Consider the following 72,089-nt stretch of genomic DNA (forward strand, 5'->3'; position numbering starts at 1 on the left):
CCTTTCATAAAAGAAAAACATACAATCTTTTATATGCATGCATATATGCATGTTCATATCACATATCACAAGTAACACACCAATGTCACATCGTCATCATAGATCTCCTCACACCACAAGTGTGATCCTTCGGTATGCACCAATGAGACCGATGGACCACCGTCGTAGTGATTGGAGAAGCCATGCATGTCTCACATCCACCTCAACAAAGGTGCCAAATAATCCTGGGAGTCACTTCTATCGGTCGTCACCTATCCAAGAATCATAAACACTCTAGGTACCAGTGTTGTCAGCCACGTATGTCTAGTATCAACATGCATACTTAACCAGTGTTCATTTCTAAGGACTTAAGCCCATAGGAAGAAAGGAAATTAGTTAAGTTATTGAAAGAATTTAAGGATTTCTTTGCCTAAAAGTACACAAATATGGAGTATTGCCCAGAAGTGGTGGTACCACACAATCCCTATCATTGAGGGATTAAGACTAACCAGGCAAAGGCCTTATCAAGTGAACCCCAAGTATTATGCTATTATGATGAACAACTGCAAAACTAGTCTATATACAGTGCCCACACTCGGCATAGATGCAGGTTGGCCATGTCAGCCAATCCAGGACTTAGTTCAAAATGACCAAATGACCATTTCATCTAACTGGGACCATATCCTTAGGCTACAAAAAAGTCATGTAGTGTGATTGTGTAGCTCCCATGGCCATTTGAGATCATTTGGACTCTCAAACGAGCCTTGCAACAAAAGAATCGTGTGTCCTCGATTTATTTCCCCACCAGCGCTCCACAAATGCAGTCAAATAGCCCACACAAGCATGCATTCTACTTAGTAGTGTCCCAATTCTATATAAGCCATCTCCTAACCAACTGGTAGAGTGCCAAGTCTACACAAGCTGTCTCCTAACCATATGGCCACATTTGGCAGAGTGCCAAGCATACATAAAACGTGTCCTAACCTTATTGCCACATTTGGCGACCATCCAGAGTGGGTGGCAACACACTGTCAGGCCCTTCTGGTGGTTCGATGGGGAGTGAAACTTTACGAGTGGGGGTAGCAGCCCCATGGACCCACTCGCAAAGTTTCATCCCCCCATCGGACACTGTACGAGCGTGATGTCCCACCTAAACCCGCTCTTTTTTGCATGAGGGACCCCTTGGGCACTATGCAAAGAAGAGCAGAGAGTAGCAACACACTGTCATTCCCATCTAGCCTCTCATGGGGATGAAACTTTGCAAGTGGGAGGGTAGAAGCCCCATGGAACCACTTGCAAAGTTTTACCCCATCTGACACTGTACGGGTGTAATGTCACACCCAAACCTTATTTCTTTTGCATAGGGGACCCCTTGTGTACTACGCAAAAAAGAGCAGGTGGCAAGATAGCGTCATGCCCATACTAGAAAATTCCATGTGCCTAGTTGCACACCACAAAACGGTGGCTTCTCATATAAGGGGCCTTATAGAATAGGCTCATCCAACATCCACAATGATAACATGAGAGTGGAGCATTCATCTTTTTGGAATGAAAGTACATCACTTCTTGGCCTCATCTTTGGCTATTAACATCATTATTATTGTATTAGTGGTTTAGTCTTGCTTATGCTTTATTAGGAACCTATGTAGCATGATTTAGAGATTTGGAATGGTTTACTACTTTAATTATAATAACCTTGTTTTCTCTTGGGATGGTTTAGTGCTTTAATTAATACTTTAATTTGTGTTATATTTGCCTTGTTTTCTCTTGATTAAGGATAGATTAGAAAACCATAATCTACCTTTCTACAATTGCCTTGCATTTATCAATGCCAAATGTTATAAGCATCTCCCGTCCACAATTTTGGTGAGAAAACTAAAATATAGCTTCTACTAGACCTTAGTCTTTAAAAAATAATATAGCTTTACACTAAGAATGTGTTATGTTTGTAAGATTTTCTCGTTGAGATCTTGTGTTCAGATTAGGTCATCTACATAGAGAACAATGACCATATGTATCCTTGCTTATAAAAAGGCATAAAGTTTGCATTTAAAGGGTTACAAAAGACATTGATACTCATAAAGTAAGCATTAATCTGCTCGTACTATGCCTATAAAAAATCTTGTTAAGTTCCCTTTATTTATGATTCAAATTCGATTTTTGATTCATCTGATTCTAGGGTTCTTTAGATAGGTCGGCTCCCCACAGAATCGTGGGATATAGTCTTGTTTCAATTGGTTGAGTGCTCCAAACCTTACTTTCAAAATTGCAAATAATAAACATTATTGACTACTCCATATATGCGTCTTCCCTAAGGATCTTGTTTTAAAAAAAACAAATTTTGCATTCATTTGGTAGAAAAGCCATCCCCTTTGCCGTTCACCAGGGCTTCAGTCGCCAGCTTACCCGTCATCAGGTCACCGACTCCCTTAACCTTCCGGCACTGGAAGAAGGAGGCCTGGGTAAAGAGAAAGTCCAAGCTAAACCAAAAGGTTTAGCGAGACTTACAGGTAACGACAACCCCGCTGTCTCCAACATGGACTCAGTGAAATTGAATTCTCCGGGATACCGGACGAAGTGGTATCCTAAGCCTTCCCTTGTAGCTAGGGCGAAGGGGTACTCCTGGGTTACCCAGCCTGTTTCAATGACGAGTGAAGCGATCGAGCTACCTGCACCAGTCTAGTCTAACCTTTTGGCGGCTTGGTGCCTTGTCCACTTGGCTCTAGGAGTAAAAATTTCATAAAAGTTATACCTTTGTCAACCTATCCTAGCTTATGCTTCTCCAAAATACCAGTAGATTTGTATTATGCTGTCTAAACCCACTTGGTATCTCGCAACAATTTAAAGGGATATAGATTCCAAGTGTGGTTTTTGAGGATGGAATCATATTTTCTTGCATAGCTACCATCCACTTCGGATTCCCTTGTCCTTGGGTCATGGGTTCCTCAAACATAATAGTATAATTCATAAGCATGGATTGGCAAAAAGAAGCCTATGCTCTCTCTTCTACCATGACTTGAGTATGAAGCAGCATGCTTTGTTTCATGTGAAGCAATCTAGCTAAGACGAATTTTGGAGGACATGGATGTAGTCCAAGAGCAGTAAACAAAGCTACAATACGATAACTAAAGAGGCGCATGGCGATTTCAAAGAATCATGTTCGTACAAAGCACGTCGAGATCCATTATCATTTTGTGTGTGATAGATTGAGAGTTTGAAGGTCTATTGTCTGTTGACAATGGATAACTATGTAGGTAGTTCACCAATGGAGAGGTCAATGGTCTACTTATTGTCTAATAAGGACAAATTTTGGAGGACATGGATGTAGTCAAACAGCAATAAACAAAGCTACAATATGATAACCAAAGAGGTGCATGGCGATTTCAAAAATCATGTTCGTACAAAGCACGTCAAGATCCATTATCATTTTGTGTGTGATAGATTGAGAGTTTGAAGGTCTAGTCTGTTGACAATGGATAACTATGTAGGTAGTTCACCAATGGAGAGGTCACTGGTCTACTTATTGTTTGATAAGTAGTTCACCAAGACTCTTGGGAGAGATCTTCTGGAGAGACATCTTCATGGACTCAATGATGGACCGGAGAAGTAGTTCACTACGGGTGGGGATTTTAAAAAACAATGCTCCACTGCTGACCATGCGGTTACCATTACCGTCGCAAAGCATATGTAGGTTTGTGCACCTTGTGGATACTTGCGACCCTAGATAGATGCATGCAAGGGACATACGACCAATCGACACTCCTCATATGGATCCTACCACATCATGGACAGCTTAGCAACTCTTGGTTTCCAAGATGATAACAAAACCCTAGTTCATGACCCCCAATCACTTTCTTCCGTGCTCAATTAAAGTGTTGGAGGTGCAAATCTCATTACCCATGATATCAAAACCCTAGTTCATGATCCTGAGCCACTTTCCTCCGTGCTCAATTAGAGTGTTGGAGGTGCAAATGTCACATGCGTCATGAGGATTGCCGGATACATAAAGGGATGTCAAGTAATCCAACATGCAAAGAAAGTGCAAAAGATGAAAGGGCATATATAGTCCAAAGGGACCCCTACTATCTTCAACTCCCTCAAGTTTGTCTCTTGTGAAAGATTTGGAGAGCTGGTTAGGCAAAGTTAAAACCTACCCTTGCAACACCAGCGCCTTCGCAAGCCATGCAGGTTTGTGTACGTCGTGGGTAGTAGCTGCCCTGAATGGGAGCACATGGCACATGGCCTACATCAGGGGCGGGGCCTGGCAACTCTTGGTTTCCAAAAACGTAATCTCAACAATGATGATACTGGACAAGGAATTGAGGTAGTTAAAGACATCAAATACAAGGACATTAAAATTCTATCATATCATAGTCTGCATAGACCAACTTCTATACATCAGAAAATAGATGCGATCATGTAGGTGTATGAAGACATCACCTCAACTCCCACTTATTGAGCGCCCTGGTCACTCTAAGTCTCTCAAAATGGTCTCTTAGGACACTTAAAACAAAGTAGAAAAAAATCAAAGGGCATTTCTACGAAAACAGACGTATTAAGACCGCTACTCCATTCTCTTTTAGCTTGGAAACTCAAAGCATGCCATAGGAAATACCCACCTTGGAAAGAGCAAACGGTAAACTCACAAAAGTGAAGCTTACAATTAGTGACATTATCATTGGAAGCAAGGTACAGGCTGTAAAATGCCATTATAAGCAAGTTGCTTGCTTCAAGACAGGTTTCTCATATACGAGCATGATTTGAACAAGAGGATGTCAAACAGTTACTTCAGAGAACATGAAAATTGAAGCAACCATAAGATTCACTAGATTGTTCCAATCATCAACTAATAGAAAAGAATAAAGGCAAGCCCATGGTGAACCTTTCAATTCATCTGCCTTTTTTAAAGATCTTTGAAAACACAGATAGGTCGCTTTACTGAGCGAGACAGTACGCAATAATACACTATATCAAAAAAAAATAAAGTCAAGAATTACATGTAACACATTGTGCAAGGCTGATGTGTGCATCTCATCCTCATTAAAAAAACCTGAGAAACTCAACATTTCCTTCAAAGTAAATAAACATGCAACTGTATGTAACGAAGGCTCAAGTCTATATCTGGTGTTTATAATGATACCCTAAATGGGGAAACATTCCATGGAAAGACATCCCTTTCAAACGTGTTTAAACACTATGAGCACAGCAGTGCAATTGTCCTTGCACTTACGCTCCCGAACTGCTTCACGGATAAGCCTACGACAAGCCACTCCAACCGACACACCTTCCTGAAAAAGATGATTTGAGTGCAAATAATGGCAAACTCATTCAAATAGTTGAAACCTAAAAAAGCTCAGGCAAGGTTCTCTTACTTTTAGCTGTGCATCAACAAACTCAACAGCATCACTCGGTCCGAAAACCTGGCAGAACATCGTGTGAGAAGCCAAGCAGAAGCATCCAAAACATTTGCAAAGACATCTCATAGAGAAAAATTGTTTGCATTGTTGGATTTGCCAAAAGAAACGCTCTTTTTTCTTACCCCCCATAGTCCATCACAGCCCAGGATCATGAAGCGCTCTCTTTCAGTTATTTCAAAGCTATTCACGTCCGGTATTGCACTTACACCTACCTACAATTAGTGCAGGTATTTTTGACATAACTAGCTGCAAAGGATCTTGTAAGGCAACATCCAAGAAAGCAAAGTTGAAATCAAAAGAAAAGAGAGACCTTCTTGAACTGGCGGTCACCGAAGGCTCTCGAGACCTCAAGTCGGCCCAGCAAACGTCCGTTTTCCCCGACGTAACCTCCAGCCTAATCAACCGACATAGGACCCATTGTCCAGGGTTAAGGAATGCATAGCCACAAGAACCAAGACTAGCAATCGTAGCTCTCATTGACCATGAAGCTGAAGAAGACATGGTTCGAGAAGATCTCATGGCCAAGTGGGATTGAAAGGGCAAGGAGAAAAGCTACCTCTAGGCAAGCTATGGCAAGCATCCCTTATAAGACATTGTTTGGGCAGACTGTAAGAAAGCACGATACATTAAACATGAGGCAAATGCACAAGATGCTCCCGTCACTTAGAATCCTTGCCTTCAAAACTAAGATTAAGGCTAACTAAGTAAACCTCAGAGAGCTCAACAAGCACATCATATAGGCATTTACCTTCTCTATCCGTGCTCTTTCCAGAGGAAAAATGGCTTTATGTTCCCTTGTTATGGTAACACCTCTCAAAGGAAGTCCTTGAGCTAGTGTCTCATTTGCCTTTGTGCTGCATTGATTTTTGTCCTCCCCCTTAACAGCAGTATTTGCTATCCTTCCAAGAACAGCTTTAGCATCCCCAACGTTTGCAACAAAAACCTGACATTTCAGAGTGAAAACTCCACAGAACTTATGTGAGAAAGCCCATAAAAATGATGTAAAGAAAAGAAATAAGGCCTCAATCAGCAGAATAACAAACAAAAAAAGAAATCCTTGAGAGCTTCAAGCTACCATATTTCCAAGAATCCACACACAAACAGCAGTTGCTCCATCTTGCCAACCACCTACAACAATCATTTCCAACCATGAACCATCATCCATAGCCTCTCTCTCTCTCTCTCTCTCTCTCTCTCTCTCTCTCTCATGGTGTGAGCACCTAGCCCCCTGTTCGTGCTGCGTGCTGGTGGTCGCCCTGCCGCGTACGCTGTTCGTACCCCTCTCCTCTGTTTGTGCCACGTCCTGTTTGCGCTGCCGTGCACTGCATTGCCTGCTGCGCAATGTTCGCTGTGTGCCTATTCACTGTGCTGCACCCCTCTGCCACCCATCCCAACCAACCCACCATGCTCAGGCCCCCAAGTCAGCAACTAGGGGGGAATAGCCAGAATGAACCTACAAGAGATGGAGGCATAAATCAAGACTGTGGAGGACAACACCAAGAAGGCGTTGGGTGAGCAGAAGAAGGTGCTGGACAGGGTCCTAAACCAACATGAAAAACAGTTGGAAGGCCTCCGCAAGGAGTTGCAAGGCAAGAATAACAAGATTGAAGAACTGGAGGCAAAGGTGAACCACCAGGAGGAGAAGATTCAGATCCTGAAAGAGACTCAGATGCAACAACAGGCAATGCCCATCAGTGATAGGGGAACACCCGGCAAAAATGGAAGCCCTAAAGGCTACTGTCAATGATCATACAGTGGAGGAAGGGGAATTGAATATACAGGAGGGTCTAAGGACGGACCTGGAGCAGCTGAAGGCTGCGAGTGATAACTTGCAGGAAGAACTACAAACCACCGAGAAATATTGGGTGGAGGAGGTGAAGAAGCACAAACCTCCACAGAGCGTCGTACATGAGACTCTCCAGGAGAAGATGAAGGATAGGTCCCTCCATGTGCGAGTGTAGGGCTACAAGTGGGGGCTTCCCCCAAGGCAGATGCCATGACACTTTGCCAGATGATAGGAGTGGACCAGACCGCCCCCCCCATTTGCAGATACATGGAGGGCAGGGAATGATATGACACAAGAGTGGCCTCTCATCATCAGATTACCTTACACCACCAGCACACAGGCCTTCTTAGAGAGACGAGCTGCCCTCAAGGGGACAGGTCTACATGGGGGATGATCTCACCGTAGCACAGGTGGCACACCCGCTTGAGGCAATGGTGACACTTCATGAGGCCCATAGAGCGGGCAACTAGGCTATCTACAGAGATGGCAGGGTCACTATCACTAAGCGTCGTCCCAAAAAGGAACGCGGGGTCTATGAGACCAAACACCTGAGGTTAGCAGTACGGAACTTCAATGGCACCTGTGGTCGAATCCACGAAGTTTAAGCGAGATTCTCACACGCAGGGATGTGATTTTCTATATAAAGACTCATCAGAGCCTTGAGAGGGTTTCCCATACATGGCTGGGTATGAGTGGGAGTCAGCTTTCCAAGGCGAGACCCACACATCATCAGGAGGAGTACGTGGCTCAGGCGGGGTAGCTACCCCACCTTTGATAGATTCTAAGCATCATCCAAAGAGACGAGGATGCACGGTAACTTTGGGTGTAGCTACAGCTTACCGGGGATAGAGTCATCCACATTGTTGTGTGTTATTTTGTACCGCGCCACTCCTCTTACGCGACACAGCGTGGCCAGTCACCGTACCTACCATTATATGGGGATATTATGTAGTTCTCACAGCTAGGGGAAGCCCTCCTTAAAGAGAATACGAGGGAGAGGAAGAGCTTGAGTTCCTTGCAAGCAAACACACACACACACACACACGAGAGCAAGACACGAGAAAGAGTTGGATGGCTGAATTTTCTTCCATCTTCTTCTCTTCTCTATAACCATTAACATAAAGAGATAAGAGTACATACTATAAGGGAAAGTCCTACTATAACTTACAATGATCAATCCATAGTGTGAACCCAACTACATCTGTCACACAACCTATCGTACCACTGACGGCATATCAACCATAATCTCACCAACCGTGCCAATGGCATAAGTGTGGAAGGTGTCACCCAAGCAAGTCATCAATATCCAGAGCACTAGTTGAGCTCGAGGACTTCAACTCTAGGATGGGAAGTCAGTAGGTCCCACTACTTGATCTAGATGACTCTATCAAACTACAAGAGCTAGTGTAACATGCGTTGCGGAAGCGTGTTCATGATTAACGCTAAGCAAAGAAGATAACGCTAATCCTATGTTTAGCAAAGACACAAAAGAGAAGGAGAGAAAGACCTAATCTACTGTATATTGCCAAAACATGCTATATAGACAATGATCTTGCTGATTCACAGCTTCATGATGCATACCAAAGATCCTTGCAATCCTCTACTTGCAATCGAGCAAGAGAAGCTCCTGTTGATCCACCACTGTGTCCTTGCTGCCTTGCAGACTCTGACAAATGGATCCTCTTGATCTTTGAATGATGATTCTAATGAATGCCTAATGATCCTATTTATAGGAAAAAGGAATGAATTCGTAATCAAGTCGGTTTTGCCTATTTTCCCCACAAAACATTGTCCAAACAGTCATATTTTGTGTCCAAACTATGCCCAAAAGGTGTCCCAACCATTGGGCTATGTCTTGGGCACTTCCGGGAGCTTGTAGGGCTGCAAAATCTGCTCTAAATCTGCCCCTAAATCTACCCATATATTTGCTTATGAGAATATACATGTCTATGAGCATTGGCATGAACGGATGCACATGACATCCCCTTTTGCTAAGCTTGGAGCACTGGGGTAATCCATACACCTTTGCTCCGATTCCGTTTTGGTCCAATTGAAGATTGCACTTCATATCCATCGGCTCAATCCCCAAGTTCTCTAACTTGGTCTTCAAGTTCTCTGGCTTGGTCTTTAGATCTTCTGAAAACTCCTCTGAAATTGTCGAGATGATCTCATCCTTCTCCAAATAGGATTTGGAGAGATCCACCTCCTTGGGAACTATTGGGTTGACCTCATCCTCCTCCAAATAGGATTTGGAAAGATCCACTTGCGCGAGCTCTGGTTCTGGTTTTGGTTTGGCTTCTGGCTCTAGCTTTGGCTTTGGTTCTAGTTCTGGCATGTGCATCCCGGGTAATGGCACCTCCTCGGAAACACCTCTTTCTGTGATCACGTCTTCCGAGAACTCTTGTCTTAGAAGCTCTCTTTTCGTTGGGTAAACGCTCTCGGTCATGGGCTGCTTTACAACCCTAGGTGATTCCTTCTTGGCCTTTGTTGATGCTGCCATGAATTGTGCCCATGTCTCCTTGAGTTGTGTCCATCTTTGCTCGTATAGAAGTGGGTCTTGACGCATCTCTTCTTGAAGCTCTTCTGTGAGTTGTTGCCTAAACCTGGCCCCAACGATGATTTGTTCATACTGAGCATAGCGTTCTTGTTCCCTTTTGTATCGTTCATCTTCCTGTCTCCGACGACTCTGCAAAGTCGTGAGAAAGTCATCGTCCATTGCCTCTGAACTCATGATATTATTTTGCTGTTTTTCCTGTTGTAATCAGCCCAAAAACCCTAACTTTAGAGTTCTACATGCTTTCTAAACTCCCTAGGATCATGCTAGGCTGAAAACTAGACTTTCTAGCACTATACTATGCTGAAAATGAGCAAAAAGTTGATACAAAAATGCAGATTTAACGCAAAAACGCAAACCCTAATCTTGCTCGTAAACCCTAAAACGCAAACCCTAATTTCAGAAACCCTAATTCAGCATGCACCAAATATAAACTAAGAACTGTCCTAGGATGACCTAAGCTCTGATACCAATGTAACATGCGTTGCGGAAGCGTGTTCATGATTAACGCTAAGCAAAGAAGATAACGCTAATCCTATGTTTAGCAAAGACACAAAAGAGAAGGAGAGAAAGACCTAATCTACTGTATATTGCCAAAACATGCTATATAGACAATGATCTTGCTGATTCACAGCTTCATGATGCATACCAAAGATCCTTGCAATCCTCTACTTGCAATCGAGCAAGAGAAGCTCCTGTTGATCCACCACTGTGTCCTTGCTGCCTTGCAGACTCTGACAAATGGATCCTCTTGATCTTTGAATGATGATTCTAATGAATGCCTAATGATCCTATTTATAGGAAAAAGGAATGAATTCGTAATCAAGTCGGTTTTGCCTATTTTCCCCACAAAACATTGTCCAAACAGTCATATTTTGTGTCCAAACTATGCCCAAAAGGTGTCCCAACCATTGGGCTATGTCTTGGGCACTTCCGGGAGCTTGTAGGGCTGCAAAATCTGCTCTAAATCTGCCCCTAAATCTACCCATATATTTGCTTATGAGAATATACATGTCTATGAGCATTGGCATGAACGGATGCACATGACAGCTAGACATCACTAACACCGGGTTACAGAGATCATCACAGGACCCATGGTGTATGGGAGACATTTCTTGGAGCTGGGAGCTACACATGGTCTTGTTACCTGTAACGGGATGTCCCGATGGCCCTCCTCCAGTGCCCTCACCTCCTTCCCTTACTCAGGAGATACAATCACCATGGATTTCTTGATAATAGGATCTCCAGCTTGGGCACACCTTCTCAACTTCTCCATCCTGCCACCCCCATTTGAAGCTGACCATGCCTACCTCTCTTTCACTCTTACTGAAGCTTACCATGCCTACCTCTCTTTCACTCTTACATGCATACCATCAGTCCCCCCGCCACCACCCATCTCACATTACACCCAAGTCCATTTTGATCACGAGCTCGATCCTGTTAACTCTGACCACATCTACCGCTAACTCCAAGATGTGGATCCTCGTGTCCCCCTACCTGTCCTCACATCATAGCTCACCACCATTCTCCACTCATCTACCACCACTTCTTTTATATGCACACAACACCCCCAAGTCACCTTGCAATTCCATGCCCTAGAACTATTGGTATGATGACGAACGTTGAGCCACATGCTCCCATCTTAAGCATAAGGTACAGATTAGGCAAATCACAAACTGCCAAGCGCAACGGATTTCTCAACGCCTCACCCAATGCAAGAAAAGGGGGTTCTACACTCGAAAAGAGGATGAGTTATACCGACTTTTCTTAGGGCCGAACTGCAAAGAGGCCTAGAGGAAACTCTGAGAACATCGGCCCCCACACCTATCACCCGCCCGGACACATGGCACTCCTATGCACACTCCCTCTATCATATCCCACATCAGCCGCCTCTACCCCCACCACCAGATCCCCGCCCCACCACCTCCACCTTCACAAAGGGTATGGTTCTCAAGGCTATCAATAGACTACGTAACCAGCAGGCCCAGGTTCACGAGGGACTCACTACCGAGTACATCTCACATGTCGATGATACCTTGGCGCCCCTACCAGCCTACATGTTCAATAGAGCCCTTCATGAAGGATTTCCACCCTTTTGCTCCCCTAACACCATCACCCCAATCCTCAAAGCCGGAGATCCACTTGATTCTAATAATTACAGGACGATCATGATTGGCCACACATTGGCCAAACTCCATGGATCGGTACTAGAGACTAAGCTCAGTTCATTTGCAAAAAGAACTGAAGGGATGCAAAGCCTAAGGACATGCACGCTTTCAGAGGAGCTACTCTACCCTTGACCACAAGCTCTCCGTGTAGAGCCTAAGGACATGCACGCTTTCAAAGGAGCTACTCTACCCTTGACCACAAGCTCTCCGTGCCATCATCGATGAGGGTAGAGCACGACATCAGAGGATTTACTACTATTTCCACAAAGCGTTTGATATTGTACCCTGTGTCACCAACCTGGACATTTCCCAGTCTGAAAGGGGTCTGGTGGACTCCAGGATGCTTAAATATTTGGAAAGTACAAGCTTTGGGAATGGGGGATTATCCTAGAATACAAAGGACCACACTCCTAAAATTTAGGAGAGTTGCTATTTTTGGCCCGACTCCGATGGAAATTCTGTTCGCGTCATTATATCTAGGATTGAGCAGATACCAAGAGTTGGCAAAGTGCCTATGACAGAATGTCTACCAATTGGGATATTTTTAGAGGTAAAGATTATGGAAGGACCCATCTCTTAGATTGGGACATGTGGCAAGAAAGTGGACCAAAGTGAGACAAGTGGCCTGACACTTGTTAGAAAGTGGATCAAAGTGAGACAAGTGGCCTCACACTTGTCACTTCAGCTATTGTGTGGCTCTCCACTTGTCATCGTAGCCTTCTCTTGCCATTTTAGCTCATGGAAGGCCCAAATCTATAAATTGGAGCCCTCTCTCTTCATTAATGGAGGCTCTCTTGCTGCACACTAGCCTCTACCACAGTTAAAGGCTTCCCTAATGATGGCTACTCTCTTTCTCTCTCACTTGAAGGCTGCCCATGAAGTATACCGGCTGTATGGGACTGTTTTGGAGGCTTCCATCGCGAAGAAAGACTGAAGGCAAGGGTATTCAATCATTTATTATGATTTCTAGCCATTGTATGTGTTGTACCAGCATTTGTACTTACTGTACCTGCTGTACCAGCCACCGTACCGGCTGTACCAACCACTGTACTTGTTGTACCAACTTCTGTACTTGTTGTACCTGCTGTACCAGCCACCGTACCGGCTGTACCAGCCATTGTACCTGCTGTACCGGCTGAATGGAGAGTTGTATTTGCTGTACCCTCTCTATTGCATGAAGACCCGTGGTTTTTGGGGAAGAATTAGTACCCACACGGAGGTATATGGATTATATTGTTGGCTCGGCATTTCTACAGCCTATGTTCCGGCTTGGTTGCCTCGTGTTGGGCTGTGTTATGGCATTTGTATATGGATAATCCGGCATCTCCCGTGGGGAGAGTAAGGCCCTCAAAGCTTGTACATGATATTATTCTCCTTGGGTAATAAAATACTCCAAGGGGGGGGGGGGGGGGGGGTCGGCCCATTCCGACCTCTATGCGGTGTCACACGTGCAAGCTCCATTTTCAACATTTGTGGATGTTTTGTCCAGCTTTATGTTTTATGCAAAGTGATGATGGATATGTGTTAAGGTTGTGGCCATGTTTAAGTGTTTTGATATGCTTTGATGGTATCAACAAGTGTGTCAAAGGCCTTAGTCCCCCGGGCACCCGCGTGCGAGTTACATCCTGAGCCCGTCTCCTACAGCATCTACAGGAGATAGAAGTCCCATCTGACATGGTTTGGAGCATCATAGCCCTCTATGAGTCTCTCACCGAACGAGTGGGAGTCCCGGGAGAGGTACATTGCAGGAGATTTCCAACTATTGGGGTGAAACATGGCTGCCCTCTATCACCCACTCTTTTTGGCCTCTACATTGATAAGATTAGGCGGGGCCGGCCCCACACTCGCAGCCATATTCATCCCCCTACTACTTTATGCAGATGACATCGTCCTCCTTTCAGATTCAGCCAAGGGGCTTCAAAGACATTTGGATGCCTTAACGAGACTTTTGCACTCAACGGGACCTCACAGTTAAACTTGGTAAAACCAAGGTAATGGTCTTCAATACCTCGTGTCCCCTCACATCCAGATTGAGCTTCACATACAGAGGGGATTCTGTGGAGATTCTCATCTTATGTCTACCTTAGTGTCACTTTCAGTGGCCCACGCTTCACTATGCTTCCCGGAGCACATGCCAAAGTCACACGGGGATATGCAGCCTTGATCTTGCTTGAGCCGCACTGCTTCCAGGCACATTTCCAGGAGCCCAAGATGGAGGGTTGGCTTTTTGACACTCTCGTCACACCAGCCTTGATGTATGGAGCAGCCTTCCAGGGCCCAAATTTATCCAAGGATTGGCAGCCCTCTCGGGTCATATATGAGTTTATGTCGTGTTTCTTTCTGTCTGACATCAAGAATTGTCTCTGGAATTAAGAGTATGTGTTCATCTTGGATTTCTGGAACATAATCCAAAATATCTAAAACTGGAAAATCACCGTCCACAAACTTCTTGAGCCAAGAAATATGAAAAGTTGGATGAATTCTACCCCAAGAAGGTGGTAACTCTAACTTATAACTGAGAGATGAGTTCTTCTCAATAATACGAAAGGGTCCATAATATCTTGGGCGAAGCTTTGGGAACACTGATTTCATTGTCTTGTATCGATGAGGGACAATATATAATAATACCAAGTCTCCTTCTTGAAATTCAATGTAACGACGACGCTTATTAGCTGTGCGTTGATATTGCTCTTGGACGCTGACCATCTTATCCTTAATCTGTAATAGAATATCTTGCATTTCCTGAATGAGGTGGTCTGCTAAAGCCACTTTATGTTGAAGAACAAAGTTGGCAGGAATAAGGGGAGTATGGCCATAAGCTGCTTGAAAAGATGTCATTCCAATAGCTGAATGATAAGAATTATTATAAGTAAATTCCACCAAACGTAAATATTCTTCCCATGAAGCTAATCGAGATTGAACATAATGACACAGCATTTTTTCCAGAATCTGATTAACTTGTTCCGTTTGTCCATCTGTCTGTGGATGATAAGCAGAGCTAAAGAGTAAATTTGTACCAGACCCAATATCATGCACATAGTGCTATGCCATAGTGCATTTGTGGTAGAAATAAGTGACAATTGTTATTGCTAGTCAGACATTGATATTTCCCTCCCCCACTTCAACATGAAACAGGTATGCTTTGCAGAAAAAGACTAAACCAGCAGCATACCTGCAACGCTTTCCCGGAGTAGGGCTTCATCAGTGCATTTAAATCCTGAAAAAACACAGTTTTCCTTTAACTAAAATTGAGTATTGGAGCTCTAACTGGAGTGAGCATTTAAAACTCTAATAAATAATAAAAGTCATTGTGAAGAAAAGAGAGAGGGAAGAAGGAGAAAGAAGGGGGGGGGGGGGGGGGGGGGGGGGAGCAGGGTTAGCCACAGCCATTGTAAGCATAGTATTCATTCAGTTTCATGCGTTTTACTTTGCAAGGACCAGAGGGGTCAACACATAACAAGTGATTATACAGTGACAAAAAAGAACACATACCATCTATAATTGCCTTTTTTGCTGCCTTCACATTTAACTGCAACAGAACCCCAAATTCCAACACATCAAAAAGAAATGCAAGTCATTCAATGCAGCAACCCACAGAAAAAGCAAGCCTGCTAGCTTAGTGAGAAATGCAAGTCATTCAATGCAGCAACCCACAGAAAAAGCAAGCCTGCTAGCTTACTGAGAAATGCTTCTAAAAACATCGAGTCAAATAGATACATCCAAGGTGGGGCTTCAATGCAAAAGCTCAAAACCTTTCTTTAAGATAACGCTATAGAATCTCACAAACCCACCAACTCACGAGGTAGCCCAGCAGAAACTATATTGGCATGTAGATGGGCACGTGCAAATTCAGCAGCTTGTCGACCACCATGTCCATCATAGATTGCAAAGTGAGCACACCTAAAAAGCCAAGTGAAAAATTGAACAAGAACGACTTCACAAGAGAAAAATCCCTAACATGAGCGCTATGAAATGAGGAGCATGTTAAAGAACAATTAGAAAGAGTATGTCCAATGCTCGATGCCCAGCTGCTAGATGCAAGAGACGACAATGGGATGAAAGAAAGTTCTATTCACGTCTACAAAAGGCCAAAGGGTCCATGAGATCAAGACTATTACAATGTGTCTATTAAGTGACAAATTATTGAAAAAAAGAACATGATTTTAAAAAAAACCCAACTAGAGCTGAGAGAAGAAACAGCAGCCCTGTAAGTGCCACTGGTACACTGCTACAACAATACAATGTGAGTGTATCCGAATGGGTCCTCGAGACTATGTCCAAGACAGAACACCCATGATATAACTCTCCTACTTTACTATATCCTCTGCCAAATGCACAACTGCGGAATTGACCGTACAGCAGGTAAATTCTTTCTAGGACTACACCTAAAACTACATCTTCAAGTTCTAATTCTGAAGGGAAACTTGGGTTGACACCCATACCAAACATAACCTATTCAATATTGTTATAGGTAGATCCTGACCAATCAAATGATCTCTACGTGCTGAACATGTGCAATGTTCCACCAAAACTAATGTATCCTCTCTACTGCCTGACAGACCGTGCCTAACAAACCGAGAACAATCATCATGAGTAGGAACCTATCTCAATCGAACTCTGGCTACCTAAAGTATCCAAAAACTTCAAGTCCCAACTCAACCTACCATGCCAAGGTAATCAAGATGCAAGCAAAATCTACCAACATCACTCTCTATTGGAATTATGTCGAACTAGTATAGTCGCACCAGTCAATACCTCGCTACATAGCTCTAGATAATAGTCATAAACGCTGATAACCTAGACATCTGCCTCGTCAGAAGCATGGCTAATAAACCACATGTCTGCCACGTCAAAGGTGTGGCTAATGAATTGCACATCTGCTATACCAAAGGCTAGTACACTCACCCTATAAACTAGGCAACCAACAATCCTGCGTTCTAGATAACTATTCCATCAGAAGCTAAAACAACTCTCCTAACCCTGCCGGATTAGGCCACTAATCTTGAGAAATAGTACTAGGTACATAACTCTCTCTCTCTCTCTCTCTCTCTCTCTCTCTCTCTCTCTCTCAGAGTATTCCATGATGAGTTTCCATGGACAGTTTTGTATCACCCCAGTGAGATAGCTATGTTTATGTTTTCTTTCCGTTTTATTTTCCATTCCATGATGAGATATGCCATGGACATTATTGTATCACTTTGGTCTCATAGGCCCATCGGGTCTTTAGTAGACGCTTAATATATCTTTCTTTCTTCGCCTCAACATCCGAGTCACAGGGATACCAGAGAGCACTTCCTCCACGCCCGAGATTGACGGGCAGAACCTATGTACCAAGCTGGGACTAAAGGAGGATGAGCCGCTCCCATTCACTAGAGTATGGAGGACAACCCCAAAGGACTCCACCAAAGGCAAGGCCTTAGTGCTACAGTTCCCGGACGAGGAGAGTAGGATGAGCTTTATGAGAAGACGGGCTATCTTGAGGAGCTTGCCAGGGGACCCCATCTACTTCGATGATGACCTCACATGGATGCAGTTGGAGCACAGAAGATTATGCATGCTGAAGATCAAGGCGGCACGCAAAGAAGGGAAGAAGGCACATTATAGGGATGGTCACATCTACATTGATGGGAAGAGGGTCGAATGGCACCATCTGGCCTATGAGACACTGAGGAAACAACATGAAGACAAAGAGATACACATAGCAGTCTGGAACTGTAATGGAGTCCTATGGACACATCCAGGGAGACTTGAGGAGGTGATGGTGGGCCGGGATATCATCTTGATGACAGAGACACATGAGAGCCAGGAGAGGGGCTTACCACGGGTTGAGGGTTATCAGTGGGAGTCAGCTCACCGACAGGGGATGAGTCAGGCCACCTCCCGAGGTTCAGGAGGTATTGCAGTGCTGTTCAGACACGGGTTACATGAGCATGTTCGAGTCGTAGCACGAGACTTGGAGACGAGATACATGTGGATTAGCTTACGCCTCTCGGAGACCAGATGGATTTATATCGCCCTTTGCTACTTTCCTCCGAAGGGGTCGCGGTTTGCCACCACCGAGGAGCCGGGTGGAGGAGAGGCTAGTGAGTCTCCATACTCTGTCTTATCTGAGGAGATCTCACACTATTCGACACTGGGAGAAGTCTTCTTGATGGGGGACTTCAATGCACGGACTCAGAGCAGACAGTGCGAGATCTATGACTTTGAGGATCCCTTGAGACTAGAGCCGCTAGCTACAGAGGATACAAGGACCACTCGGATCTCCGCTGACGGAGGAGCTGACAGCACTGGATATGGGCAACATTTGCTGGAGCTTGTTCCCGACACCATCTCGTTATTTATAACGGGATGACTCAGTGGCCAGATTCAGGTGGGTTGACTTGCTTTCCAGTGGGAGGCGACAGTAGTACAGTGGACTATGTGATGGGATCCCGGGAGGCAGCAGATATGGTGTCTCACTTCACCGTACCACCATGCCCCATTGGGGCAGATCATACATACCTATCCCTCACTTTCAGGAGCTTACTAGAGACCCACCCACCCATCATACAGCCACTACGCACTATTTTCCACTTTACTCAGGACCTAGCCGATGTGTACAACTATCATGTTCATGATCAGCTATTTGCCTTAGATCCATCGGCACCCATGGCTATGCTCACCTCCCAACTCTCACATGTACTGCACTCCGCAGCCGCGAGGAGTTTCCCATACCACATACAGACAAGACAGCCACCTACATCTGGGAGCATGCCCCAGAACCGATGGTATGATGATGAGTGCAGAAACCTTTACCGCAGTCTCCGAGTGCAGAGGGCTCGCGGGGAGATCACCCAGAGGCAGGCAGGCAGGAGGATGCATACTCTCACCCGCCGTAAGCGGCGAGCTTATGAGGAGGCTCAGTACTGGGACACATATCACATGCTCATGAGCAGAGATGCTGCTGCTCCTTGGAGGAGACTCAGAGAGCCCCGTCCTCCCACACCTATTACCGATCCTCAGACCTGGCAGACATATGCAGAGAGACTTTATGATGTGCCTGCACAGCCCCCTATACCACAGCCCACAGAGCCATGCTCCACAGTCTCCACCTTCTTCACCCCACCTATGGTTAGGAGGGCCATATGCCGACTCCAACATGGACGGGCGACAGATCATACACGATTACAAGGAGAGCATCTCATCTATGCTATTGATACATTGGCACCATTTCTTGCTCATCTCTTCAACAGAGCTCTGTCAGAGGGGTTTCCAGCTGAGTGGACGATGCACACTATTGTGCCGATCCATAAAGCGGGAGATGTACTAGACCCCGGGAACTACAGGACCATCATGATTGGCCATATATTGGCCAAACTATACAGGGCAGTTTTGGAGGCAGAGCTGAGCACTCATGCAGAGGTTGGGGGATTGAGAGCAGCAGACCAGGCAGGCTTCCGTCGAGCCTTCTCGACCATCAACCACATTTTTACATTGAGGTGCCTGATTGATCAGGCCAAGGCACGGAGGGAACGGCTCTATTGTTGCTTTGTGGATTTCCGCAAGGCATTTGATACTGTGCCCAAAGAGCGCCTCTTTCGGTGACTACAGACACTAGGCATACCTTCAGACATGATCTGGGGCATATACAAGCTATACGAGCAGGTCTTTGGGAGAGTCCGATGCCCAGGAGGCTTGTCCGACACAGTTGCTAGCACCATTGGTGTGAAGCAGGGGTGCCCGCTCTCCCCCACGCTCTTTGGGCTCTATATTGATGAGGTGGTCGATTACATCACACAGGGAGGAGGCTCTGGGGTTGAGCTATCAGGTATTACTGTCCATGTTATGCTTTATGCTGATGACATCGTCTTGGTATCCGACACGCAGGTTGGGCTTCAAAGACACTTTGTGGCTCTTGATGACTTCTGCGCACAGCAGGGTCTCACAGTGAACTTGGGAAAACCAAGGTTATGATCTTCCACACCTCACCCGCAGTTAGGAGCCACACTACTCTCACATTAGCAGGAGGGCGGGTCGAGGTGGTGAGCTCTTATGTTTACCTTGGCATCACATTTACTAGCTCAGCTGGACGCTTCTCCATGGCTCAGGCAGTCCGAGACAGAGTGACCCGGGGGTATGCAGCTCTTGCTGGCCTTGAGCGTCAATATCATCAGGCACATTTTCAGGAACCCCGCACCAAGGGGTGGCTCTTTGATACATTAGTGACACCAGCCTTGATGTATGCAGCAGCGGTTTGGGCACCAGGGCTTGCAGCCTCCACATGGGTACAGCTGGAGAGACCACAGATCTTGATGCTCTCGAGGATGATACGCAGCAAACCATCCGTCCCGCACGACATTGTTCGAGCTGAGTTTGCTGCACCACCTATGGCAGTGGAGGCATTGTTCTAGACGATCTCCTTTATATACAGGATGAGGGAGATGCCCACGGAGAGATTATCCCGCCGAGCTTTTAAGGCATCAAGACAGCTGGCCGAGGCTGGACACACTCGATCTTGGTATGCACAGATGCTACAATGGTTCTCACATCATGGGATAGACATTGAGCGGTTGCCACCTTTTCAGTATGATCAGTCTGCTCCACGGGGTTACCTCTCTCTCAATGAGAGGAACAGAGTGATGAGACAGGACATATGGCAGCACTACATACAGGAGACATGGACAGCACCAGAGAGCCCACTACCACCGAAGACGCTGTATTACAGAGACCACTTCATGAGCATCTCAGGGGATGGGTTTCTACATCGACCGCGGTACATGGATGTATACATGCCACACAGCTCTCGCGTTGCTATTGGACAGCTACGAGTCTCATCACATCAGCTAGAGATAGAGGTTGGGAGAGCGGCACGGGTTCCCAGAGCTGAGCGGATATGCAGATTGTGCCGCGAGGAGGTGGAGACTGAGGATCACTTTGTATGTAGATGTAGAGCCCACCAGGGGTCAGAGATAGATATGCAGGATTGTTTGAGGAGCACTCTTCACTACATCAGTTGATGGAGGCCTCCGACCAGCGACAACTTGGCAGACTACTACTAGAGCTTCATAGTTCTCGAGAGAGACTCCTCCAGACACCCGCTCCCACTAGGGGTGGGAGACAGTCCCAGCTCACAGATTTCTTCCAGAGAGCTATGCCAGTGCCAGCTAATGTACCACGTGGGGTGACCACACAGAGAGCAGAGGAATTGAGAGCCAGGAGGAGACCTAGACAGACTGGACATAGAGCACCCCGACTCCGTCACCGAGAGATAGCAGCTATCCGAATGAGACACCAGATGGAGACACAGGAGAGGGTAGCTCGCTTTCATTCAGACTCAGGGTACATGTTCACGCCATTCACAGCCTCAGCATCGGCGATGTATGATATCTTATATCCCTCTTATGGCACTGGATGGAGTTAGACATAGATCTGCATAGCATGCTTGTACTACCCCTTCAGCATATAGAGATGCATCTTGCCTTAGCACTCCATCCACATCCCCAACCCCCCTTATATTGTTTGTATATGGGCTCCACTGATCCATGATGATTCACAGTTGTATCCAAACACATGCACACTTTTTCTTTTCTTTTCTTTCTTCTCTTCCGATGACCGGAAGAACACAGTTGTATTATTTTTTGTCTCATAGGCTGACTTTGGCCTCTCGTAGACGTTAATATATCTTTCTTCTTTCTCCCTCTCCCTCTCTCTCTCTCTCTCTCTCTCTCTCTCTCTCTCTCTCTCTCTCTCTCTCTCTCATTATGGTACTAGTTGTATACATTGACAGTTGTTCATTGATTTGTCTCATAGGTCGAGTTCGGCCTCTAGTAGACGTTAATACAGCTTTTGTACTCCCCCATATTCATGTATTCATGTATCCATGTACTCATGTACTCATGTACCCCATTTTGACTAGTAGCATTAGCTTCCCACTCTCCCTAGTTGCTGCTTCCGGATGCCCCCCCTACTGATGTATTGTGGGGCCTGATACTTAGTTCTTTCTTTTCTTTTCCAGACAGTGTATCAAATGTCACATGGTTGTAACTTTGGTCTCATAGGTCACTTTGGCCTTTTGAAGACGTTAATATAACATTTCATTTCATTTCTCTCTCCCCCACGCTATTTGGGTTATACATTGATGAGGTGGCTGACTTCATTACACGGGGAGGCGGAGATGGAGTTGATCTAGCAGGTACCTCAGTACATATTATGCTTTATGCTGATGATATTGTATTAGTGTCTGAGTCTCCAAGAGGTCTACAACAGCATCTACATGCACTGGATGATTTCTGCACACAGAGGGGTCTTACTATGAACCTTGGGAAAACCAAGGTTATGGTCTTTCATACATCGAGACAGGGCAGGAGTCAGCTGACATTCACTCTCGCAGGACGCCAGGTGGAGGTGGTGACATCATACGTGTACCTAGGGGTTACCTTCTCTGCAGCAACAGCCACGCGCTTCACCATGGGTTCAGTAACCAGAGCTAGATTGACACGGGGATATGCAGCATTGGCTATGCTAGAGAGACAATGCCACCAGGGCACTTTTTCAGGACCCCCGGACGAAGCGGTGGCTATTTGACACATTAGTCACACCGGCACTGATGTATGGAGCAGCGGTATGGGCGCCAGGCCTTGCTACCAATTGGTGGACACAAATAGAGAGACCACAGGCCCTCATGATGGCACGCATGATACACAGCAAACCGTCAGTACCTCATGACATTATCCGAGCAGAGTTTGCTGCGCCTCCTATGATGGTAGAGGCCATATTCCAGACTATATGCCTACTAGACAAATTCAGAGAGATGCCACAGGAGGACACATTGTCATATACAGCTTTTGAGGCTCTAGACAGCTGGCTGAGGCAGGAGACAGAGAATCATGGTATGCACAATTCACACATTGGTTCTCACAGCATGGCCTAGACATGGATCATCTACCACCATTCCAGTATGACAGGGATGCACCACATATCCGTCTCTCTCATAGTGAGAGGAACAGAGTATTGAGACAGGACCTATGGTAGCTCTATACACGAGAGACATGGATATCGCCTACACAGCCTCTTCCACCGAAGATGCTATACTACAGAGATCACTTCATCAGTATCACTGATGATGGATTTATAGAGAGGCCTAGATACATGGAGGGCTTTTTACCACACGGCTCCTGAGTAGCTATTGGTCAGCTTAGAGTCTCATCACATCGATTGGAGATCGAGAATGGCAGAGCAGCACGGATCCCTCGAGAGGAGAAGGTATGCAGATTGTGCAGAGAGGAGGTGGAGAGTGAGGAGCATTATGTATGCAGATGCAGAGCATATACAGCCATCAGAGAGAGAGATCCCATTTTATTCAGAGAGCCACATTCCCTACGCCAGCTCTTTGAGGCAACAGACCAGCGCATACTGGGGAGATTCATTCTAGACATACAGCGTCACAACGAGACATCATTACAGGCTCAGACAGCTCCAGAGGGGGGACGACAGACATAGATTACTACATTTTTTCAGAGATCCACCCCACTCCCAACCCCTACACAGCAAGGAATTACTCTCCAGAGAGCCAAAGCCCGGAGGAGACAGAGGACACCTAGCTTTCGGACACCACACCTATACCAAAGAGAGATGACAGAGATCAGAGCTCAGTTTCACAGAGAGGGTGCGGAGCGACTGGCTCGCTTCAAAGCAGACCCAAGCATGTTCTTGAGGGAGCTGTGGACACCCCCTTCATTGATGTATACCATTTTATACCCCCCAGTATGGTACAGGATGGAGCTAGCTAGGTTGCATATCATGATTGTATACTCCATGCATATAGCTTTGCATTCTCCTAGTAGTAGAGCTCCATCCCCTCCCCCACTCATTGTACTTATTGCACACCCAGATTCAGCTTTTTAGTTCAGTACTTTTTCATTTTGTTGGGATGACAGAGGATACCCCACACAGGTACACTGATTTGTCTCATGGGCCGAGTTCGGTCTTTTGGAAGACGTTAATATAATCCCGTAAAGAAGTGAGGGAGGAAACTCAAAGGGAAGAAAACCAAATCATTCACACCACCATTAAAGAGGAGAAGATGAGGCATGCCCGCCGCCTCAACATTCGAGTCACAGGTATAGCCGAGACACCCGACTCCACTCCCGAGAAAGATGGACAGCTTCTATGCATGAAGCTCGGCTACAAGGAAGAGCACCCTCTCCCCTTCACCAAAGCATGGAGAGCCGGGAAAGACTCAACACGCAAGCAAGCCCTCATCCTACAGTTTGCAGGAGAGACGGAGAGGGTCACCTTCATGAGGAAGAGGGTCATACTACGGGGTTTAGAGGGAGCTCCTATTTTCTTGGATGATGATCTCACGAGGATGCAGCTTGAGCATAGGAGAACTTGCATGCCACGAGTCTTACACGGGAGGAGAGAAGGCAAGAAGGCCTTCTATCGAGATGGTCGGGTCATCATTGATGGCCGGCCCATGGATTAGCGGTTTGGGGCCTATGGGACACAGACCAGGCCACTGATAGAGATACACATAGCAGTATGGAACTGTAATGGTTCACTATGGGTGCAGCCTGGACGACTGGAGCATGTTATGGTGGGGAGAGACATCATACTTCTGACAGAGACACATCAGAGCCCAGAGAGAGGGCTACCTCGAGTAGAGGGATTCCAGTGGGAGTCAGCATACAGTAGGACCACACGCCAGGGTACCTCGAGAGGGTCGGGGGGAGTAGCAGTCCTATTCAGACGCGAGCTACAGGGGAGACTGAGAGTGGTAGCACAGGATCCAGAGGCCAGATACATGTGGATCAGCTTACAGCTCTCACAGGACAGGGTTATATACATAGCTCTATGTTACTTTTCTCCATCAGGATCCTCCTACGTCATTACAGAGGACATGCCACAGGAGGAGGAGATAGGAGCCTCGCCATACACTTGTCTGTCAGAGGAGATTATGCATTATTCTACACTAGGGGAAGTATTTCTTACGGGCGACTTCAATGCCCACACACAGAGCAGACAGTGTGAGGTGTATGACTATGATGACATGGAGATCCTCCACCCTGTGGATCCAGAGGAGATAGTGGCTAGTCGGGCATCAGAGGACACTGGACCAGACAGAGGGCATTGTGGGGACCACTTACTAGAGTTGGGAGCCAGGCATTGTCTCGTTATTTATAACAGGATGCTACAGTGGCCGGGATCAGGAGGGCTGACATGCTTCCCACATGGGGGTCATACACGGACCGGAGGCACGGTGGTAGACTACATTATGGGGTCTTTGGAGGCATCACAGCTTGTCACCTCATTCTCCATTCCACCTCGTCCTATTGGGGCAGATCATACATACTTGGCATTTTCACTAGCCGGATCACCAGTATCACCAGCCCCCCACATACCGACGCCACACACTACCATCTACTTCACACATGACATGGCAGACATATACACTGGCAGAGTAGAGGATGGGCTCCTACTCATGGATCCCCTGGCATCTATGGATACCATTACAGCCCAGCTCGCATCACTCCTACACACGGCTGCATTACAGAGCTTCCCACATCGTGTACACTCAGGAGAGCCTGCGAGACCTGGGACTATGCCCCAGAACAGATGGTATGATGACGAGTGCAGAGCCCTTTACTCACGACTCCGCATACAGAGAGCCTTGGGAGCCATCACAGAGCAGGAGTCGAGGAGAGAGATGAGGAGACTTACTCGCCGCAAAAGGCGGGCCTTTGCAGAGATACAGGAGCTAGAGATCTTTCATTTCTTCATGAGTAGAGATAGCCCTGTCTCATGGCGGCACTTCAGAGAGCCCCGGACCCCGACACCTATTGCAGACCCACACACATGGCACACATATGCAGAGGGTCTATACCATGCCCCACAGCAGCCACCTATATCTCAACCACAGGAGCCTCGACCTGCCACAGCTAGCTTCTTTACCCACTCGATGGTACAGGAAGCTATCCGCCGCCTATAGCATGGACGGGCCGCCGACCATATGGGCCTCCAGGGTGAGCATCTCATATATGCAGTAGATTCTTTAGCTCCTTTTCTTGCACACCTGTTTAACAGGGCACTAGCAGAGGGTTTGCCTACGGAGTGGACGATGCACACCATTGTGCTGATTCACAAAACAAGGGATATGCTCGATCCGAGCAACTACAGGACGGTTATGGTTGGCCACGTGCTAGCCAAACTCTATGGTGCAGTGCTGGAGCAGGAGCTTAGCTTATATGCTGAGCGAGCAGATTTACGCTCATCAGGGCAGGCAGGCTTCAGGAGAGCTTTCTCTACCACTGACCATGTATTCACTTTGAGATGTATGATTGATCAGGCCAGAGTGAGGAAGAGAAAGCTCTATTGCTGCTTTGTGGATTTCCGCAAGGCATTTGACACAGTACCACGAGAGAGGCTCTTTCAGCGCCTGCAGTCTCTTGGCATACCAGCAGATATGACATGGAGCATCTATGCATTATATGAGCAGGTTTTTGGGCGAGTCAGATGTCCAGGAGGTATGTCCGAGACTATTGCTAGCACCATTGGTGTGAAGCAAGGATGCCCACTTTCCCCCACGCTATTTGGGTTATACATTGATGAGGTGGCTGACTTCATTACACGGGGAGGCGGAGATGGAGTTGATTTAGCAGGTACCTCAGTACATATTATGCTCTATGCTGATGATATTGTATTAGTGTATGAGTCCCCAGGTGGTCTACAGCAGCATCTACATGCACTCCATGATTTCTGCACGCAGAGGGGTCTTACTGTGAACCTTGGGAAAACCAAGGTTATGGTCTTTCATACATCGAGACAGGGCAGGAGTCAGCTGACATTCACTCTCGCAGGATGCCAGGTGGAGGTGGTGACATCATACGTGTACCTAGGGGTTACCTTCTCTGCAGCAGCCACACGCTTTACCATGGGTTCAGCAGCCAGAGCTAGATTGACACGGGGATATGCAGCATTGGCTATGCTAGAGAGACAGTGCCACCAGGCGCATTTTCAGGAGCCCCGGACGAAGGGGTGGCTATTTGACACATTAGTCACACCGGCATTGATGTATGGAGCAGCAGTATGGGCGCCAGGCCTTGCTACTCATTGGTGGACACAGATAGAGAGACCACAGGCCCTCATGATGGCACGCATGATACGCAGCAAACCGTCAGTACCTCATGACATTATCCGAGCAGAGTTTGCTGCGCCTCCTATGATGGTAGAGGCCATATTTCAGACTATATGCCTGCTAGACAGATTCAGAGAGATGCCACAGGACAGATTATCATACAGAGCTTTTCAGGCATCTAGACAGTTGGCTGAGGCAGGAGACAGAGGATCATGGTATGCACAGGTCACACATTGGTTCTCACAGCATGGCCTAGACATGGATCATCTACCACCATTCCAGTATGATAGGGATGCACCACATATCCGTCTCTCTCATAGTGAGAGGAACAGAGTATTGAGACAGGATCTATGGCAGCTCTATACACGAGAGACATGGATATCGCCTACACAGCCTCTTCCACCGAAGATGCTATACTACAGAGATCACTTCATGAGTATCACTGATGATGGATTTATAGAGAGGCCTAGATACATGGAGGGCTTTTTACCACACGGCTCCCGAGTGGCTATTGGTCAGCTCAGAGTTTCATCACACCGATTGGAGATTGAGACTGGCAGAGCAGCACGGATCCCCCGAGAGGAGAGGGTATGCAGATTGTGCAGAGAGGAGGTGGAGAGTGAGGAGCATTATGTATGCAGATGCAGAGCATATACAGCCATCAGAGAGAGATATCCCATTTTATTCAGAGAGCCACATTCCCTACGCCAGCAGACCAGCGCATACTGGGGAGATACATTCTAGACTGTCACCAGGAGGTGAAACTTTTTGCAGTTGTTTTCCTTATTTACATTTCTTTATAAATATATATTTTTCTTTTCTTTCTCTTTGGTTGCTGTTGTTTTCCCCCGAGATCTCTTGGAAGGGCTTGGGCCATTGCAATGTCAGAATGGGTCAGCCAATGGGACTTTGGACCAGTGGTTGGCTAAGCCTAAGAATTGCACTGAAAGATGAATGACAGTGTCCAGGACATGGGCATTGAAAGATGAATGACAGTGTCCAGGACATGGCCACTGAATGAGGGTATAGGCCAGTTTACACTAGCAAGTGGCCGCCATCGAAATGTGAATGTATCTTGAATTTTAAGCAAATTCTGAAGTGACCATAGTGGTCAAAGATGGTCTGGAGACCAAAAGGAATGCAGATGACATCATCCCTAAAATTTAGGGAACTGCTATTTTTGGCAGTGTCGGAATTGAAAAGTGTTCGCGTCAATTTGTGCGGAATGTCAAGGGGACCAAAAGCTGGCAAAGGACTGTTGTGAGAATGTGAACCAGTCAGGAGATTTTTAGCCTGGAAGATTGCATGTGGAAAAGGCTTAAAAATGTGCCAAGTGTCAAATGTTGGTACATTTTCCTCATTGAGAAGAGGGAAGCGTGGGAATTTGGGGAAGGAGGCTCATTTGCAGCCATCGTGTGGTTTTGTTGCAGGAAAACCAGCATTTGTGGTGCACTCCCTTGCCCTACAACTCATGAATTGAGGGTTGAGCTTGCTCCCCACAGCCTCTTTCTCTCTTTCTCTCTCTTGCAGACTATGGAAATGCTTTCATCAAATAAAATCTGGTACAATTGTGTGAATTTCATGCTTATATGCAAAGGCTAGTTGCCTCCTTGAACAGGAACAGGTGTAGTTGGTTCCTACACCAAAGCAGGCACAGAAGAGGGTAATAACCTCTTCAAAACAATGCTGTTTCAGCACTGTTTAGGTGCTGTTTTTGGGCTGTTATGTTGCCCGGTTGATGCCAAAATGCAGTAGGACTTTGCTAAAGTCCTTCAGGACAGTACAAGGGTTATTTTGGGCTGAAAACAGAGCTGAAAACAGGCCTGTGCAGAAAATTACAGCAAGCTGAATTGTGATGTTTTGGACTCCATTGGGAAGCTTGATGCCTATGGAAGTGTGCCTGTCAGTTGGGATTCATTCTGAGATGTTATGGAACAGTTTTAGTGCAGTTATGCTGGCAAATTTCTTCTAAAATTTGTAAAATTCAACTGATGCAAGTAGAGTGCTTTGTTGCACTTGTGCTTTGTAATTTCCAACCTTTTAACAATAAAGAAATACCGCAAGGGGCGCCGGACTTCGGGGCCAATGTGTTGTTGAGCGAGGGAGCGAGGATTTTGTGAATGTGTGTCTCAGTAAGTCCAGGTTATTTGCGAATGAATTACCGCTTTATGTGTCCATAAACCGGTCTTATGGTTCCGTTGCCGGGATAGGGTCCTCTTTCCTGCAAGAGCCCGGACACGGATTGGATTGGGTGAACAGGAGACACACATAGTGAGGTACAACTGATTACAGGTGAGAAAGAGTACGGTCTCTTTCTTTGGATACAGGTTCCCTTAAACTTTCAGTTGACAGTATGACAGACAAAGGGAAAGGCAAGCTCCCTGCCGAAGAGAGTTCCTCTTCTACTCGCAGACAGCATATAGAGGTGACAGGTGCCCAGGTGTCAGCCTCTGCTCGGATGGAGCCAGTAGTACAGCCAGCCTTGTTAGAGGAAGAACAAGAACAAGAGGATTTATTTCATGCACAGCTCCTGAGCATGGTTGGTACCTTTGAACAGTTGGTGAAGAATCCCAGGATGAAGAGGTATTTGCAGTCAAGGACAGGGGATTCCCAGGCTGAATCTTCTCAGCATGTAGTTGAGAGGGCACAGGAACAAATGCCAAGGATGCCACAGCATGTAGAGCAGACACCAGCAGTGGCAGTTGATCCAGTGCACCATGTTACACAAGCACAGGTACATGCATTTAGTATAATAAGAAGTTTTGGGATGCACTCTTGCCAGTAACTTCCTACAGAACAGTGCCATTGTCAGAGCAAATAGAGAAATATTGCTGTGGTTTGCCCAAAGAAATCAGGGATTATTGCATTAAGACCAATGTTTCTAATATGACTCAGCTCATTGAGAATGCAAACATGGCTAATGCATTGCTACAGGGAGGTTCACGTGGCTTCAAGAGCACAGTGAATAAGGAACCTCAGGGCAAACAGGAACCACTTGTGAAGAGGGATTTCCCACCTAGACCATTCTATAGAAAGAAGCCATTTGAGAAGAAGACTTGGCAATCACAACCTCAGAAAAGTGTTGGTCAAGGCAAAGGACAGAAGAGGCCACTATATGGCAAGTCATTTGAAGAGAGAAAGGCATTGATGCAAGCTGGGAAATGTTTCATCTGTGAACAGAAAGGGCATATGGCTGCAAAATGCCCACAACAGCCAGCAAAAGATGCCGAGGATAAAGAAGGGCCACCCAAGAAGAAGACAATGCCGAGTGCAGGATTGGTACCTGACATGGTTGGTGACCAGCCATGTGATAATGCTACAGAATTGTGCAGAGCATGGGGTAAAATCAGAGATGCTACAGTGCTGATTTTCTTTGACCCTGGTGCTCGAGCCAACTTTATTTCACCGGCATTGGCAGCCAAGTTGGGAATTCGTGCTGAAGAGATGGGACCAGTTGGACAGGCTGATTTGGCATGCCCTGGGCATTTAGTTCCTGTCACTCCTATACTTGGCAAACTTCGCATGCATATACAGAGTTATGTGGACACAGAGGAGTTTCTTATCATGCCCTTGGAAGGATGTGATGTCTTGTTGGGAATTCCATGGTGTCATAGGAAACATGCAGTGTTGGATGCTTTCAACAAGAAAATCACAATTGTACATAGGGACAAGACTCATGTTTTGGATGTGAAGCTGAAAGGAGAGTCTGTCCCAGTCATTTCTGCTTCTGCTATAACTTCAGTAATGAAAAATCATCTTTCTGCGTACTTGGTTTTTGCAAAGCAAGTGAATGAAGTTGAAACTGATTTGTCTACACTAGACGAAGGTAGAAAAGCTTTCTTGGATACGTTCAAAGACTGTTTTTCAGAATCTTTACCAGGAGAGTTACCCCCTGAGAGGCCAGAGGATCATGCCATAGATCTTATTCCAGGGTCTAGTCCGCCCAATAGGCCACCGTACAGGGTTAGTGCAGCCCAGCAGAAAGAGATTATGACACAGGTTAATGAGCTGTTAGAGAAGGGACTAATTCAGCCCAGTAGCTCCCCGTTTTGTTCACTTGTGTTACTAGTACAAAAGAAAGACGGTTCATGGCGAATGTGTATTGACTACAGAGCCTTGAACAAGAACACGATCAAGAATAGATTTCCGATTCCGCGCATAGATGATATTCTTGATCGCTTGCAAGGAGCACAAATGTTTAGCAGGATAGATTTGAAGAGTGGGTACCATCAGATTAGAATCAGACCCGAGGATGTGCACAAAACCGCATTTCGCACTACATTTGGTCTCTATGAGTTCTTAGTCATGCCCTTTGGATTGACAAATGCTCCTGCCACATTTAACAGAATGATGGACAGAATTTTCCGTCCTTACAGAAGCTTTGTGGGTACATTCTTTGATGACATGATAGTCTATTCAAAGAGTGAAGAGGAGCACAGAGACCATCTGACAGCAGTCTTTAACGAGCTGAAACACAACAGATTGCTCATTAATGGCAAGAAGAGTGAATTCTTTCTGAAAGAAATTCACTTCCTTGGGCACATTGTATCAAAGGATGGTGTCACAATGGATCCTGCTAAGATTGAAGCAATCGTTTCATGGCCAGATTTACAGACTGTGCATGATGTTCGCAGTTTTCTTGGCCTATGCTCTTACTACCGCAGATTTGTAAGGCATTTTGAAGAGATTGCTTCACCGTTACATGCGCTTGAAAAGAAGGCCATTAAATGGCAATGGACAGATAAAGAGAAATCAGCATTTAGATGCCTGAAACAGAAAATGACTACAGATCCTGTGTTGACATTGCCAGATTTGTCTAAGTCATTTGTTGTGCAGTGTGATGCATGTGGGAACAGCATTGGTGCTGTCTTAATGCAGAATGGCCGAGTCGTGGCATATGAGAGTAGAATACTCTCTGACACTGAGAAGAACTATCAGATTTATGAGAAAGAGCTGTTAGCTGTGATCCATGCACTTACCAGTTGGAAACACTATTTGCTTGGTGCTGATTTTGTTGTGCAAACAGATCATCAGACGCTCAGATACTTTCTCACACAGGCAAAGTTGTCAGAGAAACACATGCGTTGGGCAAATTTTCTGTCAATGTTCCATTTTCAGATAGTGCATGTGGAAGGCAAGAAGAATGTGGTTGCAGATGCATTGTCTCGCAAACCACAAGTGTCAGCTGTTTCTATTTCTTATCACCACGAATTTGGATGATATGAAAGAACAGTATGCCAATGATGAAGATTTTTCTAGAATCTATGAGCAGCTAATGAATAATCAACATCATGATCACTATGTTCTGAAAGACGGCTTTCTCATGATGCAGGGAAAGCTATGTGTGACTAAGCAGTTAAGGCCGAAAGTAATGCTAGAAAGTCATGCTCCACCGTATGCTGGACATCGAGGCATTGATGCTACAGTGAAAGCGGTTGAGACTTTCTTTTATTGGCCAGCTTTGAGACGTGATCTTGATGCTTATGTCAGATCTTGCCTAGTATGCCAGAAAGTCAAGTTTGATAGACAGAAGGCACCTGGGTTATTGCAACCACTGCCTATTCCAGAGAGACCATGGGAAAGTATTGCCATGGACTTTATTTTTGATCTTCCAAGGACAACGACGACAGGCAATGATGGAATCTGGACTATAATATGTAGATTCAGCAAGCAGGCACACTTCATTCCTGTTAGAAAGAAGATAAAGCCCGAACACATGGTTAAGATTTTCATGCAGAATATCTTTAAATACCATGGTATGCCACAGTCTATAGTCAGTGATAGAGACCCAAGGATGACTAGCTTGTTTTGGAAAGCATTGTTTGAGAATATGGGCACGACCTTGAAATTCTCATCTTCCTTTCATCCTCAAACTGATGGGCAATCTGAAGAGGCTAACTCTACTGTCTTGGATCTGCTGAAATGTTATGTGTCAGAACATAAGGCAGCTTGGGAGCATTATTTGCCATTAGTAGAGTATGCTTACAACAATACAGTGCATTCCTCTCCTCGCAAGGCGCCTTTTGAAATTGTTGAAGGTGGCAAGAAAGTACCTCCCATTCTGCAAACAAAGGATAAGATATTTGAAGCAGATCGGTATGTTGAGGGATGGCAAGAAGCGTATAAGAAGGTCAAATATGCCTTGGAAAAGTCACAAGCTAAGCAGAAAAGAGCTGCTGACATGCATCGTCGAGAGCTCTTGTTTAAAGAGAATGACTGGGTCTTATTGCGCTTTGAAAAGGCACGACTGAGAAAAAGAAAGGGCAAGGAACGTCTGTTTCCTAAGCTGAGTATGCGATATTATGGTCCTTTCCAAGTCTCAGAGAAGATAAGTGATGTAACATATAGGCTGAAATTGCCAGAAACCTGGAAGATACATAATGCATTTCATGTGAGCCTTTTGAGGCCTTTTATTGGCAACGTGCCAGAAGATATAGTGCCAGAGGAACAGCCTGAAGTGGAGGAATTGGATGAAATTCTGGTTCCTGAGCAGATTCTGGCCCATAAAAATAGAAAAGTGAAAGGACAAGTTGCAAGAAGATACTTGGTGAAATTCAAAAATTATTCACCAATGGATGCTAAATGGATGGATGAGGTTGAACTGGCTGAATCACCTCAGTTGATGCAACTTTACAAGGAAGCCTTCCTGTTAGAACCTGCAGTGGTTTAATATGCTTTTTGAAGCTGAATTCTGAATGACCTGTACATTTGTATTATATGTTTGGCAATGTACAGTTTTGACATTTGTTGTCAATGACTTAATCAATGAATGAACTTTCAGTGCTTTGAAGTTGTATCTGTTACGCTTCAAATGAATGATTTACATGTTGTGACACTAATAGTATAAGATATATGCTATCGTCCTGTGTTGCATCCGGAAACATGTATTTGAAAGGCTTGAACCTACGATGGCACAAATGGTAGTGGGGAATCCCTATCATCGCCCCGTGTCATCTGTTGGCAGGAGATACATGCGATGACACTAATCACCTGCGGAATCTTGTGATCGTCCTGTGTCATCCGTTTGCATGTGGACTTGCAATCGAGGTCGCTTGCTTCTTTCAAGAGGGGGGTATGTCACCAGGAGGTGAAACTTTTTGCAGTTGTTTTCCTTATTTACATTTCTTTATAAATATATATTTTTCTTTTCTTTCTCTTTGGTTGCTGTTGTTTTCCCCCGAGATCTCTTGGAAGGGCTTGGGCCATTGCAATGTCAGAATGGGTCAGCCAATGGGACTTTGGACCAGTGGTTGGCTAAGCCTAAGAATTGCACTGAAAGATGAATGACAGTGTCCAGGACATGGGCATTGAAAGATGAATGACAGTGTCCAGGACATGGCCACTGAATGAGGGTATAGGCCAATTTACACTAGTAAGTGGCCGCCATCGAAATGTGAATGTATCTTGAATTTTAAGCAAATTCTGAAGTGACCATAGTGGTCAAAGATGGTCTGGAGACCAAAAGGAATGCAGATGACATCATCCCTAAAATTTAGGGAACTGCTATTTTTGGCAGTGTCGGAATTGAAAAGTGTTCGCGTCAATTTGTGCGGAATGTCAAGGGGACCAAAAGCTGGCAAAGGACTGTTGTGAGAATGTGAACCAGTCAGGAGATTTTTAGCCTGGAAGATTGCATGTGGAAAAGGCTTAAAAATGTGCCAAGTGTCAAATTTTGGTACATTTTCCTCATTGAGAAGAGGGAAGCGTGGGAATTTGGGGAAGGAGGTGTCGGAATTGAAAAGTGTTCGCGTCAATTTGTGCGGAATGTCAAGGGGACCAAAAGCTGGCAAAGGACTGTTGTGAGAATGTGAACCAGTCAGGAGATTTTTAGCCTGGAAGATTGCATGTGGAAAAGGCTTAAAAATGTGCCAAGTGTCAAATTTTGGTACATTTTCCTCATTGAGAAGAGGGAAGCGTGGGAATTTGGGGAAGGAGGCTCATTTGCAGCCATCGTGTGGTTTTGTTGCAGGAAAACCAGCATTTGTGGTGCACTCCCTTGCCCTACAACTCATGAATTGAGGGTTGAGCTTGCTCCCCACAGCCTCTTTCTCTCTTTCTCTCTCTTGCAGACTATGGAAATGCTTTCATCAAATAAAATCTGGTACAATTGTGTGAATTTCATGCTTATATGCAAAGGCTAGTTGCCTCCTTGAACAGGAACAGGTGTAGTTGGTTCCTACACCAAAGCAGGCACAGAAGAGGGTAATAACCTCTTCAAAACAATGCTGTTTCAGCACTGTTTAGGTGCTGTTTTTGGGCTGTTATGTTGCCCGGTTGATGCCAAAATGCAGTAGGACTTTGCTGAAGTCCTTCAGGACAGTACAAGGGTTATTTTGGGCTGAAAACAGAGCTGAAAACAGGCCTGTGCAGAAAATTACAGCAAGCTGAATTGTGATGTTTTGGACTCCATTGGGAAGCTTGATGCCTATGGAAGTGTGCCTGTCAGTTGGGATTCATTCTGAGATGTTATGGAACAATTTTAGTGCAGTTATGCTGGCAAATTTCTTCTAAAATTTGTAAAATTCAGCTGATGCAAGTAGAGTGCTTTGTTGCACTTGTGCTTTGTAATTTCCAACCTTTTAACAATAAAGAAATACCGCAAGGGGCGCCGGACTTCGGGGCCAATGTGTTGTTGAGCGAGGGAGCGAGGATTTTGTGAATGTGTGTCTCAGTAAGTCCAGGTTATTTGTGAATGAATTACCGCTTTATGTTTCCATAGACCGGTTTTAGCGACAGACACAGATTACTACATTTTTTCAGAGATCCATACCCCTCCCAGCCCCTACACGGCAGGGAATTACTCTCCAGAGAGCAGAGACACTTAGAGCCCGCAGGAGACAGAGGACACCTGGCTTTCGGACACCACGCCTATACCAGAGAGAGATGACAGAGATCAGAGCTCAGTTTCACAGAGAGAGTGCGGAGCGACTGGCTCGCTTCAGAGCACACCCAGGCATGTTCTTCAGGGAACTGGGACACCCCCTTCACTGATGTATACCATTTTATACCCCCAGTATGGTACAGGATGGAGCTAGCTAGGTTGCATATCATGATTGTATACTCCATGCATATAGCTTTGCATTCTCCTAGTAATAGAGCTCCATCCCCTGCACACCCAGATTCAGCTTTTTTATTCAGTACTTTTTCATTTTGTTGGGATGACAGAGGATACCCCATACAGGTACTCCGATTTGTCTCATAGGCCGAGTTCGGTCTTTTGGAAGACGTTAATAAAATCTCTCTCTCTCTCTCTCTCTCTCTCTCTCTCTCTCTCTCTCTCTCTCTCTCTCTCTCTCTCTCTCTCTCTCTATATATATATATATATATATATATATATATATATATATGGAGTACAGATCTGGGGGCCTAGCCTAGATCGTCACAGTCGATCAGTGCGCACATACGATGGATGGAGATCGATGGAGAGACCACTTGTGTCCATGATCTCCAGGATGATTCGGGCTAAGGCCTCGGTACCCCATGAGATTATTAGAGCCGAGATGGGAGCACCATCGATCGTAGTCGAGGCTCTTGCCAGATCAGTGTCCTTCATTCATAGCACCTGGGAGCTTTCCCAACACCAGTATGCACGACTTGCTTTAGAGTCCTCTCATCAGCTAGCCATGGAGGGAGACACTTCATGTTGGTATGCGCAGATAGCATCCTGGTTTGACCTCCACGGGTTCAGTTTAGATAGACTTCCACCCTTCCAGTACTCTCTGGAAGCACCCTCTCTCACCTTGACACATTCTGAGATTAGTAAGAGTCATCAGACATGACCTCATTCAGTTGGACACTAGGAGGACATGGCTAGAGCCCTCGCACGAGTTGGGGACGAGGATGGCTTTCTATAGAGACCATCTTCTCCGCACCACTGAGGATGGCTTTACACTTAGACCGAGCCACATGGATACCCATCTGTCTCATGGATTGAGGTGTGCCATTGGGCAGATCCACACCTCTTCACATCAGTTAGAGATAGAGACAGGCAGATTTAGAGGCATACCTCCAGGGGACAGGATTTGTCAGATTTGTTGGATAGAGCCAGAGACGGAGGAGCACTACATCTGTTGCTACACAGCATATTATGAGATTCGAGGGCGCTACCATTGCCTTCTCAGAGAGGGATTTGGACCACTGGCTAGAGTCATGGACTATTGTGATCAGCGATGCTTGGGTTTTTATCTCCTGGAGATTCGCAGGCTCAGAGAGTCCATTATCAGGAGCAGACGCCCGACTAGCAGGGAGTCCACACAGAGACAGATTATTGACTTCTCTAGAGGGACTACCCGGGAGAGGACACAGCCAACGGCCCAGCAGTCGGCACCCCGTGGGACTCTAGTTGAGAGAGCTATCCAGTTGGGCAGATCTAGACGCCCGAGGGTTCGCGGATCCTCACATCGGAGACGGTGCCTACACCGGAGGATTCAGAGCATCATTGCAAGGCATCAGGCTCATCCGACCAGGCATCTCACTATGGCAGATATCCAAGCCATCAGGCAGAGACCCATGCTAGAGCTCCTAGGATGATTACGACTCCAGCCATATATTGTTGTACTCATTGTCACTTTTGTACTCCCCCATATTCATGTATTCAGGTATCCATGTACTCATGTACCCCATTTTGACTAGTAGCATTAGCTTCCCCCCTACTGATGTATTGTGGGGCTATCTCTTTTCTTTTCCAGACAGTGTATCAGATGTCACATGGTTGTAACTTTGGTCTCATAGGTCACTTTGGCCTTTTGAAGACGTTCATATAACATTTCATTTCATTTCTCTCTCTCTCTCTCTCTCTCTCTCTCTCTCTTTTGAGGCATCTAGACAACTGGCTGAGGCAGGAGACAGAGGATCATGGTATGCACAATTCACACATTGGTTCTCACAGCATGGCCTAGACATGGATCATCTACCACCATTCCAGTATGACAGGGATGCACCACATATCCGTCTCTCTCATAGTGAGAGGAACAAAGTATTGAGACGCCTCCCGAGTGGCTATTGGTCAGCTTAGAGTTTCATCACACCGATTGGAGATTGAGACTAGCAGAGCAGCACGGATCCCCCGAGAGGAGAGGGTATGCAGATTGTGCAGAGAGGAGGTGGAGAGTGAGGAGCATTATGTATGCAGATGCAGAGCATATACAGCCATCAGAGAGAGGTCCCATTTTATTCAGAGAGCCACATTCCCTACGCCAGATCTTGAGGCAGCAGACCAGCGCATACTGGGGAGATTCATTCTAGACATACAGCGTCACAGAGAGACATCATTACAGGCTCAGACAGCTCCAGAAGGGGGACGACAGACACGGATTACTACATTTTTTCAGAGATCCATCCCACTCCCAGCCCCTACACGGCAGGGAATTACTCTCCAGAGAGCAGAGACACTCAGAGCCCGCAGGAGACAGAGGACACCTGGCTTTCGGACACCACGCCTATACCAGAGAGAGATGACAGAGATCAGAGCTCAGTTTCACAGAGAGGGTGCGGAGCGACTGGCTCGCTTCAGAGCACACCCAGGCATGTTCTTCAGGGAGCTGTGGACACCCCCTTCATTGATGTATACCATTTTATACCCCCAGCATGGTACAGGATGGAGCTAGCTAGGTTGCATATCATGATTGTATACTCCATGCATATAGCTTTGCATTCTCCTAGTAGTAGAGCTCCATCACCTTCACCACTCATTGTACTTATTGCACACCCAGATTCAGCTTTTTTAGTTCAGTACTTTTTCATTTTGTTGGGATGACAGAGGATACCCCATACAGGTACACCCATTTGTCTCATAGGCCGAGTTCGGTCTTTTGGAAGACGTTAATAAAATCTTTCTTTCTTTCTTTCTTTCTCTTGGGATTGTTCCTACGACATTAAAACAGCGTTCTTCACTGGGTGTGTGAGTAAATAAACAAAATGGGCTAACCTTTCTATCACCCAATGTGTGGTAGATCGGTTAGCTCATGGAGTTGTTATTCAACACGTCTTGTGTTCGAATCTCACTCCTGTCGGATAGATCTTCTTAGGTCTCTTGGGATTGTTCCGACGACATTAAAATAGCTCTCTCCCCCTCTCTCTCTCTCTCTCTCTCTCTCTCTCTCTCTCTCTCTCTCTCTCTCTGTGCCTCGCCTGTTGTGCCTCTGTTCACCGCCCGCTGTTCGCTACTGCCGCCCACTAGCCCCTCCGCCTCGCTGCCCTGCTGTTCGCTAGTGCTAGGAGATTCTTCGCTTTTCTCTCTGCGCCGTTCGCTATTGCCGCCCGCTAGCCCCTCCACTCGCACTATGCGCCCGCTGCCCATCACCCCCTGTTTCGCCTCGCCTGTTGTGCCCAACACACCCCGCCATCTCTCTCTTTCCGTCTCTCTGTTCGCCACCCACTATTCGCTACTGCCGTCCACTAGCCCCTCCGCCTCACTGCCCTGTTGGCGCTATGCTGGCCCGTCTGCCTGTCCGGTAGCACCCTTGCCAAGGCAACAACATAACTCTCTCTCTCTCTCTCCTCCCTGCCTGTGGGGAGGGAAGGGCTGCAGAGTAATCTCGAGGAATGGTCCCGAGTCTCCAAGAGAAACTCGAGGCCCTCGAGACAGCAATGAAGGCACTAATCAAGGAGAACAAGAAGACATCCGATTCCAACCTCAATGAGGTGGAGAACAAACTACACCGGCACATCATGGCCCTCGAAGCACGGGTCACGGACCTTGAACAAGAGAACATAGCACTCAAGGAGGAGGTGAGTGCATTGAAAGTGGAACTGGTAGCCGTCAAGAACACCGAGAAGGCAGAAGGGGAGATCAATGACAACACTCTCACGGCCATCAAAGAAGAAATCTCCAAGGAGATCACAAAGGACATGGAGGGAAAACTCGAAGCCAAGCAGTCAGGATGGGTTGAGGTGGTGAAGAAGAACATCCGTAAAGAAGTGAGGGAGGAGACTCAAAGGGAAGAACATCAAATCATTCACACCACCATTGAGGAGGAGAAGATGAGGCATGCCCACCGCCTCAACATTCCAGTCATCACAGGCATAGCCGAGACACCCAACGCCACTCCCGAGAAAAATGGACAGCTTCTATGCATGAAGCTAGGCTACATGGAAGAGGACCCTCTCCCCTTCACCAAAGCATGGAGAGCCGAGAAAGACTCAACACGCAAGCGAGCCCTCATCCTACAGTTTGCAGGAGAGACGGAGAGGATCACCTTCATGAGGATTCAGGAAGAGGGTCATACTACGAGGCTTAGAGGGAGCTCCTATTTTCTTGGATGATGATCTCACGAGGATGCAACTAGAGCATAGGAGAGCTTGCATGCCACGAGTCTTACACGCGAGGAGAGAAGGCAAGAAGGCCTTCTATCGAGATGGTCGGGTCATCATTGATCCATGGATTAGCGGTTTGGGACCTATGGGACACAGACCAGGCCACTGACAGAGATACACATGGCAGTATGGAACTGTAATGGTTCACTATGGGTGCAGCCTGGACGACTGGAGCATGTTATGGTGAGGAGAGACATCATACTTCTGACAGAGACACATCAGAGCCCAGAGAGAGGGCTACCTCGAGTAGAGGGATTCCAGTGGGAGTCAGCATACAGGAGGACCACACGCCAGGGTACCTCGAGAGGATCGGGGGGAGAAGCAGTTTTATTCAGACGGGAGCTACAGGGAAGACTGAGAGTGGTAGCACAGGATCCAGAGGCCAGATACATGTGGATCACCTTACAGCTCTCACAGGGGGACAGGGTAATATACATAGCCCTATGTTACTTTCCTCCATCAAGATCCTCCTAGTTCATTACAAAGGACATGCCACAAGAGGAGACAGGAGCCTCGCCACACACTTGTCTGTCAGAGGAGATTATGAATTATTCTACACTAGGGGAAGTGTTTCTTACAGGTGACTTCAATGCCCACACACAAAGCAGACAGTGTGAGGTGTATGACTATGATGACATGGAGATCCTCTACCCTATGGATCCAGAGGACATAGGGGCTAGTCGGGCATCAGAGGACACTGGACCAGACAGAGGACATTATGGGGACCACTTACTAGAGTTGGGAGCCAAGCATCGTCTCGTTATTTATAACGGGATGCTACAGTGGGGGCCGGGATCAGGAGGGCTGACATGCTTCCCACATGGGGGTCATACACGGTGGAGGCATGGTGGTAGACTACATTATGGGGTCTTTGGAGGCATCACAGCTTGTCACCTCATTCTCCATCCCACCTCGTCCTATTGGGGCAGATCATACATACTTGGCATTTTCACTAGCCGGATCACCAATATCACCAGCCCCCCACATATCGATGCCACACACTACCATCTACTTCACACATGACATGGCAGACATATACATTGGCAGAGTAGAGGATGGGCTCCTACTCATGGATCCCCTGGCACCTATGGATACCATTACACCCAACTGGCATCACTCCTACACACGGCTGCATTACAGAGCTTTCCACATCGTGTCCACTCAGGAGAGCCTGCGAGACCTGGGAATATGCCCCAGAACAGATGGTATGATGACGAGTGCAGAGCCCTATACTCACGACTCCGCATACAGAGAGCCTTGGGAGCCATCAAAGAGCACGAGTCGAGGAGAGAGATGAGGAGACTTACTCGCCGCAAAAGGTGGGCCTTCGCAGAGATACAAGAGCTAGAGATCTTCCATTTCTTCATGAGTAGAGATAGCCCTATCTCATGGCGACACTTCAGAGAGCCCCGGACACCGACACCCATTGCAGACCCACAGACATGGCACACATATGCAAAGATAGCCCTATCTCATGGCAGCGCTTCAGAGAGCCCCTCAGCCACAGGAGCCTCGACCTACCACAGCTAGCTTCTTTACCCACTCGATGGTAAAGGAAGCTATCCGCCGCCTACAGCATGGATGGGCCGCCGACCATATGGGCCTACAGGGTGAGCATCTCATATATGCAGTAGATTCCTTGGCTCCTTTTCTTGCACACCTGTTTAACAGGGCACTAGCAGAGGGTTTGCCTGCAGAGTGGACGATGCACACCATTGTGCCGATCCACAAAACAGGGGATATGCTCGATCCGAGCAACTACAGGACGGTTATGGTTGGCCACGTGTTGGCCAAACTCTATGGTGCAGTGTTGGAGCAAGAGCTTAGCTTATATGCTGAGCGAGCAGGTTTACGCTCATCAGGGCAGGCAGGCTTCAGGAGAGCTTTCTCTACCACTGACCATGTATTCACTTTGAGATGTATGATTGATCAGGCCAGAGTGAGGAAGAGAAAGCTCTATTGCCGCTTTGTGGATTTCAGGGCATTTGACACAGTACCACGAGAGAGGCGCTTTCAGCACCTGCAGTCTCTTGGCATACCAACAGATATGACATGGGGCATCTATGCATTATATGAGCAGGTTTTTGGGCGAGTCAGATGCCCAGGAGACATTGTCCGAGACTATTGCTAGCACCATTGGTGTGAAGCAAGGATGCCCACTTTCCCCCACGCTATTTCGGTTATACATTGATGAGGTGGCTGACTTCATTACACGGGGAGGCGTGGAGTTGATCTAGCAGGTACCTCAGTACATATTATGCTTTATGCTGATGATATTGTATTGGTGTCCGAGGAGGTCTACAACAGCATCTACATGCACTCGATGATTCTTGCACACAGAGGGGTCTTACTGTGAACCTTGGGAAAATCAAGCTTATGCTCTTTCACACATCGAGACAGGGCAGGAGTCAGCTGACATTCACTCTCGCAGGACGCAAGGTGGAGGTGGTGACATCATACGTGTACCTAGGGGTTACCTTCTCTGCAGCAGCCACGCGCTTCAACATGGGTTCAGCAGCCAGAGCTAGATTCACACAGGGATATGCAGCATTGGCTATGCTAGAGAGACAGTGCCACCAGGTGCATTTTCAGGAGCTCCGGACGAAGGGGTGGCAATTTGACACATTAGTCACACCGACACTGACGTATGGAGCAGTGGTATGGGCGCCAAGCCTTGCTACCAATTGGTGGACACAGATAGAGAGACCACAGGCCCTCATGATGGCACGCATGATACGCAGCAAACCGTCAGTACCTCATGACATTATCCGAGCAGAGTTTGCTGCCCCTCCTATGATGAGAGAGGCCATATTCCAGACTATATGCCTGCTAGACAAATTCAGAGAGATGCCACAGGACAGATTGTCAAACATAGCTTTTGAGGCATCTAGATAGCTGGCTGAGGCAGGAGACAGAGGATCATGGTATGCACAGGTCACACATTGGTTCTCACAGCATGGCCTAGACATGGATCATCTACCAACATTCCAGTATGACAAGGATGCACCACATATCGGTCTCTCTCATAGTGAGAGGAACAAAGTATTGAGACGGGACCTATGGTAGCTCTATACACGAGAGACATGGATATCGCCTACACAGCCTCTTCCACCGAAGATGCTATACTACAGAGATCACTTCATCAGTATCACTGATGATGGATTTATAGAGAGCAGTGTTGCATAGAAACGCGTTTCATACACTTTTGAAACGTACGAAACGTTTCGTACAGTATGAAACGCGTTTCATACATCATGCAGTTTTTAAAAACCTTAAAAAACGTTTTCTTTCCTGGATTCGTACGGCGCATATTATCACGCTTCCCAGTGGCCGCCGCATGTGAGTTCGCCGATTTGCGTGCCATCCTTCTTGTCCTTCCATCGCTTCTGTCGACCCCCTGCTCATTGGTGTCCTTGGGCCTTGTGGAGGTCTTCCAAAGGGGTAATGTCCTGTTTTGCTTTAAGTTGGTTTTCTCTGCACAACTCACAAAACAGCACACTTTTTTCTCTTCCATCAATATTTATGGCATATCTTCCACAGTCCACCCTTGCTCTATTGAGATTAGTTTATGTTATGTGTCGCACTTGCAGGGCCAACAATCTGCATTTATCCTCGTCTTGTAGGATGCCTTGAACAGGTGATTCTCTTTGGAACAATGTCACCTTCGAGTCTAGATATGGTGGCTCAGGCTCCGGAAAGTGGAAATGCAACTTTTGTGCTAATAAGCACCATGGCAGTGTCACCAGGTTGAAGGCACATTTCTCACAAACAAAGGGTTTCGGCATTGGGCCATGTAAGCATGTGCCACAAGAAATCTATGATAGCCTCAAGGCTTGGAAGGCCATGCAGCTAGGTATCCCCCTTGAGGATATCCCCAATCTGGGAGAGCCTGAAGCACGTCAAAGTGTCTCCAAGAGGACTCGCAGTATCAAAGAGGAAGATATCAGTGTCGGCACCTCGAGCCAAAAGAACTAGTCTTCCAGTGTTCAAGAAAGGACATGTACAGGCAGGGATGCAAAAGGCTGCCATGAAAGAGGCAACGAGGGAGTTGATGAAGTTGTTTATTCAATGTGGATTATCCTTCCACATTGTCAGGACTCCTCGATGGAAGAAGGCAATGAGAGCTATCTCCCGCATTGGGTGTGAGTGGGATGGCCCCTCCTACGAGACATTGCGCACTACTGAGCTTCGCAAGGAGCAACTGGCTGTGGAGATGGAGATGGAGCCTCTCAAGGCCACTTGGGCAAAGTATGGTTGTACTTTGCTTTGTGATGGATGGACAGATGCGCGGAAGAGAAATGTGTACAACATTCTTGTGTCCTCCTGCAAAGGCACAATGTTCATTCGTGCCATAGATGCATCGGTGCCAGGGATAGTGGTTACAGGGGAGTTCATTATGTCCCACATGCGCCAGGCAATCAATGAAATTGGGCCTGATAACATTGTGCAGGTGATCACGGACAATGGGTCCAATTGTGTATCCATGGGCAGGATGTTAGAAGAGGAGTTCCCCAAGATTGTGTGGACACCTTGTGCAGCACACAGCCTTGACTTGATGATTGAGGATGTGGGAAAGCTTGATTGGGTGAGCCATGTATTTTCAGCTGCATCTACCATGGTGAACTTTGTCACAAAGAGGCCAAAGGTTTTGAGCATGTACAGGGCCAATAGTGATCTTGAGCTTCTAAAGCCCTCCAAAACTCGGTTTGCATATATGTTTATTGTGGTGGAGAGACTAGTGAGAGTGCGACATGGCTTATTACGCACTGTTGTGTGTCATGAATGGACAGCATGGGAGGACAAGGATGAGCCCAAGTCTATAGCATTCTCTCGTATGGTCATGAGAGATACTTGGTGGTAGGATGCAGAGGGACTTGTGAAGGCACTTCAGCCCATGTATAGTGTCCTTCGGCTCACAGACATGGAGGGAAGTACCATTGGGCTGCTTTATGAGTTCATGGACAGAATTGGTGAAGCTCTCAATGATTTCACTACCTTGTCGCGTGACAGGTGCTCACCCTTGGGCTTTAACTTTAGTCTTTGAGTTATTTTATAAATCTTGATCTCTTATGTGTGTCACATGTTACATGCAGAGTTCAAGATATTAAGGAGATCTGGAATCGGCGTTGGGATTGGTTTCATAGGCCAATCCATGCTGTTGCTCACATTTTGCATCCCCTTTGGAGGAATGAGGAGCAATACCTCAATGAGGAGCTAGAGTCAGGATGGATCGAGTACATTACCAAGTTGGTGGGAGTGGGAGGTGATATACAGCTGATGAGAAAGCTCGAGGATGAGCTTCTCATTTACCGCAACGGTAGCCATATGTTTGGGCGAGCTACTGCATTGCTCAGGGAGACACAGTTGGAGCTAGTGTCTTGGTGGGAGAAATACGGTATTGGGACACCCAACTTGGTAAGGTTTCTTGATTCTTGAATCTTGTATCTTTGTCTCGTGAGTCCTATTCTTTCAAAATCTACATTCAAATGCTACTCTCTTTTTGACTCTAACTTAACATTCTTTTTTGTGCAATGTAGAGACGGATTGCACTGAGAGTTCTCTCCCAGGATTGCAGTTCAGGGCCTTGTGAGAGAAACTGGAGTACATGGGCTCTTTTTCACATGAAAAAGAGAAATAGACTGTCCTCAGCACAATTGGAGAGGCTTGTCTTTTGTCATTGCAATCTCCGATTGCTAGAACAAAAGGGTCATCCCATTGAGCCTCGCCAAGTGAATCCAGATAAGATTGATATCATGAAGTGCAAGGAGATTCCCTACATTCCTCAGGAGGAGAGAGACATCTATTCTATGCTCTATGAGGAGATCATGGCTCCGGCTCGCACTACACGATCTTCTCGAGAGGCTAGTACTAGTGGTGCACCTGCACCTCTAGAGGATGAGGCCTTTGAGGACTCGGCTACCGGCAGTGACCTTGAGAGTGAGGCTGCAGAGGCAGAAGATGCAGATGAGGATGAGCATGAGGATGCAGATAGTAGCTAGCAGCTGCCAGTATCATTTTATTTGGACATGTTATTTAGTTTGAACTTTGGACATGTTATTTATTTTGATCTTGGATTTTGAGTCATGAATCATCACCCACGTGGTGATGCTTTTGATTTTTGTTTAGTCATCAGTGATCACCCACGTGATTTGTGATATCATCATATCTTACATGTATTCTGTTTTTATTGAAATGAATTCAATGTGGTCTCTTATAAGTTATGTCAATAGTTTTTTCTTTTGTATATTTCAAGTAAAAAATATACATGTTTTTTCTGTTTTGTATGAAACCTTTTTTTACCCGTTTCTTACCTTTTATGAAACGTTTCAAAACGTATGAAACCCGTTTCATACCTGCCGTTTCTGAAACGCCTGGCAACTATGATAGAGAGGCCTAGATACATGGAGGGCTTTTTACCACACGGCTCTTGAGTAGCTATTGGTCAGCTTAAAGTCTCATCACATCAATTGGAGATCGAGAATGGCAGAGCAGCACGGATCCCCCGAGAGGAGAGGGTATGCAGATTGTGCAGAGAGGAGGTGGAGAGTGAGGAGCATTATGTATGCAAATGCAGAGCATATACAGCCATCAGAGAGAGATATCCCATTTTATTCAGAGAGCCACATTCCCTACGCCAGCTCTTTGGGGCAACAGACCAGCGCATACTGGGGAGATTCATTCTAGACATACAGCGTCACAGCGAGACATCATTACAGGCTCAGACAGCTCCAGAGGGGGGACGACAGACACAGATTACTACATTTTTTCACAGATCCACCCCACTCCCAGCCCCTACACAGCAAGGAATTACTCTCCAAAGAGCCAAAGCCCAGAGGCGACAGAGGACACCTGGCTTTCGAACACCACACCTATACCAAAGAGAGATGACAGAGATCAGAGCTCAGTTTCACAGAGAGGGTGCGGAGCGACTGGCTCGCTTCAAAGCAGACCCAAGCATGTTCTTGAGGGAGCTGTGGACACCCCCTTCATTGATGTATACCATTTTATACCCCCCAGTATGGTACAGGATGGAGCTAGCTAGGTTGCATATCATGATTGTATACTCCATGCATATAGCTTTGCATTCTCCTAGTAGTAGAGCTCCATCCCCTCCTCCACTCATTGTACTTATTGCACACCCAGATTCAGCTTTTTAGTTCAGTACTTTTTCATTTTGTTGGGATGACAGAGGATACCCCACACAGGTACACTGATTTGTCTCATGGGCCGAGTTCGGTCTTTTGGAAGACGTTAATAAAATCTCTCTCTCTCTCTCTCTCTCTCTCTCTCTCTCTCTCTCTCTCTCTCTCTCTCTCTCTCTCTCTCTCTCCAGTATGGTACAGGATGGAGCTAGCTAGGTTGCGTATCATGATTGTATACTCCATGCATATAGCTTTGCATTCTCCTAGTAGTAGAGCTCCATCCCCTCCACCACTCATTGTACTTATTGCACACCCAGATTCAGCTTTTTAGTTTAGTACTTTTTCATTTTGTTGTGATGACAGAGGATACCCCATACAAGTACACCGATTTGTCTCATAGGCCGAGTTCGGTCTTTTGGAAGACGTTAATAAAATCTTTCTTTCTTTCTTTCTTTCTCTCTCTCTCTCTCTATATATATATATATATATATTATGGTACTGGTTGGAGCTAGACAGATCTGCATTGCATTCTTGTATACCCTACGAATATAGGTTGCATACTGAGCCTTTAGCAGTAGTGCTCCATCCATCACACCCCCCCACTAGCTCAGTACTTTCATAGTTTATTTCATGTTTATTTTGTCCTTTCTTTCTGGACATCCAAAGGACATTGACAGTTGTACATTGATTTGTCTCATAGGTCGAGTTCGGCCTCTAGTAGATGTTAATACCGCTTTCTTTCTTTCTCTAGTACATCAGGAGGAGTACGTGGCTTTGGAAGGGTAGCTGTCCTTTTTAGATCCCATCTCCGACAGATTCTCAGCATCATCCGGCAGGACGAGGATGCACGGTATCTTTGGGTGCGGCTACAGCTTAGCAGTGACAGAGTCATCCACATTGTTGTGTGTTATTTTGCACCACGCCACTCCCCTTACGCCGCACAGCATGGCCAGTCACCTTACTTACCATTATATGGGGATATCAAGGAGTTCTCACAGCTAGGGGAAGTCCTCCTGCTCGGGGATTTTAACGCGAGGGTGGGAAGTCAGCAGGTCCCACTACTCGATCTAGACGACCCTATCAAACTACAGAAGCTGGACATCACTGACACAAGGCTGCAATGATCATCACAGGACCGTGAGGAGGTCACAGTGTATGGGAGATATTTCTTAGAGCTCGGAGCTGCACATGGTCTCATTATCTATAACGGGATGTCCCGATGGCCCTCCTCTGGAGCCCTCACCTCCTTCCCTCACTCAGGAGGTACTGGCACCGTGGACTACCTTATGGGATCTCCGGCTTTGGCACACCTTCTCCCCGACTTCTCCATCCCGCCAGCCCTTTTGAAGCTGACCATGCCTACCTCTCTTTCACTCTTACCTACACACCACCCATCCCTCCACCACCACCCCCCATCTCACATTACACTCAGGTCCTTTTTGATCAAGAGCTTGACCTTGTTTACTCCAGCCACATCTACCGCCAACTCCAGGATGTGGAACGTACTGTCCCCCTATCCACCCTCACATCACAGCTCACCACCATTCTCCACACATCCGCCACCGCTTCTTTCATTTGCACACGGCGGTCTACCGCCAAGCCACCTTGCGGTTCCATGCCCCATAACTATTGGTATGATGACAAATACCAGGCGACACGCTCTCGTCTTAAGCATGAGGTACCGATTGGGCAAATCACGAAGCGCCAAGCGCAACGGATTTCTCAACGGCTCACCCAACGCAAGAAACGGGAGTTCTTTGCTCGGAAATAGAATGAGTTATACCGACTTTTCTTAGGGCCGAACTACAAAGAGGCCTGGAGGAAACTCCGAGAACATCGTCCTCCCACACCTATCACTTGCCCGGACACATGGCACTCCTATGCACGCTCCCTCTATCATATCCCCCATCAGCCACCCCTACCCCCACCTGGCACCACCAAATCCCCGTCCCACCACCTCCACCATCTTACCTCCACCATCTTCACAAAGGGCATGGTCCTCAAGGCCATTCGTAGACTACGCAATGGGCGAGCCCAGGATCATGAGGGACTCACTGCCAAGTACATCTCGCATGCCGATGATACCATGGTGCCCCTACTAGCCTACATGTTCAATAGAGCCCTTTGTGAAGGATTTCCACCCTCTTGGTCCACCAACACCATCACCCCCATCCTCAACGTCGGAGATCCACTTGATCCTAATAATTACAGGATGATCATGATTGGCCACACATTGGCCAAACTCTATGGATAAGTGCTAGAGGCGGAGCTCAGTTCATTTGCAGAGAGCCAGGGATGGAGAGCCTCGGGACAAGGTGGCTTTCGGAGGAGCTATTCTACCCTTGACGACCACATCTTCACCCTCCGTGCCATCATCGAGGAGGGTAGAGCACAACATCAAAGAATTTACTGCTGCTTTGTGGAATTCCGCAAAGCCTTTGATATTGTACCCCAGCCCACCTCCTACACCGTCTATAGGAGATCGGAGTCCCATCTGACATGGTTTGGAGCATCATCGCCCTCTATGAGTCCGTCACCGGACGAGTGAGAGCCCTAGGAGGTACATCACATGAGATTTCCAGCACTATTGGGGTGACACAGGGCTGCCCTCTATCACCCACTCTTTTCGGCCTCTACATTGATGAGATCTCAAGCTTCATTGATGGGTTAGGTGGGGCTGGTCCCACACTGGCAAAAGCATATTGATCCCCATACTACTTTATGCAAATGACATCGTCCTCCTCTCAAACTCAGCCGAAGGGCTTCAGATACAATTGGATGCCTTACATGACTTTTGCACTCAACGGGACCTCTCTGTTAACCTTGGTAAAACCAAGGTAATGGTCTTCAATACCTCTCGCCTCTTCACATCCAGATTGAGCTTCACATATAGAAGGGATCCTGTGGAGATTGTCTCATCCTATTTCTACCTTGGTGTCACTTTCAGTGGCCCACGCTTTACCATGGTTCCCGCAGCACATGCCAGAGTGACGCGGGGATATGCAGCCTTGAGCTTACTTGAGCGGCAGTGCTTCCAGGCACACTTCCAGGAGCCCAGGACGAAGGGCTCGCTTTTTGACACCCTCGTCACACTAGCCTTGATGTATGGAGCAGCTTTCTGGGAGCTAGATTTATCCGATGAGGATTGGCAGCGAGTTGAGAGGCCCCAAGTCATGATGTTCTCCTGTATGATCCGCAACAAACCATCAATCCCACACCAGATTATCCAGGCAAAGTTTGCTGCAGCCCCAATGGTAGTGGATACACTCTTCCAGACAATCACATACCTCCATCGCATCAGTCACATGGATCCCCACAGGTACCCGAGGCTTGCCCTGGAGTCCCCCAGACAGCTAGCACTTGAGGGCCACTCTGGAGTATGGTATGCACTAGTTTCCACTTGGTTCTCAGTATATGGGCTCTGCATGGACCGCCTACCCCCCTTCAGTACAGTTTGGACTCCCCTTTTGTCCGGCTGTCTCACGAGGATACCAACCGGGTAATCCGGTTAGATCTTCTCAGCCTCTACACACATTGCACATGGATCACACCTCTGGAGCTCCCCACGAAGATGCACTCCTACAGAGATCACTTCCGGGCAGCTGGGCTACTTGAGTGTTCAAATGTCCCATGCCATGTGGATTGCGATTGGCCAGATACGGGTTTCATCCCACCGCCTCAAAGTGGAGACAAGTAGAGCTGAGCGCATCTTCAGAGCCGCGAAGCTCATTCGGAAACCCAAAGAGGAGAGGATCTGCAGACTATGCCACACAGAGGTTGAGACAGAGGAGCATTACATATGTCGTTGCCCAATATACTATGAGATCCGCGGGAGGTTTCACTGTCTATTTCGTGAGGGGTTTGGTCCACTCTCCAGGATCATTGACTTCCAGGACCAGGGTTGCCTAGGCCTCTTCTTGCTTGAGCTCCGCAGACACAGGGACACCTTCTTGAGAGAGTTTCGGTCCCAGCCATCTCAGGCCCTCCCTCGCCAGCCAACCATCACCAGTTTCTTCCGGACCCAGGAGGTGGGGGACACCGACATAGTGGATCTTGTGGACCCTCCACGAGCTGCTCTGGACCTACCTCACCCGAGAGGAGTTACCTCGGACCGAGCCTCTGCACTCCAACGTGCCCGACGCCCTCGGCCCCCCCGTCGGCCACGATCACCTCATCAACTCCAGATCCAGGACATGCTCCACCGCCATCGAGCTACCTTTCCACGTGACATAGCTGAGGGAGACCTCTCGGCCATACTCATTAGCCCCATGCTTGATATTTTGGAGAGTGGTATACCATCTACTCAGAGCTAATGTTGCTCTCATGTTTCTATGTTCTTAGTATTCCATGATGAGTTTCCATGGACAGTTTTGTATCACCCCACTGAGATAGCTATGTTTATGTTTTTTTTTTTGTTTTTTTTTTCATTTCATTATGAGATATGCCATGGACATTATTGTATCACTTTGGTCTCATAGGCCCATTGGGTCTTTAGTAGACACTTAATATATCTTTCTTTCTTTCTTTCTCTCTGCTATGTGTTATTTTGCACCATGCCACTCCCCTTACGCCACACAGCATGGCCAGTCACCGTACTTACCATTATATGAGGATATCATTGAGTTGTCACATTTGGGGAAAGTCCTCCTGCTCGAGGATTTCAACGCCAGGACAAGAAGTCAACAGGTCCCACTACTCGATCTAGACGACCCTATTAGACTACAAGAGCTGGACATCACTGACACAAGGCTGCAGCATCATCACAGGACCATGAGGAGGTCACAGTGTACGGGAAATATTTCTTAGAGCTAGGAGCTGCACATGGTCACGTTATCTATAACGGGATGTCCCGATGGCCCTCCTCCGGCGCCCTCACCTCCTTCCCTCGCACAAGAGGTACTAGCACTATGGACTACCTTGTGGGATCTCCGGCTTTGGCACACCTTATCCCCGACTTCTCCATTCCACCACCCCCTTTTGAAACTGACCATGCCTACCTCTCTTTCACTCTTACCTGCACACCACCCGTCCCTCCACCACCCCCCCCCCATCTCACATTACACTCGGGTCCTCTTTGATCACAAGCTTGACCTTGTTTACTCCAACCACATCTACCGCCAACTCCAGGATGTGGAACCTATTGTCCCCCTATCCACCCTCACAACACAACTCACCACCATACTCCACACATCCGCCACAGCTTCTTTCATATGCACGTGGCGGTCTACTGCCAAGCCACCTTGTGGTTCCATGCCCCAAAACTGTTGGCATGATGACGAATGTTGGGCCACACGCTCCCGTCTTAAGCATGAGGTACGGATTGGGCAAATCACGAAGCGCCAAGCGTAACGGATTTCTCAACGACTCACCCAATGCAAGAAACGAGAGTTCTATGCTCGGAAAGAGGATGAGTCATACCGACTTTTCTTAGGGCCGAACCGCAAAGAGGCACGGAGGGCGGAGACAATAGAGATTTTCTACCGTGCATCACGAGCACAGATCAATTGGCACAAGTCGTGTGGTTTTTGGGTAGGCTCAACGCCCACCCCGACTTGGCGACCAGTTGAGGCTTTCCAGTGGATCTTGAGGGGCACTCCAGTCCGATACCTCCGCTGCCAGGTTGGCATTGATCTCTCTCCCAAGCAGCAGCTCGCTCCGCTTCTTCTGAGTATTCAGAAGAAGCTTCTATATTGGAGCTCGGCGAGGCTATCCCTTGTAGGCAGAGTGGTGGTGGCGAACCACGTAATGCTTGCCATCATGTGGTACATCACCTCATGCTGGGTCTTTTCTTGGGCTTGTATTGGCCAGGTACAACGTTTGATCCGAAACTTCTTGTGCCGGAAGTGATGGGAGGCCAGCCAGGGCCAAGGTGGCACGGAGAGTGATCATTCAGCCACGTAGCAGAGGGGGGCTAGGTCTCATTGATCCAGCTATACAGAGCCGTGCCTTGTTGGGCAAGTTGATTGTCAGAGGACTCCAACCCGGTGGTGAGCCTTGGAAGGATTTCCGCTTACTTCAATCTACAGCTTTCCCTTGGCTCAAGAGCTATTTCTTGGAGCAACAAGAGGCAACCAACTATTGCCTTGTCTTCTACTGAGACAGAGTATCGGGCTGATTGCGAGGTGGTGTGGCTGCGAAGGTTACTTGGCAAGATTGGGTTTCCACATAAGGAACCCATGGTCATCCAGTGTGAACCAAAGCTGTATAGCTATTGCTCGGAACCCGGTCTTCCATGCCCGGACCAAGCACATAGAGATACAATATCACTTTGTTCGTGAGAAGATTTTGGCTGGTGACATCTTGCTTATCTTTTGTTCGACAGAGGACAACGCGGCGGACCTCTTCACGATCTACCTCAGCAGATAATCCATCAGCAGTCCAGCTCCTTGGAATTGGTTCCACATCTAGGAGCTGAGAGGGGGTGTTAGTAGTCATTTCCTGTCTGTACCATATTACTCAGTGGGGAGTGAGTGCCTTTGTTGAGGGTGTGCCCGCCCGGTTAGGAGTTTCTTCATTTTTCCTCATTGTCCATATATTTCCCAGTTTTTTGCTAGTCATGGGGGGGGGACCCTATGAGGTGACTTACTCATCTTGTTGGCCGACCTGTTATGTGTTGGCCGACTGGAGTCGCTGCTGGCCGACTGAATAATATCCAGTCGTGGGCTGGGGTTGTCGGCCTGTTTTGCAGTGGCCGACCAGCAGCCCAGGGTGGTATATATACCACCCTCACTTCTTCTTGTACCGGTTTCTAGTGTATATAGTAGAGATTATACCACCTTCTCCTCTCTTTCATTTCCGTACTTCTACTCTCAGTACTTTGTCTCATTTCCGCTGCCCATTTTTGACAGGATCTACTCAAGAAAAAAAAAATGTGAAATTTTTTGAAATTTTTTTTCCAAAACGTCACTAGCCTAGAGGTTTCAAGGTTTTTTAGAAACATTTTGCTTCGAAACATTTCAGAGGTTTCGAAACGACGAAACACGTTTTTTGTGACTATGGGCCTGCAATCTTGCTCTCCTATGAGAACAAACCTATCTTGTTGTTCCTACAAAGAACCATCCCATCCTTTTTTACTTATGAAGACAAGCCCATCTTGCTCTTCCTGCAAAAACACAAGCCTATGTTAAGATCATGAGGTGAATTTCAGCTGAGAACAGCGAGGCACAACCTTGGAAAGAGCATGACTGCAAATATAAATGCAAAAAACATACACGCTTGTCAAATTCACATGCCATAGGCACATGACACATAGCACATGACATGCAGCATGAACCGGTCTATTCCTCTCTGCAGATCCAAAAAAGGTACATTTGAAGTTGCAGATAGCAAAGTGCGCGATATTGAAGGTCATGGTACCATTCGCATAAAGACCAAGCAGGATTAAAGATCAAATAGGTGTAAGACTTGTCCATGGGTTACAGAGAGATTTGCCAACAGATTATGCAAGTTTCTCTTCACTCAATTTAGAGGCACAATCACAAAGCACACCAAGAATGGAGGCTTGTGCACGCCCTGGTGTAGAACAAGAGTCAACGAAGTAGTTGCATAGGAGAATGAGCAACATCAACCCAAAAAGCTAATTGTGCTTGGGTGAATTGGAAGATATGCACACCCCAATCCTTTCAAGTTGTTGCATCCATCTAGCATCCTGACACTACAACACGTTTTATTTTTTTCTCAAACCAACCAAATTGTATCTGTGAAATTAAAGAGATACATCATACATATGATGTATGATGTATCTCTTTAATTTCACAGATACACAATAGATACATAGGATTTATCGCTTTAATTTCACAGATACAAGTAATTAAAGAGATACATATGATGTAGAATACAAGCTGTGACAATGCTAGGCTTATTGACCTCCTACACATACGACTAGTTTTTAAACCTACTATCAAACAAAAGGCTGATGAAGGCTAGCACTAAAAGTAAGGCCAATCAAAAAGTCCATCTTAAATGTCAATAGAGTAAAAGAGGATTCAAAGTTAAACCATCACCTTAACTTTCCAGGTTGTCCAAGACTAGCATCCGGAAGGACCACCCATGCATCTTCCATTGTGTGCCGCAAACCCTTGTCCTCTGCAGCATCAGCCTCGACTGCCACCCATGCATCTCCTCGTGTAGGCCGCAAACCCTGGTTCTCTGCAGAACCAACCTCCCCTGAGATATTCAATGCATTGGCACCATTCCCAAGCAATAGTGACTCGGGCCTTTTCTCCTCTGCAGCTATGTCATTGGAAGATCCATTTGTATGTCCATCGGCATCTTTACTTGGACTGTCCAAGCTTGTCTCTGAGCCCTTATCAATCTTGATGCGTTTTGCTGATGACTCCATCTCTTCAACAGGAGCATAAACCTCTAATTTTGAAGCTCTTAGACATGTACTAGAATTCTTGGCTACTGTGCATGACCTAGGTCATTTGCATTAGCATCCATAGCCTCAAACTCCAATGTTAGACATCTCGCATAACTTAAAACGCTTGTCCTATTTTGGGTGGGAGCGGTGTTACCTTGCATGAGCAGGAGAACTCACTTCTGCAGTCAGAACACGTGTGCGCGTCTCCGTGAGCGTGCGTGCGTGCGTGCGGACGCACTTAGTTTTACACGGTGAAATTTGAAGAGTGAGACGTGATTTTAGATTGTCGATGGGCACGTTATGGGACAGCTTTGTAAAGCAATGGTGGAAATGTCATGATGCTTGATCGTATGGTGCAACTTGAATCTAGGGACATTGCCTGCTTGAATCTAAGGAAGTTCATTGACACATTATGGGACAGTTCATTTGCCACACCCACTCCTTAGAAACTGAGTAGAGATTTCTTGATTTCATAATGTGACTTGTGGTTGAGCCTTGGGAAGCGGACTCCTAAGTACTACCCTTTCGAGAAATTGAGTTGCCCCCCTCACCCCCCAATACAAAAATGTTGTCCATTTCTGTGCTAGAGTCACTCTCACTGGTGTGAATTGGTGACCACGCACAAAATTAGATTTGTTAGGACCTCTTGTGAGCACTTCATGAGTTGCAGTACTAAGACTTGTTGTGGCATTTTGCAATGCATGCTTTGCACATTAGGACTTATGCATGTTTTTTGTTTTAGAAACAACAAGAAAACAAGCAGCCTCAAATTCAAGATGCTATAGCATTAGAAGTGAAAAACCAGCTTCTCTTCAATCTTCTTTGAGCTTCTCTTCTCTTTTCTCATCTCATGACATCCACGCTCAAACAGTGTGGTGTGAAATGGTGCAAGCTGTAATATCTTTAATTGAAAGCTTTGTGTCATTAACAAACATCATACATCCGATTGCTAGGTGTTTAAGTGCAATGGCTATTTTTATTTCATATCTTACTTCATCTTCTTCTCTTTGTTATGTATGTACTACTAATATCTTGTTTGTTTGCTACAGAAGATAGAAAACCTTGCATTGTACTCCCCTTCTCATTCGAATGTTTTTTCATCCTCTTTTCATTACATAGGGTGCGAATGTTGCAGAAAGGCAAGCTTTAACATTGGTGGAGACAATGTTGAACCAATAAATCTTACTTCATCTTCATCTCTTTGTTAAGTATGTACCTACTAATATTTGTAAGAGAATGCAACGTGAGATGTATATAAGAATATAGACAATATTCTTTGTTTGTAAGAATATGTATATAAGAATATAAGATCGTCTATATTATTTGTTATAAGAATATAGACAATCTTCGTCTCGTTATTATGTACTAATATCGTATTTACTTGCTATAGAATATAGACAATCTTATCATGTACTCCCCTTCTCCTCCCAATGGTTTTTCTTCCTCTTTTCATTACAGAGGGTGCACATCTGAGGGTGCACATCTGGTGGAGAGGCATGCTTTAACATTGGTGGAGATAATGTTGAACCCAACAAATCTTATTTTATCATCTTCTACTAATATCTGTAAGAGGATAGATGTATATAAGAGAACACTCACAAGAAGTAGGATCTTTCACAGCACAAAACTTTAAAGCTCAAATTGCACAATAACAAAGATAGAGTAGAATTACTACATTGCTATATTATTGAGGTGTTAATAGATAGAAAAATCCCCACAACCGTGTGCTCCTATGAAGGGAACTTCGATGGCTAAACTAGTACTACGATGAAGGTGGTACAATAGATGGCAAAGCCCCACACCCATTCAATGGCTAAACTAGAACTACTAAGAGGGAGGTTATATGCTAGTAGAAGGGGATGGCAATGTGATTGAAAAACTATGTGGAGAAGGGATTGGATGTGTATCTATATAGGCCTATATACATGCGGTAACTATAACATAACCACGTAGGTCCACGGTCATAATCGATGCCATTGCCTACAATCTAGACTTGGCCCATAAAGATAAACTAGAAACTTCTATGTAGTTTCCCCACTTCCCATGACCATGCGAGCTCATCTTGGGCCCTATTCAGGCCACCCCATAATGTCAAGATAGGGTGTCCAAGAGAAGGATCCACCTACTCTATGTGTAAACCGTATGAGATAACGTCCAGTGTAGTATGTAGCCTATTTATTAGCAATGTGATAATGTATGACATAACATTTAGTGTAGCATGTGGCCTATTTATTGGTAACGTGCCACCTAATCCAAACCGTCACTAAACCACCTAACAAGGAAGCTGGCCTTCTAGGCACATTCCCATGTGAATATAGGGAAGCTAGGCACCTAGGCTACTACTCATAATGGATGCCATATAATAGCCGGTGCCTAGATAATACAATATGAGAATGGAGCATTGATATCCAACAATATCTTGTTTATGTGCTATAGAATATAGATATTCTTCTACCATACTACCCTTCTATGATTTTTCTTCCTCTTGTTATTACAGAGGGTGCAAACATCAAATTAAAGACCCAACTCAACAAGATTATTGGGTGGATTATTCTTGAGAAGATCATCACATCGGCGGTCATGAAGGATATGAGAGATCCACTCACGCAGAGAGTAGTGCCTTGCATTGTCCACCTGAAACTCCCATGTTGAAGATATCACCAAGGTGTACTCATACTAATAGTGAGTTCGTGCATGTGGGGGTTGCTTAACTGGTGGTTTCAATGACTCTACTCTTCTAATTTGTTTTTAGCCATGATATTCTACCACAAGAAACACTCCCACAAGATCTTGAGTGCCATCCCATCTCACGCATTGGTGGTTGCGTGATTCTACTCTTTCGATTTCTTTGTAGCCATGTGGTGCTACCACAAGAAACACACCCACAAGATCTCAAGTGATGCCCCCTCTCTTACACCCACTCTACCTACCATGACTACCCTCATTGTGTCTAGCATGGAGGCTACTTCTCTTCTATTTGGTACTCTAAAGCATGTCGGCCTTTACTATAGGAGTGACTAGGGATGAGCATGGTAGTAGAGCCATGAGAGCAATAAAAATGCATACTTGTTTCTTATGAACTTTGCATGCTTCTAAGCTTAGTAATACCTCACTAAAAAGACACATGGTATACATATGAACTACAAAAATGCATACTTGTTTCTTATGAGCTTTATATGCAGTGATACCTCGCTTATGCATTTTTTATAGGACGAAGGGATCCCACCTTAAGAAGAAGATCATGGATCCAATGAAGAGGATGGACTTAATCCTATGAAAAATAGAGCAAAGCCTCCTCTTCATGGGTAATAGGCTGAACATTTTGTACAAAACTTATTCGTCAACAATAGTGGAATTTTTTGTAGTCTTCACACTTATATTGGATTCAAGAGCCCCTAGTGGCATTTTGTAGTCTTCACACTTATATGTATTGGATTGAAGAGCCCCTAAATAATAAATTGTCATCCCTTTTGTTAATAGATGAGAATGCACGTGTAACAGTGAGTCATTTAAAAGTACAACTAAATCACCAAAACTACAACTCACTTTTGTTTTCACCAAAAAAAATTATTTTTCAAAAAAATTGCCAAAATAACCTAAAATACTTAAAAAACCACTAGATTTACAAATTTTTTGAGGGATTCACATCGCCAAATTAATAGAGTGATGTTCAAAATCAAGGGTTTTGCACACAAAAAAAACCCGTTACATTCCACTAAGGAATCATGTGACAAAAAAAAGGTGGGCATTGAGAGACCTCTTTGCCCCTTAAGACAAATCCTTTCCTTTTTTCTTCAAAATGTTCATAGTTTTCTTCCGTAGATGGCCAGATTTCTTCAAAGTGAATCCATAAACAAGGATTTCCACATCTTGCAAATCAAGTTTCCACATCCTGCAAATTGAGTTTACCAAGACGACGATGACTACCATGCGATTTCTTCCTCTTTAGCTACCTTCAAGCATCTTGGGATTATATTTTCTTCTCAGTGCATCAATTCATGTTGCATTCAACGAGCTATTCTTTTGATAAACTTTAGGGATCTTTGCTAACCAGAATGGATGGCCATTCTCATCGTCCATATAGCAAGCACAGAAACCATGTCACCCACATTGAGCTCATTTGCATTTCCTTCCCATGCTTCCTTTTCTGCTTGATGATGTTGTGTGCTCTTTCTTGTGCCAACATATGCCTCTCTTATTTCTTCATGATAGTAAATCCTTGGGAATTGCTACATCACAAGTATCACCATTTGCAAAGTTCTTAATGTTATGACTTTCATGCCACACAAATGAAACCGTCGATTGAAATGACTCATTCCTCGGGAATTATTACATCACCAGTATCACCATTTGCAAGGTTCTCAAGGTTCTTAATGCTATGAATTTCATGCCACACAAATGAAACCATTAATTGAAATGAGTCATTTTCAAGATCTGTAATAAGTTTCTCTTGCTCTGCAAAAAAACCATGCCACCACTACAATGAGCTTGCTGGGAAATACACATGTGTAGCATCCACTGTCTCCTTCATCCCAACCAAGCTTTGACAAAAATTAATTGTGCAATCAACTGGCATGCTCACCGTACTTCTCTCCTGGACCTAAACCGTTCCTTGCGTGGTTTGAGTGGTGCTTTTTCCACCAGGGCCATATAAATTTGATCTTGTGAACACACAAAGCTAGCAAGATAGGGATCAACTAATTAAGAAACTTGAAAAGAAGGAAGCAAAGTTAGATGACAAGTCACTCAAAATGGAAAGGTAATCCACTGGTTATATGATAGTATGGAAAGACAACTCCAAGAGTCCAAAAAGGGAATTTTATCATGCAATTGCAAAAACTACAGGAAGAAGAAAAGAGGAAATACAAAGGAGTAAGGAGAAATAGAAAGAATTAACCCTACAATTGGATGTAGCACAGGCAGAGTTCTTGAAGTTTAAAGATGAGGTAAAAGGGAAGGCCAAATAATTGGAGTCTTCAAAGTTCAAACTGGATAGATATTAATGAAGGTGACTCTTCTCAAGGGGCTCAAGTACCAGGTACATTATTTGAGACCATCTCCAATCACATAAGCGAGTTAGTTACACTCGCAATGGCCCCTAGAACCCCCACACAAGCATAACATTTCTTCACCTCTTAGAAAAAGAAACAGATTTTAAATCTACCATTATCACATAAAGATAAAGAGGCAATAGTGCATAGTATGTCTAGGCACAATGCTGCTACCTTGACGATGGCCATTTAGATATAAAGGTAATAGTACATAGTATGTCTAGGCACAATGCTCCTACCTTGACGATGGCCCTTTTTTATAATGACCAAGAATTATAAAATGCAGAAGATATATTTATGGTATCATTAAATCCTATTGTACTCAAGTTCAAACCCTAGTTTCCTCTTGCCTCACAAGAATTTCCTAAAGATGAAGAGCTTATACCTCTAGAGTTACATAAATATCTAGCATTTGAATCCCAATGTTCTAAGAGTATTGTATGGACAGTATGAGGCTAGGGATTGTTATAGCTATCTTAAAGCTAGGCATAGTAGATCATATTAGCCCTTAGGCATTTGGAAGTTGTATCTCTTATTTCTCACACATTTAGAGGGTTTAGAAGTTCAGGGCTCCAAAGAGTTTAATCTAACTCACCTTAATTACCTAGATGGAGGAAGAAGAAATCCATTTCGAGGATTACATCTTGAAATACTTCCAAAATAAACCACTAGACCTAGATGGGGATGAGGAGCAGAAAAAGTGCTTGAAAAGGCTAACTTAACCCTAAAGAACCTCACTCTTCTTATCTGCTCTAGTCCAAATTTATGCAAGCCTCGAGGAAGCCACACTTGGATGCAACTAGGAGAATACTCATGTATATAAAGTCCACAGTACACTATGGACTTTTCTATAAGGTTGTAGTATAGGTACATGTACATGGACATATAGATATATATTGGACTAGTAGTGTCTTAGATAGGTAATCTACTAGCACATTTATGTTTACTTTTGGGTATGATGTTGTTAGTTAAATAATTAAAAGAAGTAACCAATGATTACTTTATGAAGTATAGAGGATCATATAGGGGTGTTGCTATGGCAGCCATGTGAGGTAGCTTAAATGCAAAAGCTACTTGTAGATATGGATGAGTTTGTGGATATGAGCTATATATAGTTGGCTAGTAACATAGTATATCATATTAGGATGAAGCACATTAAGATGCATTATCACTTTAACGGGAAGAAGGTTCTAGTAGGTCATGTGGATTTGGTATATGCTATTATTGACGATTAGGTACTTGACATCTTCATAAACGAATTGGGTACAAAGAAGCTCTATAGGTCCAAGAGCTCACTTGAAGTGTAGGGTATGGAGTTGAGCTCGAGGAGGAGTGTTGACATGCTAGAATGATAGCAACACACTTACACCACTGGCATAGTTGGTGAGATTATACCACCAATGGTTTACATGTTATGTGACAACCATTTTAGTTTACTAGAGTTATGGCATATTTATAGCACCATCTCATATAGTCGGGTTTACACTATGGACTGACCTTTATATGTTATAGTAGGAGAATACTTACCCTTATAGTAGGAGAATACTTACCCTTATAGTATGTACTCTTATCTTTATGTTACGGTTGTAGAAAAGAGAAGAGAGTAGAAGAAAACACATCCATCCATATCTCGTGTATGCTTCTCTACTCTTATGTGTTTGTGTTTGCTTACAAGGAGCTCAAGCTCACTCTCTTCCTTGCATTATTCTCAACAACTATGAGGATTGGATTCATGTCTTGGCAACCATGGAATTTTTTTCATAAAAGCTTAGAACAATTGGATGGGACAAATTAGAAGTAGCTAGTGATTCATCCAGTAAGGACTCCTCCACAGAAGGATTAGCTTTTGCATTGCCCACCACCATCATCACTAGGCCAAGAAGGAGAAGACCGCATAGAAAGCTTAAGAAGTAACTTCTCAATATGGAGACCACCAAGCTCTCTGTTGAGATGTCTGATATAATAAAGTTAAGGCTGAAGCAGAGAAGGAAGAAAATTTCAAAGATCTTAGAGATTATCAAGAGGAAGATATGTGAAAGTGCCCGAATACTTTAAGTCCTATAACATCGGGAAAAGGTACATGACAAGCTCAAAGAAGCATGTGCTAAGAGCCTCATACTTCTTATGATGGCCTCGCCTGAGGTCAAAGAAGTAAATTTCATTGCACCTAGGTGAAGAACCTAGGCCAATATGTATTGCCAAAGACCTCATGCTTCTTATGATAGCCTCACCTAGGTGAAGAACCTAGGCCAATATGTATTGCCACCAAAGGCCTCATACTTCTTATGATGGCCTTGCCTGAGGCGAAAGAAGTAAATCTCATTGCACCCAGGTGAAGAACCTAAGCCAGCATGTATTGCCAAAGACCTCACGCCAGAAAGATTTGATAGCGCTACTCAAGGTGTTTTAGGATTTTTTCACCTGGAAATTATTGACATGAATGGAATTTCTCCAAAATTGGTCAAACACACCATCCCTCTCCACGAAAGCACAAAACCATCCAAATAGGGCCTACCATCACATGAATCTTAAGTACATACAAATGGTCAAAGAAGAGCTAAACAAGGGTATATTTTTTTGGTGAGCATTTTTGAGCAAGCGCTTTTTGGTGTTTAGGCGAGCGGTTTCTCTCTCTACACTTCCTTCCTTCTATTGTCTCACACATTACAACTCATGGGGTGATAGTAGAGGAGAGGAGTGGATAGATACAAGAGCACTATACACATTGCAACTCATTTACAACTATCAATGCATATCAAACTACCATTTTATATTCCTTAGCAAACTTACAAGGCCACATCATTACATGTCTACGACATGACACAATCATTTGTACTTCTTTACAAAGATACCATATTAAAGCATTTTGGGCCTCAACTATCATCTTTGCCTTTTCCATCTACCCTAACTTGCGAATGAAGGTGGAAACTTCAACTCTTAGAGGATTCTCCTTTGCCTCTTCAATGATGCCGAAAGCTCTCCATATCCCAATGGCTGAAGCTACTTTTACCTCTAGCATGTTCTTGTCTGTAAGGTCTACCGCTTGGCATGTTTTCAACTTCTCGTAGAGCTTATTTACTCGTTGTTGTCCATGCCTCCAAAACGGCATCCGATCTAGGTTCCTTTTCTTTTAGTTGCACGAAAGATTGAAGAGCTTTACTTAAGATGGTTGCAAACATAGTAGTATTAGAGGGATTACTAGATGAAGCCATAACCGTAGAGTTTACAATGACTCTGTTGCAATATGAAGATATAAGGGGAGAGTGGTGGGATGTGTCTAGAAGAACATGGCAATCTGTATTGTTTTTATAACTTCAAAATGAATAAAAATTTACTTTTTAGAGCACTAGAATTCTTATTTTAAGCATAAGAAAAACTACTTTAAGCATAATTGTTATTATTTTAATTTCTTAATCATACTCTCTCTCTCTCTCTCTCTCTCTCTCTCCCTCTCTCTCTCTCGTTTTTGAGATCTCACTCCAATTGCATCATCTCTCTCAAAAATCTATGCCATGAATAAAGCAAAAAACAAAGCCATTGTCATAATATGAGTGAACAACGATAATGTCTAAAACCAATATATTTCAAACATTACAAGCTACTGAAATACATAAGTACACGGATGCTAGACTCCCTAGTGGAAGAAGGGAGGTGGGATGGGGTAGGGACCTCTACTACCAAATGGTGTAAGTGTGGGTAGAAAAAGTGGCCTTGCAAAATCAAGCCGTGGTGCCCATGAGGGAACTACAATGAAGCTACGGGGGATGTATGTGGCAAGACATGTCAATATTGGGGCTTCATTGGAACACGAGGTGGCCATGACGAAGCACTAGACTATGTTGGGCTCATGGGTACCAGGAATACTGGAGGATATGGTGCCCCCACGTCCATTTGATGTTCTCGTCAAATAATCTCACTGGCCTCACCTTGAAAAAACTGGTTACCCAAATCATCATGCACAATGGCAAGTGGTCGCAGACATGAACTACGGCACACCTCATTGCTCTCCATACTGATGCGATGTCGTTTGCAGTGTCCTGCATGCTCCAGCCATGGACCCAATACCAGCAAAGCAATCTAGGACTGCATCCCCCCGTAATCAGTGAATGTCCCGAACCACCTGCCATAGTAGAAGCCCACAATTACCATATGTATAAATGGACAACAATGTCTAAGACATTGATTATATAACAATTTCACTACTTGCACATGATTACTTTGTGAAAGGCTCGCTACGCTTAATAGTATATCGGATTGGTATGGGGAGGTTTGCTCTTGCGCTTTTGGCTCCAAGAAGATATCATGGCCAACCTCAAAACCTCCGCAATCTACAACTACCTCGCCTCCCCACTTGTAATACTTTGGACGAGTGGACGTACTCTCATCAGGGTGCATGAAGATAGAGATGTGACCAAAGTAGAGACCTACTTGCACACACTAGTAAGTACGTTAGGGAGGGAAATCATTGAGCTTGACTTTCACAAAAACCAAAGAATCCTGCACTCACCTCTTCTTGGCCATCTTCTGACATGAAATAGAGATATCACGAGATGCGCAAGAACAAAGTAAGTCCTTTGCAATGTGAAGTTCCAAGTTCCTACCTCCCGCACAGCAATCCCTACGTGCTCCACATGTAAAGTGGACACCATAGTGCCATCGACATGTAGGAACTCTACAGTAAGCACAAAAGATGAATCCACAAGTATCTCCCGCAAAACATTCCACTGAGGAACCTCTAAAGCACCCTTGTGGAGACACGTATCTGTAGGAAAATCAGCCCACACCAAGCGCACGCCTCCAAGGCTATTGAAGGCGTCCATGCTTCCCCACCTTATAGAGATCCCATGAATCATTGTAATACTGCAAGATTCTTGGAACAACAAAGCATGTAAGGGGAGTCACTCACAAAACTGAGAGACCGTATTTGTGTTTTCGCTTTCCCATAAACGTGAGATGGAAGTGATAAACGTTCGAGCTCAAAACTAAGTGTAGGGGGTTCACCCACAATGGGACGGTAGTCTACATTTAAAAAACAACAAATACATGTTATGAGCGTTGATGAATAAATGATCTAATGAATGCTTTAACATGTTAAGATTACTTACTAGATCCCAAGAGGTCCACCTTGTCATCTTTTGAACTCTTCGACCCCTACTCTTGGGTCTCGCCATGCGAAGGGGTCACCTGCTCTTTGCCCTGTGCATGGGACTACCACTCGTCTTCATGCTCATCATCCTTGGAATGGCTGTCCTCAGATTCCTCATTTGAGTCATCCCCTTCCCAGTCTGGCCGTGACCTTTTTGGGACGATGTAGGTGTGGATTTCTTACCCTTTTTCTTCTCGGGGGTCAATTCTTGCTCGGTGGCAGGCTTCTTGCCCTTTCTGGTGGCCACTGCATTTAACCAACATTACAACTATAAATTCCTAAAAAAACAGGATTCATACCTCATACAAATTAAATACCATGCACAAGGAAATGTACTCTGAAATTGCTCTGCCTCCTTTTGGAGGAATCTCCCCCTCTGGGTAGTCTAACAACCATGGACAAAGTATTCATGTGTCCTTGCCTCGAAGCTTGTCGATCCACTCTTCGGGGTATAATCCTGTCTCCTCCACCTCAGATAGCACCCATGCATTTGAAGGGTGCTCGGGAATGTAGACCCGATCACGTACACTACTTCTCCACCACCACCTAATACTACGTAGCCATTAAAGAGGTCTAAGAAACCAATACAAGAAGCAGGATAGCTTCTCCACCATGCAAGGTAAAAAAAAAAGAGAGTTGTGGTACTTTATACCTGTACAAGAGGCGTTGTGCTGTGCATGGTAGGTGTGGCTGCTGGTCAGGATCCAAGGTAGCATGCATTTGTCCTTTCCACCTAACGAATGCCTTCTCAAAATGAGACTTTGTGTAAGATTTCAAGGCATCCGTAATACCTACTCTAGAGTCTCCTATCGCTCTTTCATACATGCCAGCTACTACAGGTGAGCTCGCCTCTAGATTCACGTACAATTTGAGTGTGTACTCGGTCAATTGGAACAAGTACACGTGACGATGGATCCACATGACGAAGTCTCTATTGGATGGTGAAATCTGCGCATCCCTCATAGCGAACTCGCCACCAGCCCAATATGTCAAGTAGCCTACATTTCCTACATTGTAAACAAGCATTAGGTTTTTAATAACTTTTAAAAAAATGTAATGCATCAAGAGAGCTGAAGATCTTACTCTTCATTTGAAACATATGCTCGAGCAATCTCGGCTAGCTTTGAAGTAGTGAATTTGCTAGCCTTTTAACCCTACCCTTGGTACGAGATCACTTTTTTAAAGAACTCTTTCCCACAGTCGGGGTTGGCAATTTGTGCCAGCTCGTGTCCCCTTTTAGTGAAGAGTGTCTCTGTCTCCTTTAGGGCATCCCTATAGTTCTTGTCGACCAATTCTGCATCCATCATGTATTCTCTATTCCCCCACTCAGGCTCGTGTCCCCTTTTAGTGAAGAGTGCCTCTGTCTCATTTAGGGCATCCCTATAGTTCTTGTCAACCAATTCTGCATCCATCATGTATTCTCTACTCCCCCACTTAGGTAAGCCACTGATCTTGGCCTGGAACGTCGCATCATAGTCTGACTGCAATGCATTTATATTTATTTAAGAAACATACTTCGAAATAAAAACATTAAGAAATATATTTTGAAATCAAAACATACTTCAATGCGCACACCTTGAAAACTAATTGTGACGAGAGTGTCATGGGAAGCTTTAACCACTTGGATATGTTGGGGCCCCGATGAGTAAGCGCTTTTTTGATGGTCGAATAGAAAGGGGGATTTGCCTAGGAATAGCTTTGAGATAATGAATACCGCCATTGTCGATTGGTACTTACTCTCCTCGATGCTTCTGGTCAGCCCCTCGACAGAATCCTTGTTTGTACGGATTGCTGGGTTTGCAAGGAGGCAACAAAAGCGGCACTCTAGGAAGGTGGTTTTGGTTATCGACCAACTGGTCCTCCACCCAATTTGTAGAGATGTGTTTATCAACCACTTGGCCAAAAATCTCTTTCACAAACTCCTCTTCTTCTACAATCGTGGCACTATTGGTGGCCACACGATTGTCGGCGACGACGGCCGTTGAATAACCTTCTATAGTCAACTGCAATTGTGAGGTGTTTATCACCTCACTTGATGTGACCTTGACTCTTTGTGGTGGGAGGAGTTGAGAGAGGGAGAGATGACTGTTGTTGAGGCGTTGAGAGAGAGAGGGAGGACGGTTGTTAAGTGGTTGAGCAAGAGAGGAGGGCTAGAGAGAGGGAGAGGGCTAGAGAGAGGAGGAGGGCTAGAGAGAGGGAGAGATGACTGTTGTTGAGGCGTTGAGAGAGAGAGGGAGGACGGTTGTTAAGTGGTTGAGCAAGAGAGGAGGGCTAGAGAGAGAGAGAGAGAGAGAGAGAGAGAGAGAGAGAGAGAGAGAGAGAGAGAGAGAGAGAGAGAGAGAGAGAAGGGCGAGTGGGAGGAGGGTGAGCGAGAGAGGAGGAAGAGAGAAGTGCAAGCGAGAAATGAAATGAAATGTTATATTAACGTCTTCAAAAGGCCAAAGTGACCTATGAGACCAAAGTTACAACCATGTGACATCTGATACACTGTCTGGAAAAGAAAAGAAAGAACTGAAGGTAAGTATCTAGCCCCACAATACATCAGAAGGGGGCATCCGAAAGCAGCAACTAGGGAGAGTGGGAAGCTAATGCTACTAGTCAAAATGGGGTACATGAGTACATGGATACATGAATACATGAATACATGAATATGGGGGAGTACAAAAGTGACAGTGAGTACAACAGTATATGGCTGGAGTCGTAATCATCCTAGGAGCTCTAGCATGGATCTTTGCCAGATGGCCTGGATATCTGCCATAGTGAGATGCCTGGTCGGACGAGCCCGATACCTCGCAATGATGCTCTGAATCCTCTGGTGTAGGCACCGTCTCTCTGATGTGGGGATCCGCGAACCCTCAAGCATCTAGATGTGCCCAACTGGATAGCTCTCTCAACTAGAGTCCCATGGGGTGCTAACTGCTGGGCTGTCGGCTGTGTGTCCTCCCGGGTAGTCCCTCTAAAGAAGTCAGTAATGTGTCTCTGTGTGGACTCCCTGCCAGTCGGGTCTCTGCTCCTGATAATGGACTCTCTGAGCCTGAGGATCTCTAGGAGATAAAAACCCAAGCATCGCTGATCACAATAGTCCATGACTCTAGCCAGTGGTCCAAATCCCTCTCTGAAAAGGCAATGGTAGCGCCCTCGAATCTCATAATATGCTGTGCAACAACAGATGTAGTGCTCCTATGTCTCTGTCTCTATCCAACAAATCTGACAAATCCTGTCCCCCTTGGAGGTATGCCTCTAAATCTGCTTGTCTCTATCTCTAACTGATGTGAAGAGGTGCGGATCTGCCCAATGGTGCACCTCAATTCATGAGACAAATGTATCCATGTAGCTCGGTCTAAGTATAAAGCCATCCTCAGTGGTGCGGAGAAGATGGTCTCTATAGAAAGCCATCTTCGTCCCCAACTCTTGTGAGGGCTCTAGCCATGTCCTCCTAGTGTCCAACTGAATGAGGTCCTGTCTGATGACTCTACTAATCTCAGAATGTGTCAAGGTGAGAGAGGGTGCCTCTAGAGAGTACTAGAAGGGTGGAAGTCTGTCTAAACTGAACCCGTGGAGCTCAAACCAGGATGCTATCTGCGCATACCAACATGAAGTGTCTCCCTCCATGGCTAGTTGATGAGAGGACTCTAAAGCAAGCCATGCATACCGGTGTCGGGGAAGCTCCCCAGGTGCTATGAATGAAGGACACTGATCTGGCAAGATCCTCGACTACGATCGGTGGTGCTCCCATCTCGGCTCTAATAATCTCATGGGGTACCGAGGCCTTAGCCCGAATCATCCTAGAGATCATGGACACAAGTGGTCTCTCCATGGATCTCCATCCATCGTATGTGCATCCTGATCGACTGTGACGATCTAGGCTAGGCCCCCAGATCTGTACTCCATATAGCATAGCTGATGTGACCAGCATGTCAAAACGCCACAGCTTAGTGCATGGCTCCTAAAACTGTACCTATGAGCACATCCTCTCTAGACCTCCTAGTTGCATATCCTCTAGTCAATTTGGCCTCTGCTGCCCCCCTCATGGAAAATGTGGGCCTAGTGAACACCATTCCAAGATATGTGTATGAATCAACATACTCCATTGTCTCCTGCCCATATGTGAAAATAGGCACTGATCTCCAAACCACTAAGCTGTAGTGTTAAACACCATAACCTTGGTCTTACCAAGGTTAACTAAGAGCCCACTGTCCCGTGTATAAGCATGTAAAGTATCCAAGTGCCTCTGCATAGCCTCTGGTGAGTCTGCTACTATAAGCATAATATCATTAGCATATAAGAGCAGAGGTATCCAAGTGCCAGCCAACTGGGCTCCTCTGTCCCCTCGTGTCCCAATATAATCAGAGATCTCATCAATGTATAGTCCAAATAGAGTCGGAGAGAGCGGGCAGCCCTGTTTCACCCCTATAGCTGGTTGGGAGAGACCCTTTGAAGTCCGCACCTGCCCAGAGAAGCGAGAGAGGAGGGAGAGAAAGAAGGGCGAGCGAGAGAGGAGGGCTTTTGAGGCTGTTAAGGGCTCTTTTGTGAGCCCTCAACAGTGGCTGTACAATGGCTATTAAGCCGTTGCACAACCAACCATGTGGCCACACGGCTGGCCTCCTGTGTGGCCTTTGCCACACACGCAGTAAAGGACACGCGAACGGCACCACGTGGACTGTTTAGTCCACGTGGATTGGCTAGGTCTAATGCCCGAACATGGGCATTACACTTGGCAAGGCCACATGGACTAAACAATCCACATGGATTGTTTAATCCACGTGGTAATGCCACGTGTAATGCCCGCGCTCGTGCATTACATGTGGCTGAGCCATGTGGACTAAATAGTCCAAGGGACGTGGCATAGCCACATGGTTCGCCTCGGGAATTACACATGGCTGAGCCATGTGGACTAAATAGTCCATGTGGACTATTTAATACACGTGGCGTGGCCACGTGGTTCGCCACATAGACACATGTGGACTGTTTAGTCCATGTGGCTCTACCACATGTAATGCTCGACCTGGGATAGTCCACGTGGCATGCTCATGTGGACTTGATAGTCCATGTGGCGAGCTACTGGCTTGCCATGTGGACTAGACAGACCACGTGGCGAGCTACTGGCTTGCCACATGGACTAGACAGATCATGTGGCATGCTACAGTGTGCCATGTGGCCTGCAAAGCACACGTGGCACCATCTAGTTGTTTGGTGCCACGTGTGTTGAGCGTGGCATCCACATGGACTGGGCCACCGTGTAGTCCACATAGGCACCATGTGTAATGCCCGCACTCAAGCATTACACGTGGCAGCCACGTGGGCATCACACGTGGCAGCCATGCGTGGTGTGGCCATGCCACGCATGGCTATTTCGAGCGTGAGCCATGCAGGGCTGTTTGATGCCTCCCGTGCCCCTCCACTTCTCACGCCAGAATCAAGCACCCCTTCCACCTCCTCTCTGCCCACTCCACCTCCTCTCACGCCCTCCTTAAGGGCCCCTTCCACCTTGAACCTTTATCAAGTGCTCTCTCCTCAAGCGCCCCCTCCTTAAGCGCCTCCTCATCCCATGCCTTCCTCAAGCGCCTCCTCAGCTCCTCTCCCATGCATGGCATGTCAACGCCATGCATGGCTATTTGATGCCTCCCGTGCCCCCTCCACCTCTCACGCCGGAATCAAGCACCCCTTCCACCTCCTCTCGGCCCACTCCACCTCCTCTCACGCCCTCCTTAAGGGCCCCTTCCACCTTGAACCTTTATCAACAAGTGCTCTCTCCTCAAGTGCCCCCTCCTTAAGCGCCTCCTCATCCCATGCCTTCCTCAAGCGCCTCCTCAGCGCCTCTCCCAAGTACGCACTTCTGTGTTTATTTACGCATCATGACCATGCCATTGTTAGAGGAGCTTGAGGAGGAAAATTCCAGGCAATGGGTTGTACCATTGGCTAGGATTTTGCCCACCATTGCCCCTCCATCCAGAGATGTACCTAGAAAGTTATCAATGGTGAGGCTCTGGTGCAAATGTTTTCTAGTGCATGAGTATGGATATGTACTCATGGAGCAACTGCTACATTAACTTAGCCA

The 72,089-nt window shown here is 45.9% G+C and overlaps 2 protein-coding genes and 1 pseudogene across 2 annotated transcripts; 2 read left to right on the plus strand and 1 right to left on the minus strand.

Annotated features, from left to right (window-relative positions):
- Positions 1–4,858: 4,858 nt before the first annotated feature.
- LOC147609225 (Protein phosphatase 2C family protein) lies at positions 4,859–56,156 on the minus strand. The gene is made up of 11 exons (XM_086788059.1): positions 55,989–56,156; positions 55,476–55,889; positions 15,696–15,804; positions 15,397–15,433; positions 15,077–15,121; positions 6,472–6,524; positions 6,145–6,339; positions 5,707–5,790; positions 5,519–5,608; positions 5,352–5,399; positions 4,859–5,267 (listed from the first exon to the last, which is right to left on the minus strand). Exons 2-11 carry the CDS (start codon positions 55,811–55,813, stop codon positions 5,157–5,159), a joined length of 1,110 nt encoding a protein of 369 aa, XP_086644185.1. The 5' UTR covers positions 55,814–55,889; positions 55,989–56,156; the 3' UTR covers positions 4,859–5,156.
- LOC147609226 (uncharacterized) lies at positions 29,829–31,367 on the plus strand (annotated as a pseudogene).
- LOC147609227 (uncharacterized) lies at positions 45,208–46,693 on the plus strand. Its single transcript, XM_086788058.1, has 3 exons — positions 45,208–45,340; positions 45,424–45,745; positions 45,868–46,693. Exons 1-3 carry the CDS (start codon positions 45,225–45,227, stop codon positions 46,327–46,329), a joined length of 900 nt encoding a protein of 299 aa, XP_086644184.1. The 5' UTR covers positions 45,208–45,224; the 3' UTR covers positions 46,330–46,693.
- Positions 56,157–72,089: the final 15,933 nt, after the last annotated feature.

The sequence above is a fragment of the Cibotium barometz genome, chromosome 51 (assembly GCF_041138505.1).
Source record: "Cibotium barometz isolate CiBa-2024 chromosome 51, ASM4113850v1, whole genome shotgun sequence".
NCBI classification, from domain to species: domain Eukaryota; kingdom Viridiplantae; phylum Streptophyta; class Polypodiopsida; order Cyatheales; family Cibotiaceae; genus Cibotium; species Cibotium barometz.

Coding starts and splice junctions, on each gene's coding strand:
- LOC147609227 (XM_086788058.1), top strand. CDS start 45,225: ATGTATAGTGTCCTTCGGCTCACAGACATGGAGGGAAGTACCATTGGG. Junction 45,341..45,423: donor ACTACCTTGTCGCGTGACAG/GTGCTCACCCTT, acceptor TGTTACATGCAG/AGTTCAAGATATTAAGGAGA. Junction 45,746..45,867: donor GTATTGGGACACCCAACTTG/GTAAGGTTTCTT, acceptor TGTGCAATGTAG/AGACGGATTGCACTGAGAGT.
- LOC147609225 (XM_086788059.1), bottom strand. CDS start 55,813: ATGGAGTCATCAGCAAAACGCATCAAGATTGATAAGGGCTCAGAGACA. Junction 15,805..55,475: donor GGACAACCTGGAAAGTTAAG/GTGATGGTTTAA, acceptor TTGGCTTTTTAG/GTGTGCTCACTTTGCAATCT. Junction 15,434..15,695: donor CTGGGCTACCTCGTGAGTTG/GTGGGTTTGTGA, acceptor GTTCTGTTGCAG/TTAAATGTGAAGGCAGCAAA.